The sequence below is a fragment of the Bacillus rossius genome, chromosome 6 (assembly GCF_032445375.1).
Source record: "Bacillus rossius redtenbacheri isolate Brsri chromosome 6, Brsri_v3, whole genome shotgun sequence".
Taxonomy (NCBI): domain Eukaryota; kingdom Metazoa; phylum Arthropoda; class Insecta; order Phasmatodea; family Bacillidae; genus Bacillus; species Bacillus rossius.
The window spans coordinates 37089980-37162068 of record NC_086334.1 but is presented as its reverse complement, the minus strand read 5'-3'; the positions used below and the strand labels follow the sequence as shown (position 1 = coordinate 37162068).

Here is a 72089-nt window from a genome sequence, read left to right as displayed (position 1 = left end):
ATCTGGATGATTTTATTCTAACCCGCTACAGTGCAGTAATCATTTATTACCGAGGTGCCCCCGCCATCTTGAAATTCGACCGCCATCTTGAAATCATGTAATAATGTAGCTATAAAAGCAGGAAAAAATCCAAAATTCATTAAATAAATCACTCATTAACTTACATATTGATTCGATTCGCTCCAGTCCTTGGTTCGATCCCTGAATGATGCAAAACATTTAATTTTATATAAAAAAATAATAATTTCAATAAACCATGTTCAAAATTCTTAAAGAGACTTTAAATCCTCTACTACCATCATCCTATCAGACATAAAGACCACCATATTGGAAATTCATAATTGTAATGCTAGAGATTCGTGAAAAAGTTCAAAATTCATTAAATAAATTTGTAATCTATATACTGATTGATTAAATCGACTAAGGTCCTTGGTTCGATCCCTGGCCGATACAAATCAACTTTAATTTTAAAAAAGTACCAGAAAAGTGTAAGGTTCGAGAAATAAAACACCTCAAAGTCTTTTACAAACATAATATTTATTACACAATTTCTATCCTACTACAGAATCACTTGCGAAAGCCAGCAATCTTATAAACATTTAGCCCTGCATAGACGTGCATCGACTACTTCTTAGCTCCAAATGGCTCCAAATGCTCCAAACGGCCTTCAAATGGCTCCAACAGCTCCAACAACCTACAAATGCTTGACAGCTCCAAATGGCTCCAAATGCTTCAAAAGGCTCCAAATGCTCCAACAGCTCCAAAAAAAGGCTCCAAATGCTCCAATAACCACCAAATGCTTAACACAGCTCCAAATGGCTCCAAATGCTCCAAACGGCCTCCAAATGCTTGACAGCCTCCAAATGCTTGACAGCTCCAAATGGCTCCAAATGCTCCAAACGGCTCCAAATGCTCCTAATGTCTCCAAATTGCTCCAAATGCTCCAAACGGCTCCAAATGCTCCAAATGTCTCCAAATGCTCCAAACGGCTCCAAATGCTCCAAATGTCTCCAAAAGGCTCCAAATGCTTCAAAAGGCTCCAATTGCTCCAAACGGCCTCCAAATGCTTGACAGCTCCAAATGCTCCAAATGGCTCCAAATGCTCCAAATGGCTCCAACAGCTCCAAAAGGCTCCAAATGCTTCAAAAGTCTCCAATTGTTCCAAGAGCTCCATCTTCAATTGATTCCAACTGATTCCAATTACTTTTCTTATCGAACTTGGCATGGTTACTAACATGTCTTTATTAGTATACATTTTGACTGGCAGTGGTAACGTATTTTGCACCTTTAAGTTATAAGTTTTATTTAGAAATCAGATTTCGATAAATGGTAGATACCATTTGGAAAGAAAATATATTAATTTATCTTCAAGTTTATACACATACATTTAATTTAAGCCATTATTGTATGTAGCCAGCTTCCCTCAGTTCTTTGAGTATGAAGGATATTTCTTTAATGTTCGAATAGTTTCCTGCACAAAGCGATCCATGTAGTAGTCGTAGCCTGTCAACCAATATGTTAGGATCTTCCCATGAGGTATAATCAAACTCTTCTGCTGCGTTCATCATCCTTGCATGTTTATAATAAATATTATTATCTCTGGTGTCTATCGTTTTAACACCAACCTCAAGGTCACTTTCGTCATCGTGCCAGTGATTATCACAAGCTTGATCAGGATAATTTATTTTATTACGACGTTTCCATCGTTTTGGTCTCAAACCACTATCACAGTCTTCGCTCTTGCATGCTTTTGGTGCTTCAGCACAGTACTCAATCATGTCAGCCTTAGATGTGTCAGCACAGTCTTCGTTCACGCCAGCTTCTGATGTGTCACCACAGTCTTCAATCATGTCAGCACCACAAACTTGATCAGGATAATTTATTTTATTACGTCGTTTCCATCGTTTTGGTCTCAGACCGCCATCACAGTCTTCGATCTTGCATGCTTTAGGTGCTTCAGTACAGTACTCAATCATGTCAGCCTTAGATGTGTCAGCACAGTCTTCGTTCACGCCAGCTTCTGATGTGTCACCACAGTCTTCAATCATGTCAGCACCACAAACTTGATTAGGATAATTTATTTTATTGCGTCGTTTCCATCGTTTTGGTCTCAGACCGCCATCACAGTCTTCGATCTTGCCTGCTTTAGGTGCTTCAGTACAGTACTCAATCATGTCAGCCTCAGATGTGTCACCACAATCTTCAATCATGCACGCTTCAGATGATTCATCAAAGTCTTCGACCTTGTAAGCTTCAGATGGTTCTCCATCTTTCTCATTTTCATGGAGACGACTAGATATTGGAGTAAATATATTTTCATTTCTAATGTGGTTACAACTTCCTTCGTTTGTTTTAAATTTTAAATTATTATCTTGATCTAGATCAGTAATTTTAGCATTAGCTTTTTCGCCTTCGTTCCTCTTCCGCGATGTTGTAGCCCAGTCTTCGTTATCTTTATTCATCTTAATTGTACAGGTCTTGTAATGTCTATCCAAGTAATATCTTCTACCAAAGGATTTCTGACACTGACTGCAATGAAATGGTTTTTGACAAGGACCCAAATTACACTCGCTTCTCTCATGTCGTTTAGCATTCTTTCTCAAGGTAAACACCTTGCTACAGTATCTACAGTGATGACGTTTCGATACAGCGTCAGATCCTAAATCGGAATTCATATTAGTTACCGAGACTAATGCCAGATGCAAACTAAGAGTTTTAAATTAGATATATTACTTAAATAGAATTTTTTAATTATTTCATCAGCGAGAATTAATTTATCTCATTCAAAGGTACTTTTTGCAAGTAGTTCTGCTTTTCAACAACAGATGTCGACACATGTTACTTGCAGGTAAATAATATTTAGTTCTTTTATGCGGGATGCGGGACGCTCACTAACGATCGAAATAGAACGATGGCTTCGCTAGACTCCAAGGAGAAGGAAGTTCGTCCATCCTGTTAGTGCTTCTTAGATTTCTCAGAAATTATTTGACTGAGTAATGATAATTTTTTTTTTTAATTTCCGCCTGATAAAAATATTACAAGTAATGATTGAGTAGCAGAAGTTCACTAATTATATGCAACCTTGAATAAAAAATGACATGCTTCATTAAGTAAAAAAATCCTTCATGCAGAGATAAATTCCTCATCAGTAAGCAGAAGCACTCGGAGAAAACCATCAGATGTCTAGTCAGGAATAATCAGAAGCACCCAGTGAAAACCATCAAAATATTGTCAAGAATAATCAGGAGCACACGGAGAAATCCATCAAAATATTGTCAAGAATAATCAGAAGCACACGGAGAAATCCACCATAATACTGTCAAGAATAAACGGGAGCACACGGAGAAAACCGCCATAATATTGACAAGAATAATCGGAAGCACACGGAGAAAACCCCCACAAGTTTTCTTTGATATCATAAAATTTCAGGAAAAAATAATAATAAAAAATAAAAATAAATTAATAAAAAATTTAAAAAAATAAAATAAAAAATACATAAACAGATTCTGCTAGCTTGTGAACTTCTCATTGTTGAGTTCTAGTACAAGCCAGAATTTTATGTATTTTTTATTTTATTTTTTTAAATTTTTTATTAATTTATTTTTATTTTTTATTATTATTTTTTCCTGAAATTTTATGATATCAAAGAAAACTTGTGGTGGTTTTCTCCGTGTGCTTCCGATTATTCTTGTCAATATTATGGCGGTTTTCTCCGTGTGCTCCCGTTTATTCTTGACAGTATTATGGAGGATTTCTCCGTGTGCTTCTGATTATTCTTGACAATATTTTGATGGATTTCTCCGTGTGCTCCTGATTATTCTTGACAATATTTTGATGGTTTTCACTGGGTGCTTCTGATTATTCCTGACTAGACATCTGATGGTTTTCTCCGAGTGCTTCTGCTTACTGATGAGGAATTTATCTCTGCATGAAGGATTTTTTTACTTAATGAAGCATGTCATTTTTTATTCAAGGTTGCATATAATTAGTGAACTTCTGCTACTCAATCATTACTTGTAATATTTTTATCAGGCGGAAATTAAAAAAAAAAATTATCATTACTCAGTCAAATAATTTCTGAGAAATCTAAGAAGCACTAACAGGATGGACGAACTTCCTTCTCCTTGGAGTCTAGCGAAGCCATCGTTCTATTTCGATCGTTAGTGAGCGTCCCGCATCCCGCATAAAAGAACTAAATATTATTTACCTGCAAGTAACATGTGTCGACATCTGTTGTTGAAAAGCAGAACTACTTGCAAAAAGTACCTTTGAATGAGATAAATTAATTCTCGCTGATGAAATAATTAAAAAATTCTATTTAAGTAATATATCTAATTTAAAACTCTTAGTTTGCATCTGGCATTAGTCTCGGTAACTAATATGAATTCCGATTTAGGATCTGACGCTGTATCGAAACGTCATCACTGTAGATACTGTAGCAAGGTGTTTACCTTGAGAAAGAATGCTAAACGACATGAGAGAAGCGAGTGTAATTTGGGTCCTTGTCAAAAACCATTTCATTGCAGTCAGTGTCAGAAATCCTTTGGTAGAAGATATTACTTGGATAGACATTACAAGACCTGAACAATTAAGATGAATAAAGATAACGAAGACTGGGCTACAACATCGCGGAAGAGGAACGAAGGCGAAAAAGCTAATGCTAAAATTACTGATCTAGATCAAGATAATAATTTAAAATTTAAAACAAACGAAGGAAGTTGTAACCACATTAGAAATGAAAATATATTTACTCCAATATCTAGTCGTCTCCATGAAAATGAGAAAGATGGAGAACCATCTGAAGCTTACAAGGTCGAAGACTTTGATGAATCATCTGAAGCGTGCATGATTGAAGATTGTGGTGACACATCTGAGGCTGACATGATTGAGTACTGTACTGAAGCACCTAAAGCAGGCAAGATCGAAGACTGTGATGGCGGTCTGAGACCAAAACGATGGAAACGACGTAATAAAATAAATTATCCTGATCAAGTTTGTGGTGCTGACATGATTGAAGACTGTGGTGACACATCAGAAGCTGGCGTGAACGAAGACTGTGCTGACACATCTAAGGCTGACATGATTGAGTACTGTACTGAAGCACCTAAAGCATGCAAGATCGAAGACTGTGATGGCGGTCTGAGACCAAAACGATGGAAACGACGTAATAAAATAAATTATCCTGATCAAGTTTGTGGTGCTGACATGATTGAAGACTGTGGTGACACATCAGAAGCTGGCGTGAACGAAGACTGTGCTGACACATCTAAGGCTGACATGATTGAGTACTGTGCTGAAGCACCAAAAGCATGCAAGAGCGAAGACTGTGATAGTGGTTTGAGACCAAAACGATGGAAACGTCGTAATAAAATAAATTATCCTGATCAAGCTTGTGATAATCACTGGCACGATGACGAAAGTGACCTTGAGGTTGGTGTTAAAACGATAGACACCAGAGATAATAATATTTATTATAAACATGCAAGGATGATGAACGCAGCAGAAGAGTTTGATTATACCTCATGGGAAGATCCTAACATATTGGTTGACAGGCTACGACTACTACATGGATCGCTTTGTGCAGGAAACTATTCGAACATTAAAGAAATATCCTTCATACTCAAAGAACTGAGGGAAGCTGGCTACATACAATAATGGCTTAAATTAAATGTATGTGTATAAACTTGAAGATAAATTAATATATTTTCTTTCCAAATGGTATCTACCATTTATCGAAATCTGATTTCTAAATAAAACTTATAACTTAAAGGTGCAAAATACGTTACCACTGCCAGTCAAAATGTATACTAATAAAGACATGTTAGTAACCATGCCAAGTTCGATAAGAAAAGTAATTGGAATCAGTTGGAATCAATTGAAGATGGAGCTCTTGGAACAATTGGAGACTTTTGAAGCATTTGGAGCCTTTTGGAGCTGTTGGAGCCATTTGGAGCATTTGGAGCCATTTGGAGCATTTGGAGCTGTCAAGCATTTGGAGGCCGTTTGGAGCAATTGGAGCCTTTTGAAGCATTTGGAGCCTTTTGGAGACATTTGGAGCATTTGGAGCCGTTTGGAGCATTTGGAGACATTTGGAGCATTTGGAGCCGTTTGGAGCATTTGGAGCAATTTGGAGACATTAGGAGCATTTGGAGCCGTTTGGAGCATTTGGAGCCATTTGGAGCTGTCAAGCATTTGGAGGCTGTCAAGCATTTGGAGGCCGTTTGGAGCATTTGGAGCCATTTGGAGCTGTGTTAAGCATTTGGTGGTTATTGGAGCATTTGGAGCCTTTTTTTGGAGCTGTTGGAGCATTTGGAGCCTTTTGAAGCATTTGGAGCCATTTGGAGCTGTCAAGCATTTGTAGGTTGTTGGAGCTGTTGGAGCCATTTGAAGGCCGTTTGGAGCATTTGGAGCCATTTGGAGCTAAGAAGTAGTCGATGCACGTCTATGCAGGGCTAAATGTTTATAAGATTGCTGGCTTTCGCAAGTGATTCTGTAGTAGGATAGAAATTGTGTAATAAATATTATGTTTGTAAAAGACTTTGAGGTGTTTTATTTCTCGAACCTTACACTTTTCTGGTACTTTTTTAAAATTAAAGTTGATTTGTATCGGCCAGGGATCGAACCAAGGACCTTAGTCGATTTAATCAATCAGTATATAGATTACAAATTTATTTAATGAATTTTGAACTTTTTCACGAATCTCTAGCATTACAATTATGAATTTCCAATATGGTGGTCTTTATGTCTGATAGGATGATGGTAGTAGAGGATTTAAAGTCTCTTTAAGAATTTTGAACATGGTTTATTGAAATTATTATTTTTTTATATAAAATTAAATGTTTTGCATCATTCAGGGATCGAACCAAGGACTGGAGCGAATCGAATCAATATGTAAGTTAATGAGTGATTTATTTAATGAATTTTGGATTTTTTCCTGCTTTTCTAGCTACATTATTACATGATTTCAAGATGGCGGTCGAATTTCAAGATGGCGGGGGCACCTCGGTAATAAATGATTACTGCACTGTAGCGGGTTAGAATAAAATCATCCAGATGGAAATGTACTCCATAATACAAGTACACACACAAGATGGAGTACTCTGGCAGGTGGTAGCTCCTGGTAGCATGTACTGAACATAAAATGTCGGATCCATGATGGTCGACAAGGACAAAGTCAAATTTCAAGGACAAAGTCAAATTTCAATGTCATGGTCAAATTTCAATGTCAAGGTCAAATTTCAAGGTCAAGGTCAAATTTCAAGGTCAAGGTCAAATTTCAAGGTCAAGGTCAAAGTTCAAGGTCAAAGTTCAAGGTCAAATTTCAAGGTCAAGGTCAAAGTTCAAGGTCAAGGTCAAAGTTTAATGTCAACAGTTGAGGACAAAGGTATGGTGAACATAAAATTATACTACATGGTATCGGCACACTCTAGCAGATGAAAACAAGATGACGGTCTCCAGCGGATGAATACAAGATGGCGGACATGATGTCATACCAGTTGATGATATATACCTTGGTACTGGAGGTGGTAGATCAGTCTAGGTAGCTTTCATGGAGGAAGGATCAACCGTTTACTCTCGCCGGGAATCGAACCAAGGACGTACATCGATATAATCAAACAGAATTCAAATACGTTAATTTTTTGATGAATTTTGGAATTTTTTTCATTAAAATCGGATAATAAATAAAGATTTTCAAGATGGCGTCCAAATTTCAAGATGGCGGACATTATGTCATACTAGGTGAAGATATGTATACTTTGACATAAGTGGTGGGGGTCAGTATGCCAGCACCCACCACGGGGGGAAGGATCGGTCGCCATTTTTAATTTTTTTTGCACCCGTCGGGTTCGAACCGAGGACTCCGAGCTCCGTGTCGTTAATGTTTGTTCTTTAAAAAAAATTTATTAAAATTTTATTAATTTAATGTTTTTATAAATTTTAAATTTTTTTCATTAAAATCGGATAATAAATAAAAAAGTTAAAGATGGCGGGCGTAACGGAAATTGCAACGGTGACGTCATCATCCAATATGGCGGACAACACAATGCCGGAATTTTCTAGAAAACAAAATGACGTCATCCAAAATGGCGGATCCAAGATGGCGGATCCAAGATGGCCGTCGTGATCTACTTGTCCCGTTACGTTATGTCCCGTTACGCTGTGTCCCGTTATGCTGTGTCCCATTACGCTCGTCCAAGATGGCCGCCGTGACGTCAAAATCCAAGATGGCGGAAAGGACACACAGCACCGCAACCTGAATCCTGTCCCAGAACCGGCTATCCTATACTACTAACCACGTTTTCTTTTATTACATCATACATTGAAATTATTACAAAAAAAAAGCATAACATAAACATAATATATGATAAAATAGGCAATAAGATCGACGGTACAACTAAGCTTTAACTAAATGTTCAAAAATAAGATGTAACCATTACAAAATTTCACAACAAAAAAACGGCTCTTTTACAGGTGATTACAAATTAACCGTATCCACGTGCTGGACAAGTAATTAACGTTTAAAAGATCCGGCGGTGCCGAAACACGGATATATATATAAGAAGTAGTATCACATTAAAACCGATCACACATCCACACACAGATACAAGCTGTAGGTGGGCCGCGAAGTGATGACGCGATGAAGTGACGGTTTGTTTTGCAACCAGACTTTCGGACAGACACCCACTCACTGCACGGGCAGGAATGCGGCGTGACAATCTCGCGCCAGATGGTGCGCCAGACGAGGTGATTCTTGCCCGTCACGAGGCGATGCTGAACACGCCCAGAGTCTTTCGCTACGTGTCCGCAGAACTTTCGATCTCTGTGGCGCATTTGGACGCGCGCCGGAGTTCGGTGCGAAAGGTTGTGGGTCAGAAACCGGTTTAAGGCATGGGTGTGAATTTGTATCGTCTAAATTTGTCACAAATTATGTGTCCAAGTCAGTAAAACCATCAAATTAAACAAAACTAATACCGGTATTTAAAATTATTTACGGGCCAGACATTTTATTTAAGAAAGTAAATAATTGAAATAAAAAATTGCGTGCAGTGGAAGACACTAGACCCACAATCACATACACGGTGTGCAGAGAGCTTCAGAAGAAACCTCGCGGTTTGGAAACTTTTACCGGCGTTTAATAATACGCTGAGGGCATATGGATAAATGGCTAAAACGATTGTTTTCAGGATATTTTTATGTATGAAATATCCGTAGTGATTCTTGAAAGCACACAAAGGATTGTATTACGCCTTTATCTTCATATCGCCGCCATATAATGTTGCGATTACCGATAAATCTCACAGTTTAATGAACGCGAGAAGACTGCGTTCCACTTCGGAGGCGATGCCGCGGTAGATGCACCAGCGAGCGTCGCACCTATAATCTCGCCTCTCTTAACACAAATACACCCCTGACCAGGCTCTTAATGATCTGGATTCGAATCCCAATGCGGCCATCCTAATTTCACGTGCTCGTGTTTTCCCGTGATCACTCCGGGCAAATTCCGGTTCATTAGTGTCCGAGTCCAATCCCAATATCCTTGTTCTGTGTCATAGTGTTTTACCGTCTCTAGCTGTCTGTCGCCGAGGAGTGAAAAAAAATTACGTTTTGATTCAAAACAATTTTAAGTTCGTGTGCAATTACCTGTTTTCTCTGTATACCATAGATAAACCTCAAGAAGACATAACAAAGATGAATACATCAACACACGGTGAAGACGTCAAAATCAGCATACGTAAAATGTTAACTGCGTAGACGGCAGAGAAAATTCCGTGGAAGGAATTTGGCACAGACGAATTCAGTGGGCTGACCACGACGAGATTTCAACAGAAACATAAAATACAGTCATAAAAACTATCTTGGACAACACCGCGACAAACAGATGAACCCAAAGATGATACTAAATGTATCATCTCGACAACACGACTACACGGCAACGCAGGGCCGAACCCAGAAAATGAAACGGAACAGATATGCTGGACAACAAAATGACAACAGTTTCAGTTCGACATTTAAATACAGCAATCGCATTAGAATTATAAAAGCTGGCTAATGTGAATGCGGAAGGGACACTGCCTTCAACTTTCGTCGCTGCGGCCGCAGTATGTAGCCAGTTCGTTGCGAACACAGCGTGCTAAAGCTACTCCAAACACTTGAGAGCAACATCTCGTTGAGTTAAATAAAATACTAAGCAAGGAAATGTATCAGAATGTTCGGATTAACTGGATCGCATTGTAGCCGGCGAATCAGCCCATGCAAGAAATGGCTTTAGTCAATAATTTGGCAAAACTGTGTTGGCCTTAAAAATAAATTGTCTGAAGGGTTTTGAAAGTAAGTGTACAGTTCTCGCAATGCCTTGTAGGTATAAAACAATATTTTTTTTTGTTTCCGGAAAGTTCTGTTGAAACATATTCCATTATTGTTGTAAAGTGTCTGAAATTCGGCACGTTCAGGAACGTCGTTATGTGTAGTTTTTAAAGGGACAACCAAAGAAATAAATTTACATACAGTAAAACTATATATAAAAGCAATTATATAAGCTTCTTTATGGCAAGAAACCAATGTACATGATCGTTAATGTTTAATAACATCCCTGATATCACGTTGCATTCGTGATTCGGATCTCTTCTTGAACCTTGAACTTCTATGGATAGACCAGCGGTGGATACAAGAATTATTTTTGGCAAGAGATTTAAGAAAGTAGATAAAATTATCATTTGCGTTTCTAAAAAACTTACGTCAATAAGGGGTGTGGACAGTTAGAATATAATGTTAAACATGCACCGCCACCCGTGTGGTTTGTAGTGCCAGGAGTTGTATCAGCTATTCAGCTACCTTGCATCACCCAGAATAACAAACTGTCACCACAGGTATTGCGCTCCGTTGCGACCGCCACTGGCGCCGACCGTATTTTAGTTGATCCAACATTAACGTTCAGTGACTGAAGCCCTGTGTGCTTGCTAGGTTAGCTCACTGGAGTAGCGATGGGCAGAACGATTCAACTGACCGAATCGATTCATTTGAATCATTTCCGTGTAGTGATTCGTTAAAAAGATTCGTACATTTCGTTCTTTTAGTTCTGACCACCGACAGCGGAATCCAGGCACATCTCAAGAGTCATAACTCGTTCACCCATTCAAGTATTCGTTACGTCATGGCGACTGGCTCGGAAATTTTATATGTATAGCTGTATATACTAACTGTTACAAAAAAAAGTGCGTGAACACATGTCAAGGCTCTCGCAGATAAATTGTGAGGTGATTCGTATTGAGTCACTAACCTCCACTCCCACCTATTGTATGTTACCTCTTTTCTTTGATTAGTTATCGTTTGTTCTTACGAACACGCGCCCGCTGCGATTACTGATTACCGTGTGACTCCCGACGCCGTGAGTCATTTTACGAACGAATCACTTCTCTCGTTCCCACGTCTCGTTCTCTCTGCGTTTCATATTCTCTCGAATCGTGTTCAGCTTTCGAGTAATCGAAAACAATCGAGAAAAATCGATTCTTCACATAGCGAACGAATCGTATGCTTTCGTTCGCGAAAGATTCGTTCGTTTCGGACGAATCGTTCACGAACGACGCGTGGAGTCGTCGTGAAGAGGGTCGGGTTCGCGCGGCGGCGGCGGCGGCGGCGGCAGAAAGTGGCTGCTCGAGTGACGGTTGGAAACCAGAGTCTCGGCAGGGGCCGCAGCGAGGACTGCTATATTAGTCGAGGCGCCGCCAGCGAGCGGGCAGTGACGTCACGGCCGAGACCTCGCCGTGCGCCAAACAAGGCCGGCCTTGATCCACGTGGCGCGGCGCGGCGCCGTGTCCTCCGGGTCAGCTGTTGGCCGCGGCCTCTGCCGCCCGCCGCCGCGCCGGTGCTGGTCTCAGGGCCCGTGGAGCTAGGCCGGGTTCATAACAGGCCGTGCGCACGGCTGTGCGAAGTCGGTTCACAATTGAAATCTCACTGTTTATTTCAGCCAATCAGTGGTGGATCCAGAATTTTGGTTTTGGGAGGGGCTTGACCCAGCTGAGGCTAGGCTTTATCAAGGCAAACACTAAAACAATAGTGGACCCAGATGCTTTTGGAGGGGGCTTGAGCCCCTTAGCCCCCCCCCCCCCACCCTCTGGATCCGCTATTGCAGCCAATGAAATTTCGCGATGCGTCCGACATATGTTGGCAGTGTTAGTATCAAGTAACTACATTATCTACCAAACGATTTTCCCGTGTCATCTGACCAGAAATAAGTGAGCACAATTTTTCATATATAGTTAAATAATAATAGTTATATAAAATCTTTAATTAACCATTCTAACCATGACACATTTTCTTTTTTAAATTTTTTGCTAGTGACTTATAAGTAATAGCATTCATTAATTTTTAAAGCAGGAATTACTTCTGAGAATTGTAATATCTCTATAATTTCTTGCCACAATATCATTGATAAATATGAACAGTTCTCTGGTCCCGCCAAAATGTCTTCTTACTCTACTCTATACTCTACTCTTCTTACTCTACTCTCGTTTTGCCGAATATTCGTAGATATCACGACTCAAAATGGCTACGTGCACATTAGCACGACCAACTGTTAAAAGGTGGTGGGAGCAGTGAAAGTGTTCTGTATACTATCCACCCATTAGAAATACGTCCTCTACATTGTGGCTGCCACGACTAGTCAACATTGGCGGTCTTGTGGAATAGTGGTAAGGCCGTCGGTCCCCTCTCCCCTCCAACCTTTATGTCTTACAGCCAGGGCTGAAACTAAAGGGGGGGAAGGGGGGGGGGGGCAAGAGGGACATACGCCCCGGGCGCAAAGCTGTGGGGGCGCCGAAATCGCTTGCATTGTAATTCCTTCCTACTACAACTGGTAAAGTGGTAAAAAGTTTTTTAATTTGCATGCAAGGAATGTCTAATCTGATTTACAATATAACGTCTCAACATAGCACCATTTTTCCGTGGGAGGGCCTCCGGTTTGGTATGTGCAAAAAAGAGTTGGGAAGGGGGGGGGGGGGCGCATGAATCCATTCATGCCCCGGGTGCCACAGACTCTAGTTGCGGCCCTGCTTACAGCTACAAATAAATGGGGAGATAACAAAAAATAATCTACTCCAAACTGATCCTATTTTATTCGTAATAATATATTATTTTACTTTTTTTTACTCTTATTGTACTTTCTGCAATTTTTTTTTTACTTTAGTACTTTTATTTATTATATAAAACCCTAGTTTTGATAATATCAAGACCTTAAAAATGCGATATAATAGCATTTAGGTATTTATAAAAAATTACGGACGCCCCCGTTCAACTGGGAAGTAATCCTTACGACCAACCAGAACATTCCGGTCGTACGGTCTTCCAAAAATTTTATTCTGTGTCCACCACTGCTGGCCACTCGGCGCTGACGGGACACTGCGAAGATCAAAACAAACTCACTGACATGTATACCCGCGTGCCACGTATGTTTACAAGTATACCTGCGTAAATTACAGTTTTCCTGAACAAGAAGAACTCTTTTGAATCTCATAGTTTTCGCTAGCTTGGTTGAGACGAAACAAAAAAAAAAATGCAAGAGCTGTTTAGATCAATTCACAGATAAAGCCCTCATATATTAGTTTTGACGAGAGGGAGAAAAAACAGTAACAATATTGGCGAGTGAGATCGAGCGTAAAACCATGTTTATAGTTTTGTACACCTGCAGGTCATATGCGCACCATTCCAGTATGACTCAAGAACTTTGCAATGTTCTCTTAAACCTGCAGCTACAGTGATCAATGACGGCATGCCGCTTGATGATTAGGGGAAAACAAAAGTGGTTGACTTCAGATTAGATTGATGGGACAGGTATTCATGACTATAACGTACAGAAAATCACTGTATTTGCGTCATCCTGCCATGTCATACTAGCAAACACTTTTACAAACTGTCAAAATATTGCCTAACAATAATTAAAATGGCCTGCTGTTGTAATGGCTGACCGGTAAAGGAAGCTTTCTTAAATACTACATTACTAAATGCTTAGTTGAATTTGGCTACTCGATACAGTTATCAATACAAACGAGCATTTACTGACTTTAATTCAGTTTTCACGCAGAACTTCATGTATGCAAGAGGAGATGCTTACCAGTGGCATTTGCGATTTAGAAAATACCTGCTGCTCCTGGCTGGGATATTCTGCAGTCTATCTTGAGTAACTTGAATAAAATTTGAAAATCCTGAAAAGTAGTACCAGTTGAAACCCATTTCCCAAATATAAATTGCAGAGCAACACATGATGTTTGTTCAAGAACGCTGACGGGGTATGAACTCATCTTTGAGCCCCCCCCCCCCTTTTTTTTCTTCTTGAAACCATCTAAACCAAAACCTTTCCCGACAACAACTCATATCGCTTCCTCATATTAATTCCACTAGTGCAATTATATTATATTTAACTTAGGTGGTAAATAAATAGATTTATATGCCGTCATTCCACATTTAATACATTGCAAGTTGGATAGTACGCGAAAAAGACCAGTATTTAAATATTTGACGATGCACATGCATGTATCTTACAATACCAGTAATACAGTTAATCTGTCCTCAAGCTTTTTTTTTGTTCTAAATCTACGATATTCAAGTAAATATCTGTAGTAAAAAAATTACTCGACCAGTTTAGCGCTCTCCTCCCTTCCCAAATGTTGCGACCCTCTAGTTACGACCCTGACACGAAGTTGTTTACAGACCCTGTTGACAGATAAACAGTGGCAGCAGGTTATGTAGAATACCACTTTCAAGAACTGTCAGGTCTTGAGACAAGTTACATGACACAGACTATACCTGTTTGGCGATGTCGACAGAAGTAAAATGGCGGATCTGCTCTCTCTCTCACTCTCTCTCACTCTCCCTCTCTCTCCCTCCCTCCCCCCTTCAACCCCTTCTCCAACCACCATCGACAACACTCATCCACATCTGTGCTGTCGGTATTGAGGTCAGCCATCTGCCGCTGTTGGCGGTTCGCTCCAAGAAAGTCATACCTCATATTATATTGTTATACCTTGCGCAATGCCATCCACTCTTCGTGGATTCCTCTCCCTTGACATGTGTCTTTTTTTAAGTTACGTGGCTAAGGTATAGCATGTACCGAAGTTAAGGGGCCCGCCTAATCATGGGTGTATTTGGGTGAGGCGGGATGATAAAGTGCGACTAAGTTACGTGGCAAAGGTATAGTATGTACCGAACTTAAGGGGCCCGCCTAATCAGGGGTGTATTTGGGTGAGGCGGGATGATAAAGTGCGACTAAGTTACGTGGCTAAGGTATAGTATGTACGGAACTTAAGGGGCCCGCCTAATCAGGGGTGTATTTGGGTGAGGCGGGATGATAAAGTGCGACTAAGTTACGTGGCTAAGGTATAGTATGTACCGAACTTAAGGGGCCCGCCTAATCAGGGGTGTATTTGGGTGAGGCGGGATGATAAAGTGCGACTAAGTTACGTGGCTAAGGTATAGTATGTACCGAACTTAAGGGGCCCGCCTAATCAGGGGTGTATTTGGGTGAGGCGGGATGATAAAGTGCGACTAAGTTACGTGGCAAAGGTATAGTATGTACCGAACTTAAGGGGCCCGCCTAATCAGGGGTGTATTTGGGTGAGGCGGGATGATAAAGTGCGACTAAGTTACGTGGCTAAGGTATAGTATGTACCGAACTTAAGGGGCCCGCCTAATCAGGGGTGTATTTGGGTGAGGCGGGATGATAAAGTGCGACTAAGTTACGTGGCTAAGGTATAGTATGTACGGAACTTAAGGGGCCCGCCTAATCAGGGGTATATTTGGGTGAGGCGGGATGATAAAGTGCAACGCTCACTGGTGCTGCTAGCGCGGTAGGTATCTAAAAATATTCTAAAAACACGTATTGAAGCCATTTTAACTATTGTAAAAAAAAAGTTTAAAAACGAAATACGGAAACTGAACCATTCATCAACCCTCAGCGTATTCTTAAATGTTTTTCGTAAACGGACACCACTCGGATATCTTATGTAGTTTTCAAATCACGCGATTTATTTCCTGAATCCCTGCACATTGCTCTTAAAGTCGTGTCCAAATTCTAGCACACAACTCACATGCACTTGCAACTTCATTAGTCTTTGTAGTGTACTAGAGCAACTCGGACTTGTGCTTGATATCATTTGACTTAAAATTTCTATCACTATTTCTAGGATGTTGTCTTTTACGAAAATGAATGTATGCAATTGATAACAATCTTAACTTAAAAATAGTAATGGGGTGCTTGATATCATTCGTCTTAAATTTTCTATGAGTTATAACAATATGATTTGTAATAGAATTTCTATCACTAATATTAATTAGTATATAGTTATTACGAAAATTTTAGGATATAGTCATTAAGAAAATGAAAGAACATAGCACCCACGCTTTTAGTTACATAGAGTTGTAGTGCATTATTTGGATGTTGGACAAAAACTTAAATCTAAATTTTATTTTTTTTTATTTTTTGTTCATTTAACGATAAAAACCTTTTTTTAAAGTTATTTTAAACTATAAGTTTATTTTCGTTCAGCTAATTGTTGTGCCATGTTGGTTATACGCCCAAAACAGTTTTAAATTATTATATTTTATGTGACTGTGTTTAAAGGCGGAGATTCTAATTCATTCTTCCTAACCATCATCAGATGCAGTCAAGCACCAGTTCCGCATTGTTTTGGACCGAACAACATAGCGATGGCGAGGTAATAAAGTGACTTCAAGTACGTCACAGCATGCCGTCTCCTGGTAATTCCTAACTATGGGTATACTCTTATTATTCGCGAGTTTTTAAAGATCTTGTTTTAATAAAATTTATTCGTGAAATTTTTAAAATCAGTTCACTCGCAACGATTATTCCGAACGAATGTTAACTTTTATTTTACATATTTTTTAGACGTCGATTAAAAAAAATGGATGGGTGTACTTTATGTACGCGCGTTATAAGTTATGCTTACTTGGCGTAATAAAAAACTATCTTTAATTTTTCATGCAAATAATTAATAGAAATAAATAATAAAAAGACTGGAATGATATTATAAGTATGGTTGGTAAAGTATAAATTCAATCGAATTAAAAAAAAATACTAAGTATTTATTATTAATATATAAACGTGTATAAAATTAATTAGATATTTAATTTAGTAAAATAATTCAGATAAATATTAATTAATAATGAAAATCAATAAATATGCTGAATGTTTACTCTAATTTGTTAATTTTAATTATTTATTAAAACCTATAATAATTTATAATGCAAATAAATTATAGGCCTACACACGGGAACATAGCCCCACTTATATAAATACACTTTGAAAGTTTATAAACACAATTTCTATCACTATTATTCACAATAAATAAATGTTTTCAAACATAAGTATAAGATTTAAAAGCACATATATAATTTTTATTTGTATGTAGTCTTTTTTTATTCATTGAAAATTGCGTTGCATTGTGAGCGCGCATCGTAAAAATTCACTCTCATAAATTTTTTTTTCATAAAGTGCCTAAAGAAATATAACTTAAATAAAAAATACATTAATGTTTGTCATACGTTTAGTAAGTACGAAATTGCAAGAAACATTTTATTTAAGCGATTATAAATAATATATTATTTTTGTTTGTCACGGGGATGAAAAAAAAACGCATGTTCACAATAATACGATATTCCGCTGTCGCATCACGTTCTTCGCGACACGCAAGACGCGCACGCCGCGTTATTGTGATTCCTCCAGCATGAGTCACCTTGCTTGGTCAGCGACATACAGTTACTGCTGCCTCTGGAACGGACATCACATGTTCGGTTCATCGCTTTCACGCTTGTGGGAAGTATCGTGCATTTGGTTTTTCTCCAGCAACATGCCCGTGTAAAAAAAAAAAAAAACAAAAAAAAACGAGTAGCTGCCTTATAAATGTATGGTGTAAATTAAGGCCCGTCTACAAAGTCCGAACCTGTGTGCGGTCCTTGTCATCCTAATGTGAGTGAGGTCACATTGTCGCACGGAAAACAGCCCGTCTATCATTGCGATGTCCGATGTCCGAAAATACTGATTCCTAAAGTAGTCACCAGAGAGCATTATATATATATATATATATATATATATATATATATATATATATATATATATATAGCGCCAAAAAAAACTATTTTCTATAGTTTTTTTATTTATTGTTTTCGTGCATTGTAAATTAGTGTGCAGCTAAGTTATGAACATTCATTTAACTTGTGGGAGTTTAATACTATTTATTCTGCAAGGAAAAAAGTATATATATGCTAATGAGTGAAGTCTAGGCATCCTGTAAAAATGAAATCTTGTGTACCGACTTGAGATACGCCGGTCGCAAACGGCCAGCACTAAAACAAAAGTTCGTATTTTATTTTTCTTCAAAATTTTAACCCGACTACAGGAAAAACACCAAAAGGTAATAACAAATTTAGGAGTTGATTACTATTATAGTCTTATTACGTAAGATTAATCTTTTATAATTAAAATGTTCTATCAGTTTGATATAATAACATTATAATTTAATTTACCATTCTTGTATATTAAACCAAAATGCTTGCTTGTGTATCAAATTAAAATGCTTGCTTTTTGTAGTTGACAGCACACGACTACGGCATTTTAATTGAATTATAATGTTATTAATGTGGAAGAGACAGAGGATTTCAATAAAACTAAATAAATATGAATATCTTACATATCAAATGACTTGTTTTACTCAATCAGACGATGATATCAAACAGCACTTACCTTGTTTCTTACCTTTTAGTGGTTTTTTTTTCCGTAGTCGGGTTACAGTTTTTAAAACTTTTTTTTATTATTTATCTGAAGGAATAAAACTTGGTACCTTGTTATAACTATGTATAATGAGCTTAATTGGTTGACGACTTTTGTACGTCACCATCCACTATATCTACATAAATAATGGTGGGAGGAAAAGGTTTTATCAAATTATTTTATTTACTTTAGTGAATTATGTGTCTTCACTCAACTACATAAATCCATACAAAAGAGATGCATTCAAGATAAGCTTAATAAAAATTACAGCCAAGAAAAACAAAAATTACTCAAAAATACAATAACACACAAACTAAACCAACATATCACTAGCGAATATATGTATAACAAAAAAATTAACACATAAGATTAACAGATTGAATTTATAGGATATTAAAAATGATGTTAAAAGCTATGTAATACTATAATTTTAATGGTATTAAAATATTTTGTGGCAGAACATTTCATTAAAACATAAATAATTATCTTTGAAAGAGTTGTGCAATGGGAGTGCATGACTTGATGTGATGTGAGCTGTTATAGAATATTATGTGGTGTTTATATCCTGTTGACAACTGTAATTTTTTGCTTAATTTGTGTTTTTGTATTTTGGGTTTTTTGTAGTTTTCTTCTACAGACATACATGTGCTTAGTAATGTCGTATGTCCAAAAGCTTACATCAAGACATAAATAATTCTAAAAATAAAAATACATTTTTCTAATAAGTGTATTATAATAATTTTATTCTTGTAGAAAACAGAAAGTCTTCGCTTATCTTTCGGGAAGTGATAATGGCAAGTAATTAATCGTAAGGTAGCAGTTCATGTCTAACAAATATGCGCAGAAAGACTTAGCTACGGTGGAACTAACGAGCTACTACAATTACGTTGGCAAGGAAACACTTAAAACTCCCACTCAGTTCAATCTAAATTGCATCATTCTTGCCAGTGGTTAAGTTCGTAATTATTTTTTTCGGTCACCGAGCTCACTAGCAGTCTTATAGACATCGAGTCGGTAGATCGAGTAGGCTAATAGGCAAAATCGGTCCAAAATGGTAAATAAAAATTGAGGTTTTTTGAGAACTCAATTATCACTCTAACCCCCTTACTACAAAAACAACAAGGCATCCGTTTGCAGTTATTATACCCAATAAAAGTAGTAGCGAAAAATTTGTTTGGAAGGTTTTTTTTATAACAATAACCATTAGCTCAAAGAGTGGAAAAAATTGGGGTTAAAAAACAAAACAAAAAGTCATTAACTCCCTTAGTAGGCACAGTATTGAATACTTTCAAAGTTATTGTAAATCTTCAAAATATTACCTATAACTTTTGTCTGAAACATTTTTCCATACGAGCAACCCTTTGCAAAATGGTAGCATTTAGGTGAAATGGACTTCAACCCATTTTGTTCCAAGGACAGAAATATGAATTTAGAAGTCAACCCGCAACTGTCCACAGAGTCAAAACATCACTGGTTTTTATAGTCAAAGTTAACAAAAAAAAAAACATTTTCATAAACATTATTATAATAGCCTACGACTGATATTAAAATATTGACAGGTTGAATGAAGTATAATTTAATGTTATATTCCTCACTTTTGAGGATGCACCTTTAACTGAAAATCTAGATGTTTGCCAGTTCTCGTTTAATAAAAACCGCCCTACCTAACTGCAGTGGCGGATACGTATGGGTGGCAACCCCCTCCCCTTGATAAGGGAGGCCCAGCACCAAACGCGGTTCCAGGCAAGGGGAGGGCGCACTAGAGAAGAAGTGAACACAAATTGTTACTTTTATTTTGTATGTGTGTTTTTATTTGGTTGATTGTAGTTATTGTCTTGGAAACAGTTTGAATACAGTTTTCTTAAGCCCGCCTGGCATGTGACTTGATTTGTTATTACATCCATAGCTCAATATGTCTTTTAGCGCCCCCCCCCCCCCTTTCCCCCCCCTTTTTTTCTAAAGAGTTATTCTGTATCCGCGACTACCTAACTGGGGTACAAAATCTGATGTCCTAAACCAGCGGTTCCCAATTTTTTTTTCGGCCAGGAAACCCTATTATCGACTTTTCTTTTGGCGGAACCCCAACTCCTTCAAATAAAGATATTTGGCAATTATTGTGCCTGCTTTGTATGAAATTCGTCCTGACTCACGGAACCCCTGTGACCCTGCCACGTAACCCCAGGTTCCCCGGAACATGTTTTGGGAACCGCTGCCCTAGACAACAGATACTTATTTACTTGCATATTCTGTTGTAATCAAACAGCAGTAAATGTACTAGGTATTTATTGCAAGTTATCTTTTTTGCATTATTAATTTTAACATCTGGTAAATCAGAAGCGTACGTAGACTTACAGTTTGTTTGTGGGGGAGGGGGGTAGAACTACTTTGCCCGAATTCTTTCCTTTTGTTGATGGGAATGATAATTTTTTTTTTTATGATTTTGGGTGGGGGGAGGTTTATTTATCCCCCATCCTCCCTGCGTACGCACCTGTGGAATACTCTGCTGGGTTTCTATTCCTATGGTCACCATCCGTAGATATCACTATAAACTCCAAGTAATATTATTTATTTAGTAATAAGTACAAGTCAACGGTCGATGCATGTTTGTGAGCCATCGTGTACATGGAAAAAGGAGGGATCGTTCGATCGTTATCTGCGCGAAGCAGGCCGCAGGCCGCAGGCCGCGTTCCCAGTACGCAGCGCGGTGACAGCGTTGGCCTAGCCTCTGACGTCACCGCAGCTTTCGAAACCGAGAGCGCACGAGCGAGCGGAGCCCCGGTGATTCACCGCCCGCAATACGCCGTATTGGCGCGAAGCTTTGCCGCCCGACCGTTATCGGCTCGCGCTGCGGGCATGCGCAGTGCGCACTGCGCAGTCGCGCGCCGCTGCGATGCCGTGAACACGAGCGTAAACAGTGCTGCCATCTTAGGCTGGAGTCACGATTAAAATAAAACATGCTCACGACTGTGCACACGAACTGTGCGAAGTCGGTTCACAGTTGAAATCTTACTGGTAATTTCATCCAGTGAAATTTCGCGATATATCCGACATCTGTTGGAAGTATTAGTTTGTAACTATAACTACCAAATTATTATCCCGTGACATCTGACCCGCAATTTGTGAGCACAGTTTTTCAACATATATAAAAATAATAGTTATATAAAATATTTAGCTAACCATTCTAACCACGACACTTTTTTTTTATTTACAATACTTGCTAGTTCTCTGGTACAAAAAAAAATGGGTTCATACTCTACTCTCATTGGTTGTTGCTCCATTCGTCCGAAACGGAAATAAAATATATTCATTTACCTTTTATGAACACGACCTCTCTCATATGCGCACGACCGTCCTATGCGCTATTGTGAATCAGGAGGTTCGTAAACATGGCAGTCAAATATTGAACACACGACATACTTACTGTTATATTTTCAATTGTGCTTTAGTTGTTTTACAACTACTTTTTTGTTGGGAAAGTAACCATTTATTTGCTAGTGGTGAATCTGGCTGCCCTAGACTTTGCGAAGTCTTGGGCCATTTACGTTTGGAGAGTGGTTTTACAGTGTAGAGTGTTGGGCCTGTGGAGGGAGGGGGGAGATCCTCAGTGGTTACAATACCCCGCAGACAAAAGTGGGCTCCAGATAAATTTGATAAATAAACTATTTGAATAAACGTTTTTGAGACAACCAAGGACTTAAATGTGTACAATGGGTTTGAACCAAGGGCGCAACAATAAGGGGGGGGGGGGGGTGCAAGGGTATTTTGCCTCCCCTCTGAAACCTTGAAGTGGGGGCAAACGGGGGCAAAGAAAGTGTTGTGTAATCAATTTTTAGATAATAAAACTGTTTAAATAGCACCATTTGCCACATTAAAATACAAATTTTCTCGGGGGAGGCCCCCGGACCCCCCGCTTCAATAGGGGGGATCGATGATTCTTTATAAAAAGGCATATGGCCTTTGGAAATTTAGTTGTTGCGCCCCTGGTTTGAACATAGTGTTTTCAAATACATTTCTTGACACGAATTACATGTAGTTTCCGCACCTGCCGTTAGAATTCGTTGCCTGAGCAGCTACGTTGATAATTGAATCATTTGATTAGCAGACAGAAATTTTAAACTATTTAATTAAACAGTTCGGATAAAAGAAAAAAAATACTTGAAAAAATACTAAACCCCGGCTTTAGACCTCATTTTGGACAAGGAATTTTATTACAATACTGTCCATCTGGTTAAAATTGATTAAACAAATAATACTATGAAGTTTTCCTTTGTATCTATGAACGTTGGTTCGCGCCATCCGCCACAGATGGCAACACCGTGGTTACACATTTCCGTTCCTTGCTGCTTCCGCTCCATTCACGAAATTACTCCAACCAAATGCCGTATACTGATAGCTAAGATGTTTACACATCAAAAAACTTAAATTATGTATTTTTCACACTAACACACTGACGTATGGTCCTTGATATGTAGCTGTAGGTGATGCTGCTTCTCACACACTTGAAATTGTAGGTGTTGTTTCAGCTAACCTTGCATCACCAAAAATAACTACCTTCACTGATATTTTGCAAGGAACCATCTCAGCATTTGCCTGGGGTGATTTCAGGAAATCGTGGAAAACAGAAATCAGCATGTCTAGGTCGTATTCGAACTCGTAACTAGTGTTTTTACTGCTACGATACCTCGCTTTGTAGGTGCCTTTTAAAATTGGCTTGAGAATATGTATTTATTTACAATTAAACCCGCTTATACAAGTTTCACTTTTGCTTTCGTTTTGATTTCTGCACAAAAAAAAAAAATTCCCAGACATTTTTAGGAACTACAAATTTTTTACTCAACATTGTAAGTACGTAGTATAAGCAATTGCAGAGAGCTTTCATTTTAGTTATTCCACTATAATATAACTATACAATTATAATTTCCCTTAACCCAAAGAACTTAGCTGATGACAATGCAAGTGCTTGGCTAGTGTGTCACCACCATGTGTAAAACTAGTGTCAGGGGCGTTACGACATGTAACAACTCAAATGATTATACTTCTCTAATCGTCTTTAACATATTTTCATTAGAAAACCAGGTTCCCATTTTCCTATAGTTTCTTTGCTAACTTCTTTGAAAATAAAGTAACTGTGTTCGTCTTAGAAGATAAGCGTATAACATACAATCTCTTTAGTTATTAATTGGGGTACCTCAGGGATCAGTACTAGGACCAATTATGTTTATTATGTTTATCAATGATATCGGGAAATTTCCAGTGAAGGGAAAAATGTCCAAATTTGCAGATGATACAAGTATCTTTTATTTTGCAGAGCCTGATGTAGATATGAAACAAATTATACAATATGATCTGAATATTTTGCAAAAATGGTTTCAGGAAAACAAGTTAACAGTGAATACTAACAAAACAAACTATATGATTTTTAATGAAGTAAGTAACAAAGATATAAAAAATAACATAAATATAACTTATAATGACTGCATACTTGAACAAGTATCATCAACAACATATCTTGGACTGGTCATTGATTCCAAACTCACATGGGAGAAACATTTTAGTAAAGTTAAGGGCAAAATAACACCAATTATTGGAATAATGCACAGGTTAAGAGGCACGATATCTCCAAGTTACTGAAAGCTATTTATAGCTCCCTCATAGAATCACATCTTAGATACATGTTAGTAATCTGGGGGTGGTGCAACAAAATACATCTGCATGAGTTGGAAGTATTGCAAAATAGAGCTATTAGGATTTTGTATGGGCATGACTACCTTACTCCAACAATCAAACTTTATAGCGAAACTGACATACTACAGCTAAAAGACCTCCGAAAATACTCATCTATATTATTATCCTATATAAACATTTTAATGGTCTTACATCATTAAATACACTGTTCACCCTGAATTCGGAGGTACATAACTATCAAACGAGAGGAGAGAGTAAATTACACATAGTGCAATGTAATACATCATCTTTTGGTAGTAATAGTGTCAGAAACAACCTAGTTAAGATTTATAATGAAGTATCTAAAAGCTTCAATAAAAAAAAGATATTATCTACTTGCATGTAAACATTAACGGCAATAATAACTAATGATTAAGAAAAAACCTTAAGAATTAATTAGTTTAATAATGATAAAAAAAATATAAAAAAGACAGATAAAGGGTTCTATTTATAATTAATATTTTTGAGTATGATATGTGTTATTTCTATTGTAATTTCTTATGACTATTACTGCTAAATATTACTAAAAGTTTTATGAGACCCTGAACATGTTTGTAATAATCATAGATATTACTGTCATTAGTATTTGACGTGCGTGGTAAAACGTAATAATGTATGTGTATAGGCTATTTTGATATTGATAACCATACGGATACATGTGTTTATGTTGTTGTATATACGTTGTACATTGTATGTATAGTCCCCCAGCATGAGCTTTCAGCTCTTTGGGACAAGTTGCAATAAAGTTAAAAAAAAAAAAAATAATATTTTTACCCTTTTATTCGACAGCTCGTGTGGGACTTGAAAGAACGGTTGAACTTACGGTTTAGTTCATAATAAATACAATGGTGTACGTTGCTGTAACAAAGTAAATATGTGTGCCATATTTTCCATACTTAAAATTAAAGTTATTCATGTTAGTTGTTTTTTTCACTCTCGAAATAAACGAGAAAGTAAAACGTTTCTCAAGTGCTTTTTGTAATCAGAGCTGTTCCAGAATAGGCAGTTTTCAAATAAAATATTTCTCACTGCTAGAGCTCTGTACATCCATTTGCCAGCCACGAAAACCTTCAGCTACTCGCCTACCAGCACTCGCAACAGATAAGTCTGTACCGAAATCGTCACCCACATTTTGTTACAGGCTAGAAGTAGCCAGTCATAAACGACTAGCCCACTGAACTGTCGCCAGTAGGCCAAGGCCCACAGTTCTTTCTGTCAGGGCCTCGTTCTCGATCTGTCACTCAGTCCATGCTAGATCTCAGCATTGGATCAAAGCCCGGGCGTTGTCGTCTTTTATAGCGTGGGATGCCCACCAATCATGTCTTTCCCAGCTGTCTTACCGCGGCATCGAGGGGTTCTCATGATCCTGTTCAAGTTTAGCTTCCTCCCCCCAAGGGTTCCAACACCGGGAGAAGGCCCAGGATACATGTTTCAGAAAATTTTGTAGTGTGTTATAATAGGAAAATAATCGGAAATCAGTTAGGTAAATGTATAGAGCTCCTGTTACAAGTAAGAGATTTTTTGAGATTTAGATCTATCAAGACTTTACGTAAGCTTTTGGACATACAGCTTACATCAAGTGATGCACTCCCAATTGCACAAATCTTTCAAAGATAATATTTAGACCTATGTTTCGTTAGTTGTATTTAAAACGTAAATGGTTATCTATGACTGCAGTAAAAGTGTGTAGAATGTTTGGCTGTTATAATTTTTAATTTTGAAGCTTCTTTACTTTATTTAAATTACTTTATTTAAATTTTTTATCGGATTTCTGAAGGGGAAAACTCGCACAAAATTTCAATTTTTTTTTCCTTCTGATATAAACATATATATTATTAATCGGTTCTAAAATTTGACATATACAATTTGCAGATTCTGTGATTATTCTTTTCACATACTACAATATTTTCTTTTAGTTTGGCCCTTCAGATCTTTCTCCCGCTCAATATGTCGGTGATAACATGCTCCACTAACACACAGCCAGGGTAAGTGGATAGTGGGTAGGTACGATCCCAATAGCCGGCCAAACTCATTTTACGAGTACCGGGTCGGTATTCAACTACATTTTGGTATTTTAGTGCTTAACTGTGTGACGTGATTGAGTTGGTAACTATATTCTGTGATATATATATATATATATATATATATATATATATATATATATATATATATATATATATATATATTTAAGCCACTCGTTGCTTACTGCAAGGACGTAATATATATCTACATTAACATTTTATTTTCAGGTCAAAAGTTTGATACTTGATTCCAACGATTCTCTTTGTTGAAAGCATAGAAATGTACCTAATTATATAGACTTTTTAAGTTAAGAGATTTGTCAATATAAATTTCCAAAAAATATTTTTAAAATTCCTCATCCACATGTAAATTATAAAGTATTAAGTTGCAGTTGATGTATTACATAGTTATGTAATGATAACCAAACACAAAACATTTTCTTCATAAAAATACAGGCATACAGAGCCATCAGTAACTTTAAGTACCTTCAGCTAGGTACACGTCGATAATTTTTTTTAACATTTTGTCGAGAAACTGTCTCACTGTCAAATTTTCGCTTTCAACACCTTCCAACATATGTCAAATAAAATTGGAGGGTTATGACGTCACCGAAAACGCCACTAGTGCAGCCATGTTTGACATGTTGGATAACATGGTTTTCTATCATATAATCTAGCACATAGGACTGGTTCTAAAATACGCTGGATGTTGGATACGATCGGCTAATCATAATCGTTCCTAGCAAAAACGGAAATTACATCTGTTTTCGTCTCAACAATTCTTAAAAATTGCGAAGAGCACATGGCCGATTAAAAAGGTTAAAACAATCAAATAATTAAAAATATTTTTTAAATTAATGTTGTATGCAAAAACATTGTGTGCGTAAAAATTAAATTACGTGTCTATAACTTAAATTTATTATGAATATTATTGTGATTAAAATTTATACATGTTCATTTTTTTTTTTTTTTTAATGGGGGACCCTGCCAAAATGTTCCTGTCAGGCACAGTTGGGAAAATACATACATGGAGGGAGACACTCTATACATCCATAGGAAATACATTTACAGTTATATACAACACAATGGTTTGCCCGGAGGAGGCCTCGTCCAACTATATAAGTCCTTGGAGGCTGGTGGTGATGTCGTTGTTTCCGTTGATGGTGGAGGTCCTGATGCATTGGCGGTGAGGGAGGGCCCTTTAATTTATAAATTTAGAAAAAAAAATTGATAAGTTTGAGATAACTCAGATCAAAAATAAACTTTGATATCATGACATGATTTAAAACATATTTAAGTTTAGCTGTCAAAATATATTGATGGAGAAGTTTGAAAGCCATTTTCCGTCCAATACTTCCTCTCCAGCTGTATTGTCAAATATATTAGAGACAAATATTTGACAGTGTGACAGGGCCTTTAGCAAATATAAAAATAAGACTTCAATGTTGTATACAAATTCGAAACTGCGAAGCTCACGTGCACGCTCTATCACAATATTCACTCTACGGTTGAAAGCGTCTAGCGTCTGCTGTAGCACTCCTAGCGGACACCGGCGGAACCAAGTGTGTGATTCATCGCGTGTCCTTCTCCACTAGCGAAGCCGGCGCTTTCTTGTTAGTCGCGAACTGCCTGCGGTCGGAGAAGTTGCTGCTCGTGCATTAACTTGATTCTATTTGTGCCTGCAACTACAAGAAAAGCCACTTCGCTTCATTTGTAGATTGTCCTGTCATCACACAAGTAAGTAAACGCTTGCTTAGACGTGCTGAATGCAATGTTTGTACGCGAGGCTGGAGCGTCCGGAATGTCAAGTGACAGCTGCAGCGAATGCCGTGCAGGTTTGGGTGTGGTTTTGCTGCCGGAGGCAATGGCCGGGCAGGGACGTGGCAGCTGCATTCTGTGCCGACTACATTCTGTCCACCACACGCATGACGTTCTTAAAGGAATGTTTACAATGTTTATAACATTAATACACGGCTTAATGTGTTGCGCATTTAATTTCATAAAGTTCCTGTATACTCACTTAAGATAACTTAAGATGACTTTGTTATGAAAATCTAGGACCAAAAAGTGGGAGAAAAGATTCTCATGTAAAAAGTTGATAGTAAAATTAATTTTTTTATAGTTAAGTGGAATGAATCATCCCCCTATTTAAGTTATTTTTGTATTGAAGTATTTTTCCACTTTTTTAGTATATTTCATGTAAAAGAAACTAATATCTAGGGATATTGTCGTAGTAGTTTGTTAATTATTAAAGATCATTTTAATTTAATTCATAGCAGTTGCATTGGCAATAAAAAAGTTATAAGTCTTTTCGTTTTCCTGTCATAACTACTGTTAGCTTGGAAAACTTACTCGTTAAAGTATATTGATTTAAACGTTCCGTTTTTAAAATAATATACATAAGTTATATCAAATTAGATTTTTTACTTTCTAATTTTAATTTGTTACAATGCCGAACTGAAGGTGCTAATGTTTTGGTGTGTTACTTAACTGTAGTGGTAATGGCACTTTCATATTCATACACTTTCAAACAGATTCGATACCGGATCACATTCGTGCAGAAATCAATTTGAACTCTGAATAATTATTGTGGTACGAGCTACTAGGAAAGTTTATTCGCTTCGCTCAAACGTTTTAAGTTGCCCCATCAACAATAACTTAATAACACAGACGTCAGCCGGCATTAGTGCGCCAATCTATTTGTGGCACGATATTGCCTTGAAAGGAAAGTAAAGCTGCTCATAATCTTACCCCTACTCTCTCACAAGACTATAAATTTCCTTTAGCGGGCATCGGTTAACTTCGTATACAGTCGTGCAGGTTCGTGACAGGTCCTTCGTTCCATGTGTTTCAGAGGCCCCACCCAGGGTACAGCTGTTCGCAAGAGACGTTTGCTTCTTTTGTTTAGAGTCGCTGCAATCTTTCTGAAAGCAATCGATCAGGCCACATTGTTACTACTTTCAGTTTATTTATTAATATGAATTATTATCGGCCAGTAGTGAACCCTTCGTGGGGATGTTGGAGGGTTGACAGACGTACAAAAATTATTCACTAGGTATATAATCTATTAAGATTAGATACTTACGTAAACGTGTATGGCATTGTAATTGCTAGTATTTTTTATATAACGTTCTTTTAACTTTAGAATGATTTTAATTAATCATACTGATGTAAATTTCTATTGACACAGTCATTACCACCCCCTCCTCCATTACCAGCGTTGCGCCATAGACATATTTGATATACACAGAGCTACGTACCAGCTGATGCGTCCGCCATGTCAATGTGGTTTTGGTTTTGACAGTTCGATTTTAAAATTAAGCATTTTCTACTGCGCATTACCCGCGCTGTTTATACCCATCATTAGTCCATGTTTGAGTACCAGGTATTAATGTTCTGTGCATGGAGATATGTTTGTGGTTTGGGTGTCTGTTGAAGTTGGTCAACTGGTTGCAATTGGATATCAAAACAAATCGTAGCTGTATAAATGCTAATATTGTATAAATTTGTTTAATGGCTTGAAAACAAGTCGCTACGAAGAATCTTAAAGATGGCATCATGTAGTTAATATTTTTAAACACAATACCAACACAAATGCAAGAAATTAGATGTGCAAATATGAAAAAAAAAAAAAAAAAAAAAAAAGGTGGGGGGGGGGGGGGTAAGGGTTGTTCTCATTTTGACTTCAAGTATTAACATGGCCAAAATGTATATACACCAACTCTTCTTACCTCCATTGTTCGTTTTGTGATGTACGAAATTTTACTATTTTCGTGATAATCGACAGCGCGAAATGCTGTAGATATATTTTTCGAAAATTTAAAACTATTCTTAGGCTTTGGTTTTGTTATTTTTTCAGAGATTTGGCCGACCTTCATAACCTGCCCCACTGTAGAACGTATTGTCGGCAGACACAATTCTTTGAACGCTATTTTGGAAAATATCGAGAAAACATTGATTAGGCCCCAAAAAATATAGCGTTTTATATTTTTTAAATGTATTCAAACATGTATTTTTAAGATCTTTGTATTAATATTCTTCCCACTTCTCTTACCGCGATATTACAGAATCCCTTAGAAAGCACCCGTCTTCGTACATATATAGCTGTATGTAAATTGCATAGACTTGGTGTTAAATAATTATTTCAGATAACTAAAATAAAAATTTTCAAATAGAAAACTTGAGATGGTCGTCAGTACTGATCGAAAATAGCAGATGCCATCAATCAATCAAGTTTATTAAAGAAAGCATAGTTTAATTTTAAAGTAGCTACACTCAGAAACATCTGAATCCGAGTTATAAGTCAAATTAGTCTATTTTTGCCAAAGCAAAGGCACGTTTATGGATGCTAATTTTACTTATTTATTGGCACGATTGGGGTTCATTTTGACGGGCTGCGCGTAGGTTTTTGCACAAGAAAGTGAAAACGTTGTTTACTTCAGCTGTGTGTGTGTTAGGGGAAAAAAAAAAGGGGGGGGGATTTATTATCATCGCCATTAGAGACGAGGAGTGAAGCCATGTGAATGGAGCCGAGATGAATTGCGTGTTGGGAAACAAAATTTCCTTGACAGTCCACAGACTTAAGGCAACGTCCACCATGTTTTCCACTTGAGCAAAATCCGGATTGGAACGCGCTGGGAATGTAACTCTGATCTCCTTGGTGAGAGGGGAGTGATCTTACGGACTATACCACCGTGGCCACGGGTAGGGGCACTGACAAAACCCGCCAGCCCAGGGCAACGTCCGCCACGCTTTCCACCGGGATTCTAACTGCGATCACAGTGAGAGGCAAATAATCTGCGGAAATTAAACCACCGTGACACCCTTATCAATTTACCAGTTAGAAATTAGATATGGTTTTACGCATGCGCGTGATAGTTGTAGATAGCATAAATCGGATGAACAGTTTTCAAATTACGAAATAGCACACCGGTAGCCAAAATGTTTTTTCTCTCCATTATCTAAAGCTTTTAGGGGTCTGACACTACTACGTAGTCTCAGCAAAACACAGTTATACACAATTTTTTATTGAAGACTCTCACCATCTGGGATGTGTGTGTGGTATTTCGTATTTTCTTTTAATATTTCATAAAAGTTAAGGATCTGTCTTAATATTGTTTCTTTGTATAGTTATGACCAAAATCGCTGGTATACAACGGAAAATATGAATAGCAAAGATAAAACACAGCTGTCACGCATTGTGAATTTTAAAATAAATATATATTTTGTTCTCTTAGAGACCCGAATTTAAAACACTTCAGTTTGAAGTTAAGTATTGCAGTGACGTTAGATGTGAAATTTTTAGATTGTCGCAAGACGAACCTAAGCGAAAGCATTTGTCATGGGTGTTTTTATTTATCAAGAACGAAAGTTATAGGTTCGAAGGCGATCAGATACCGATCTAGTTCTAATCTTAAATGACGACCTGTTCCTAGCCATTAAAAACGTATCGTGGGTCTGGCTCCACTCAACACATTTATACGAGAGTAGGCGCACGAGTGTTATCAGTAGGGCTTTGTAGAGTTTGTGAGTCCTAATCTTCTGCAAATATGAGCGCGAGGCGCTCCTTTTGAAACGCTGCGCCACAATGTTTGTCTTTCATCTCCTGGTTGGAAACGGCTTGCAGCCTGTTGGAAGGATAATTCCGAAAATGCACACTCGGGAGTTCGACTGGTGGGTCTTAAAATCTCCCGTTTCGATTCCCGGTCCAAGTTCTTGTTTCTTGCTGAGTTGAGAATTGCGAGTTTGTGGAGTGTCTGTGCGCAGTATTACAATCCAGTCATCGTATGCTACAAGTTGTAGCGGACAATACGATCTAGAAATATTTCAGCAAGGCATAATTTTATTTGCTCATTTAAGATATTTCACTTTTAATATAGTAAGGGTAATTTTTATTTTCTTTATTGTATCTTTAATTTTTTTTTCATGTAGTAATAAATATAGCTGAAACGCCACAGGTAGCATCGACACTAGAAAGCTCTAGCACACAAGCTTGATATATATCTATTTTTTTCTGAAAAAAAATGAGCGTGATTGTGCAAACAATGTACGTAAAACGGAGTGCGGGGTTAGAAGAAAAAAATTGAGCGAGTGTCTGACAGAGGATGGAGAGTTCCTGTAATAAATAAATTAATGAAAATTAAAAAAAAAAAATCCGCGTTATTTTGGAAACTAAAGGGTGACTTCAAGAATGGAAAGTGCGGTGTTAACGTTCCTATTTAACTTAATGCCATATATAAGATGATTCACGGGGAGTAAACCTGCCACTTCAAGGCTTATTCCTTTCTTATTTTGAAGTAAAACATGTTATGTATAACAGATAATTCCGCTGGAAGGGATTTAGTCAGACGAAACAGCACGTGCATTTGACATTGCTGATATTGGATTGTTCTCCTTTCGTTAGTGTATTCATCTTTGTTTATACCTGGGTTTTTCTACGAAAATGAATGTTAACCAGCAGTGGGGTATCGCGATGAAATTATTTAAAGTATTATCTTGCCAATTCCAATTACTATTAATAAAACTTATTTTTATTTAATGTATCACGAAATTCTGTTTTTAAATGAGCACTTATTAGGCACTAATCACTGGCTGATTTTTGGTTCGGTAACTGCAGTGGGTGGTCGCCAACTTGACTCGAGTCTCGGTGCTCGGTGTCGCCGGAGTGTCGTTACTCGGCGACAGCGCACTCGTGTCGCCCGGCCGGGAGTTATCGCCGGAAGTGCGATAGTGGCCGCGCCTCTGCTGCGGCTGATGACCGCTCCTCGGGGCTCGTCCGTCCCAGTTCATGCGCTCGTCCACACTTCGTGTCGTCGCGTCGACACTCGACAGGGCCGTCGACGGAAACCCCCATTATCTAATGTACGCCTTTCAAACCTCACAATTAATAGAAAACAAGAGTTCTTTCAGTACTCGCCAGAGATGTGCAACATCTATCCTCGGCGACGTGCTATTTCATGTTCTCATGTTGCCAATACTCTTATAATACGAAACACGGACACGAAATTTAACGTGGAATTCTTCAAAATAATGCCGAGCGTAATAAATGTATACGCAAATTGTGTTTTCAACTACATATCTTGACGCGAATAACACGTAGTTTCCGCACCTGCCGCTGCTACGTAACCTATTTAATAATTTGATTTAACAGACCTAATTTTAAAAATATTAAATTATACGGCTCCAATAAAAAGTGGAGAAAAAAACTTGAAAAAAAAAAACAACCTAAACCCTGGCTTTGGACCTGATTTTCGACAAGGAATTTTGGTAAAATACTACCCATCATATTAAAATTCATTAAACAGTTAAAAATATTACAGTTTACCTATGACTATGTGAACTTTGGTCCGCGCCATCCATCACAGATGGCATCACTGTGGTTACACAATTCCTTTCCGTGCGACTTCCGTTCCATTCATGTAATTACTCCTAACAAAAGTCTTATATCGAGAGCTGAGATGTGACACAAAACAAAACCCTCTGGTGCCCGGATTTAAGGGATTTTTCGGGTCTTCCCCCCCCCCCCTTTCTGGGATTCCTCATTGACGCTCCCTCTGGATGGCCCTGGTAGACCCATCGCCGCGAGGTCATTGGAGACTTCTGCTCGCATTACCAATCGGGGATGCTGGGGAAGGAATATGCCATGGCCTGGTCTATTGCAAGGAAGGAACCATCCCATCTTTTGCCTAGTGATTTCGGGAAGCTGTGTAACACAGAAGTCACCATGGCGGGACTGGTATTCCAACCAGGGTACTCTGGAACGCGAATCCAGTGTGAACATACACATGTGCTAGTACAGTAGTATACGTTCATATATGCCTAGTTTAATGGCACCGCAGAATTTGTTTGGGCCTGCAGTTTTTCATTTAATTTTGAAATTGTAAAAGAGAATCTCTTAAATTAATGCAGTATTACCTGAAACTTGAGCGACCGTTGGAACTGGCTTTGGACTAGAGGGAGAACGTCAGGTGTTGCTTTAGAATTGATAATTTTAAAATAATTAAAGTTAACTAGCTTAGATTTATAATGTCGGCGTTCTAATTTCGGTAGACATCTTCAAAAGAATACGATGCAGGTGTGTGTTATCAGTTCTTATTATGGGGTCATTCCATGTCAAGTGGTCTAAATTTGAGAAAAAATTTTTTGTGACCATCTTCAATCTTGATGAAATTTGGGGTAAGTCAATACCAATACTTAGGAGGATGTTACACACAATTTCAGTTTGATTGGCAGTATAGTCTGGGTTCTAGAGGCTCCTGCACAAAGATGGTCGTTGCAACACCAGCGTGCGCCTGAATAAAATGGCAAGTTTGAAATGCTATTGTGGCACAACTACAGCAGCTAGCATCCTGAAAATTGGTAACCTAGGAGAACTTTTTGTGCTCTACACAATGGTAAGAGTATCACTTATTCAAAAGGCTTACATTTATTGCTAGCACCTCCCAAAGTTGGCAAAAATATTCATTACCTTAAATTTAGAGCTGACTTTTGCGGTCCATAACTTTACAACAGTGTTGCCGGAATGCCTGTGCTTCTGCTACCTAATCAAGACCATAGCTGCTGTCAGTTTGCCAAAAGAGCAGCTTCTAAGCTTATTAAATTTTGCAGATATTTGCAGTAGTAGGAAAATACCGGTTCTGGGACAGGCGCAGGATCCAGGATCCGGCGGCCATCTTGGATGATGTCATCTAATCCGTATGCTAATCCATGCTAATCCGTATGCTAATCTATGCTAATCCTTGCCAATCTATGCTAATCCATGCCAATCCGTATGCTAATCCATGCCAATCCGTATGCCAATCTATGCTAATCCGTATGCCAATCTATGCCAATTCGTATGCCAATCTATGCTAATTCGTATGCCCATCTATGCTAATCCATATGCCAATCCATGCTAATCCATATGTTAATCCATGCTAATCCACACTAATCCATCCGCCATTTTGTATTTCTAGAAATTTCCACCAACTTCGAATCGTGACGTCACCGTTGCACTTTTTTGGATTCGAATTTTTTTTTTCGAACTTCAACTTTTCGAAATTCGATGTAATCATCAGCCGCCATCTTGTTTCGTCTGCTGGTGGCCGCCATCTTGTTTTCGTCTGCTGGTGGCCGCCATCTTGTTTTCGTCTGCTGGAGGCAGCCATCTTGTGACGTCATATAGTTCTGTTGGTCGCCACCAGATAGCAGCAGGGATTATTTTATTTTTTTCTTTAACTAAAATATTTTCAGTGCCGAGGCTGGGATTCGATCCATGGGACGTGAAAACGTCCAGGATGTCGTGGTTACGAGGCGGACGCCTTGACCACTAGACCACGAGACCAATTGGGATATGGTGGAATAAATAATCTATATATGCTACGTACTGACGGCAAGTTTATGATAAATGGGGGGGGAGGGTGTTTTTGCCTTCCTTAATGCATACCTAAGGCGCCACATTTGAAATTAAAATTATTATACAGCCGCCATCTTTAATTCCAGCACAGACTACCAGATGGCGCTAAATTCAAAAAATTAGTTGCCAGAGGCGCCGCCATCTTGGTTCTCAAGTTGGCTGGTAGATGTCGCTAGTATCGCGCGCCAAATTCAAAAATTAGTTGCCAGAGGCGCCGCCATCTTGGTTCTCAAGTTGGCTGGTAGATGTCGCTAGTATCGCGCGCCAAATTCAAAAATTAGTTGCCAGAGACGCCGCCATCTTGGTTCTCAAGTTGGCTGGTAGATGTCGCTAGTATCGCGCGCCAAATTCAAAAATTAGTTGCCAGAGGCACCGCCATCTTGGTTCTCAAGTTGATTGGTAGATGGCGCCACCGTCGCCATATTTTAGTTCATACAATCGATACCAGATGACGCCACCATCGCCATCTTTAGTTCCTAGTGTTGCTACCAGAGTGTGCCACCATCGCCATCTTTAATTCTTAAAGTTACCACCGGAGCGCGCCACCGTCGCCATCTTTAATTCTTAAAGTTACTGCCGGATGGCGCCAAGTGTTATGTAGTCAGTCTAGACAAGTCGGGATAAGTTTGGAACCTGTAGCTATATTATTATTAATTAATAATGTATGTTTATTAAATATGATAGAGTATTTATAAAATATTGGTGTTGTGTAGAGTCTCTCTCTCTTCTTCTCGTAGTGGCGGAAGACATCTCGAAGGTAGTGTTAGAATTTATGTATTAAAGCAATCACTCTAGCTGAGGAGGTTAATAACTTATAGTTACAATTCAATAATATCGGCAATTAAATGTTTTGAAATTAAAGCAAACAACGTAAATGTTAAACACATATTTATTTAAATCTTATTACAAACAGCAAGGGATAAGAAAAATCACTGATTTAAAAGAATTAAATAATGAGTAATAAAAGTACATAATATTCACACACTGCACATCATAGTGACAAAGTCAACATAACCTATTTACATAAACCAGAGACCCAATACCTAAATATTAAGCATAACTACAAGTTACATAGGATATAATATACTCTGAAATACATATTAAAGAGAAAATTGATATAAATAATATTATACTTTGCTCAATAGTTCCAGAAGTAATGAACGTACAGCTACACGAGCAATCTCAACAGTTCTTTCATCACTAGTGTTTTCTGTAGAACATACTTGAGTGGTGTCTTCACTGATCGGACCTAGATGACTGAGATCTCGGGTTCGACTCTTGCGAGATGTAGGAAGGCGAAGCTGACGCCTGCGTTTATGCTGGACTGCTACTGATGTAGTAGGTGCTGGCGATGTGGGACTCATCTGGGTACAGCTAGATGATGTCTGGACTGACGAAGTCTGACCACATGCAGATGCTGGCGGTGACTTAATAGCTGGTTGGTTGAATGCATGTACGAAAACCTCTTCAGGCGTTGCAGGGAGAACTGTATCGTCTCTCATCATATTCACACTACAATGTCCATAGCCCAGACAGTTGATAACTTCTAGAGGTGTATCTTGAGGTCCTGGGTTTAAAACCTGTTTCACGTGAAACACAGCGTCACAACTCTCCGAAAAATGTTTTAAAACACCGTCGATCCACTCACTATAATCAACAGTGCCTAGCCCAGGCGTTACACTGGAGTATATCCTGTTCGGTTGAAAGTTAGACATCTTGGTTAACTACTTCTGCTGTAGGTCCTTACACCACCACAGTTTCAGCTCGACTGCCATCGCACGAGGCGAGGGTCGTATCACTTGGATACAACATTCCAACACGGTGATCAACCATCCAAGCCCTAAGCATGCTCGCATTGTGTCTTGAGATCGAACCTGGACATGTATTATTGCACGTGTACAATTTATTTAATTCTTTCAATGATGGACAGTCATATTCTGCTTGTACATCTAATATTAGCACATGATGCTTACAATAGTTAGTTAGCCACCGTTTCTGCTCTATTCCTACAACCAATACAGGTCCGGTGAAATGACTTGCCAATATGTTGGGTATTGAAGCATAAGGAAAGAGTCCGTGTTCCCAATGTAAACCATGAAAATTTCTAGTGAGCCAAGCATTTGTTTTTTGATGCTTCCTGGTGAGATATCGCCATTCAAATGGAGGTTGAAAGTTACGTGTTATTACATTTCCTTCTTCATCTGCAATGCTAAGTTCCTTGATAATAAACCCATACTGACTAGAGAAGCCTTGGAGGTTTACACATTTCGTCATGGAGGTCGAGACGAGACTAAGCCGGTAATGTACTGTCAGGTCTTAGATAATGGACGACACAATCTACCTTGTTGCAGGATGTCTCGATTATGTCCGGAGCCTCCTCGTCACAATCACTGGCCCAGTGATGACCGAAGTTGCAGACCTCTAGTTGAAGTAACCATCCTCGGTGACGTAGTGCACACGGCAGAATCCTGGAGTTACTTCCGCGTACTTTGCAGTTGGATCGAACAGCATTTGCTTGAATTTGTAGCAGCAGCTCTATACCCACACGACTATGTGTTGACTGCTGTGTCTAGGGTGTTGACCTCAATTTATACCGCTAGGACCCCCCTCCAGTCCAGTCACGTGTACCGTTGCTTCCGTTGTTGTCCCCCCGCCTTGCTGGCGGCCTCCAACATTCGAACGAGGTGATCAACCATCCAAGCCCTAAGCATGCTCGCATTGTGTCTTGAGATCGGGCCTGGACATCCAAGTTACATAGAGTATAATATACTCTGAAATACATAATAAAGAGAAAATTGATATAAATAACATTATACTTTGCTTAATAGTTCCAGAAGTAATGAACGCACTGCTTGACCAGTGACAGGTGTAACTAAATATTAAATATATTTTATATTTTATTTTCCATTACCTTTCGTGGAATTTATTAATCATTCACTCTACGAAAAACAACTCAAGACAATGTACCCGACCATCGAATTAAATACAGTACCGCTATGCCTTACATGAAAGTCTAATTATTCGATAATCTGAATAACCTATAAATCATTCATGTACAAAGCCACACATACAGGCCAATTGTCTATGGACCATGAGACCGAGTCATGACAATATCAGACGTATAGGTTAGAATTTTCAGAACCGCAGGACCTTCTTCGTCTTTAGATAATTACAGTCATTTAGACCATCATGAAATCTTAATACATACTAAAGGACCAAGCAACCTTGAAAAATATTTTAGTAACACCAAGAGGTTTTGAACTAGTAAATATTCAGTCACTACATATTTTACTATGCGCAATCAACAAAAAGGAAGCACCATCAACGAAAAGGCAGCACATTTGTAAACACCATCAACAAAAAGGAAGCACAATCGGAAGCACATTCATAGAAAAGGAAGCACAATCGGAAGCACAATCACAAAAAGGAAGCACATTTGGAAGCACAATCACAAAAAGGAAGCACATTTGGAAGCACAATCCACAAAAAGGAAGCACATTTGGAAGCACATTCAACGAAAAAGGAAGCACAATCATAGAAATAACGCACAATCGGAAGCACAATCAACAAAAAGGAAGCACAATCGGAAGCACATTCATAGAAAAGGAAGCACAATCGGAAGCACATTCATAGAAAAGGAAGCACAATCGGAAGCACAATCACAAAAAGGAAGCACATTTGGAAGCACAATCCACAAAAAGGAAGCACATTTGGAAGCACATTCAACGAAAAAGGAAGCACATTTGGAAGCACATTCAACGAAAAAGGAAGCACAATCAACAAAAAGGAAGCACATTTTGGAAGCACCATCATCAAAAAGGAAGCACATTTTGGAAGCACAATCACAAAAAGGAAGCACATTTGGAAGCACAATCCACAAAAAGGAAGCACATTTGGAAGCACATTCAACGAAAAAGGAAGCACAATCATAGAAACAACGCACAATCGGAAGCACAATCCACAAAAAGGAAGCACATTTGGAAGCACATTCAACGAAAAAGGAAGCACAATCATAGAAACAACGCACAATCGGAAGCACAATCAACAAAAAGGAAGCACATTTTGGAAGCACCATCAACAAAAAGGAAGCACATTTTGGAAGCACCATCAAAAAGGCAGCACATTTTGGAAGCACAATCAAAAAAGGCAGCACATTTGGAAGCACATATACGACAAAAAGAAGGAAGCACATTTTGGAAGCACCATCAAAAGGCAGCACATTTGGTAACACAAGTTACGAGAACTAAGTCTTAGTTAGAAATCAGAATGCAAGAAATAAAAACATTAAATTTTTACTTTTAATATTTAATTTATTTCTTAAGATTATACAAATAGAAGTAAAATAAGCCATTATTGTATGTAGCCAGCTTTCCTCAGTTCTTCGAGTATGAAGGATATTTCTTTTATGCACGAATAGTTTCCTGCACAAAGCGAGCCATGTAGAAGTCTTAGCCGGTCAACCAATAAGTTTGGATCTTTCCACGATGTGTAATCAATCTCTTCTACCACCATCTCACTTGCTTGTTTATTATAAATACTTTTAATATCACAATCGTCCCAGTGATCATAATAAGCGTTATCAGATTTATTTATTTTAACACGTCGTTTCCATCGTTTCGGTCTCAGGACACCGTTACATTCTTCGATCTTGTCAGCGTTAGGTGCTTCATCACAGTCTATGCTTTTGTCAACAGCCTCAGAGTCACTGTAACAATCACTGTAGAAGGCATCCTCTTCACCCAGATTACCATATGAATTCGATATCGATGATGTCGAAGTGCCATTATCGTCTTCATGCTTCCTTTTTAGGAGTCCATCATCATTTTTACAAAGTAAGAAAGATTTAATTGAATTCGGCTGGAATGTATTCTCACTTTTCACGTTAAGGATTCTTCCATTGTCTTCATTCTTCCATAAATCATCATCGTCCTTCAATTTAAGTTCTTCGTCGAGATCGGAAGAGCCACGAACAAAATCTCTCTCAAGACAAGGAAAATTATTGTCGTAATGCACATCACTATTCCTTAGTCTAGTAGATCCATCGTTGTACTCTGGCTTGTAAGCAGGCTTAACGTTACAAGTTCTGTCATGTCTTTTTAAGCTCTCTCTCCGCGTAAACGACTTGCTACATCGAACGCAACTTATCATATTGCGTAGTGGATTTTTAACACAGTCATTCTTCTGGTGTTGTCTTCCATTCTTACTCAAGATAAATTCTTTGCTGCAAAACTTACACCTGTGTCCTTTCGATACAGCGACAGACACCGAATCAGGATTCATATTAGTTACTGTGACTAATGTTAGATACAAACAGACAGTTTTCCAATTGGAACCATTACTTAAATATAATTTTTTAAATATTTCTTAAGCGAGAGTTATCTCATGCAAAGGTACTTGTTGTAAGTAGTTCTGCTTTTCAACAACAGATGACACCACGTATTGCTTGCAGGTAAATATTATTTCTTTCTTTCATGCGGGATGCAGGATTCTCACTAACGATCGCAATACAGGGATGGCATCGCTAGACTCCAAGGAGAAGGTAGTTTGTTCATCCAGTTAGTGTTTCTCAAATTTCTCAGGGTATATATTATTATTTGACTTAATAATGATTTTTTTTAAATTCCACCTAATAAAAATAAAATAGAAGCACTCATAGAAAACCATCAGGGATGATGTCGTTTATAAACATCATAAATTAACATTTTTTTTAAAAAAAGTCCAAATTTAATCATGCTTAAGCAAAGAGAGCACAAGCCCGCTTGTGCTAGAACTCTCATGTTGCTTAAGCAAAGAGTTCACAAGCCCGCTTGTGCTAGAACTCTCATGTTGCTTAAGCAAAGAGTTCACAAGCCCGCTTGTGCTAGAACTCTCATGTTGCTTAAGCAAAGAGTTCACAAGCCCGCTTGTGCTAGAACTCTCATGTTGCTTAAGCAAAGAGTTCACAAGCCCGCTTGTGCTAGAACTCTCATGTTGCTTAAGCAAAGAGTTCACAAGCCCGCTTGTGCTAAACTCTCATGTTGCTTAAGCAAAGAGTTCACAAGCCCGCTTGTGCTAGAACTCTCATGTTGCTTAAGCAAAGAGTTCACAAGCCCGCTTGTGCTAGAACTCTCATGTTGCTTAAGCATGATTAAATTTGGACTTTTTTTTAAAAAAAATGTTAATTTATGATGTTTATAAACGACATCATCCCTGATGGTTTTCTATGAGTGCTTCTATTTTATTTTTATTAGGTGTAATTAAAAAAAAATCATTATTAAGTCAAATAATAATATATACCCTGAGAAATTTGAGAAACACTAACTGGATGAACAAACTACCTTCTCCTTGGAGTCTAGCGATGCCATCCCTGTATTGCGATCGTTAGTGAGAATCCTGCATCCCGCATGAAAGAAAGAAATAATATTTACCTGCAAGCAATACGTGGTGTCATCTGTTGTTGAAAAGCAGAACTACTTACAACAAGTACCTTTGCATGAGATAACTCTCGCTTAAGAAATATTTAAAAAAATATATTTAAGTAATGGTTCCAATTGGAAAACTGTCTGTTTGTATCTAACATTAGTCACAGTAACTAATATGAATCCTGATTCGGTGTCTGTCGCTGTATCGAAAGGACACAGGTGTAAGTTTTGCAGCAAAGAATTTATCTTGAGTAAGAATGGAAGACAACACCAGAAGAATGACTGTGTTAAAAATCCACTACGCAATAGGATAAGTTGCGTTCGATGTAGCAAGTCGTTTACGCGGAGAGAGAGCTTAAAAAGACATGACAGAACTTGTAACGTTAAGCCTGCTTACAAGCCAGAGTACAACGATGGATCTACTAGACTAAGGAATAGTGATGTGCATTACGACAATAATTTTCCTTGTCTTGAGAGAGATTTTGTTCGTGGCTCTTCCGATCTCGACGAAGAACTTAAATTGAAGGACGATGATGATTTATGGAATAATGAAGACAATGGAAGAATCCTTAACGTGAAAAGTGAGAATACATTCCAGCCGAATTCAAGTAGATCTTTCTTACTTTGTAAAAATGATGATGGACTCCTAAAAAGGAAGCATGAAGACGATAATGGCACTTCGACATCATCGATATCGAATTCATATGGTAATCTGGGTGAAGAGGATGCCTTCTACAGTGATTGTTACAGTGACTCTGAGGCTGTTGACAAAAGCATAGACTGTGATGAAGCACCTAACGCTGACAAGATCGAAGAATGTAACGGTGTCCTGAGACCGAAACGATGGAAACGACGTGTTAAAATAAATAAATCTATTAACGCTTATTATGATCACTGGGACGATTGTGATATTAAAAGTATTTATAATAAACAAGCAAGTGAGATGGTGGTAGAAGAGATTGATTACACATCGTGGAAAGATCCAAACTTATTGGTTGACCGGCTAAGACTTCTACATGGCTCGCTTTGTGCAGGAAACTATTCGTGCATAAAAGAAATATCCTTCATACTCGAAGAACTGAGGAAAGCTGGCTACATACAATAATGGCTTATTTTACTTCTATTTGTATAATCTTAAGAAATAAATTAAATATTAAAAGTAAAAATTTAATGTTTTTATTTCTTGCATTCTGATTTCTAACTAAGACTTAGTTCTCGTAACTTGTGTTACCAAATGTGCTGCCTTTTGATGGTGCTTCCAAAATGTGCTTCCTTCTTTTTGTCGTATATGTGCTTCCAAATGTGCTGCCTTTTTTGATTGTGCTTCCAAAATGTACTGCCTTTTTGATGGTGCTTCCAAAATGTGCTTCCTTTTTGTTGATGGTGCTTCCAAAATGTGCTTCCTTTTTGTTGATTGTGCTTCCGATTGTGCGTTGTTTCTATGATTGTGCTTCCTTTTTCGTTGAATGTGCTTCCAAATGTGCTTCCTTTTTGTGGATTGTGCTTCCGATTGTGCGTTGTTTCTATGATTGTGCTTCCTTTTTCGTTGAATGTGCTTCCAAATGTGCTTCCTTTTTGTGGATTGTGCTTCCAAATGTGCTTCCTTTTTGTGATTGTGCTTCCAAAATGTGCTTCCTTTTTGATGATGGTGCTTCCAAAATGTGCTTCCTTTTTGTTGATTGTGCTTCCTTTTTCGTTGAATGTGCTTCCAAATGTGCTTCCTTTTTCGTTGAATGTGCTTCCAAATGTGCTTCCTTTTTGTGGATTGTGCTTCCAAATGTGCTTCCTTTTTGTGATTGTGCTTCCGATTGTGCTTCCTTTTCTATGAATGTGCTTCCGATTGTGCTTCCTTTTCTATGAATGTGCTTCCGATTGTGCTTCCTTTTTGTTGATTGTGCTTCCGATTGTGCGTTATTTCTATGATTGTGCTTCCTTTTTCGTTGAATGTGCTTCCAAATGTGCTTCCTTTTTGTGGATTGTGCTTCCAAATGTGCTTCCTTTTTGTGATTGTGCTTCCAAATGTGCTTCCTTTTTGTGATTGTGCTTCCGATTGTGCTTCCTTTTCTATGAATGTGCTTCCGATTGTGCTTCCTTTTTGTTGATGGTGTTTACAAATGTGCTGCCTTTTCGTTGATGGTGCTTCCTTTTTGTTGATTGCGCATAGTAAAATATGTAGTGACTGAATATTTACTAGTTCAAAACCTCTTGGTGTTACTAAAATATTTTTCAAGGTTGCTTGGTCCTTTAGTATGTATTAAGATTTCATGATGGTCTAAATGACTGTAATTATCTAAAGACGAAGAAGGTCCTGCGGTTCTGAAAATTCTAACCTATACGTCTGATATTGTCATGACTCGGTCTCATGGTCCATAGACAATTGGCCTGTATGTGTGGCTTTGTACATGAATGATTTATAGGTTATTCAGATTATCGAATAATTAGACTTTCATGTAAGGCATAGCGGTACTGTATTTAATTCGATGGTCGGGTATATTGTCTTGAGTTGTTTTTCGTAGAGTGAATGATTAATAAATTCCACGAAAGGTAATGGAAAATAAAATATAAAATATATTTAATATTTAGTTACACCTGTCACTGGTCAAGCAGTGCGTTCATTACTTCTGGAACTATTAAGCAAAGTGTAATGTTATTTATATCAATTTTCTCTTTATTATGTATTTCAGAGTATATTATACTCTATGTAACTTGGATGTCCAGGCCCGATCTCAAGACACAATGCGAGCATGCTTAGGGCTTGGATGGTTGATCACCTCGTTCGAATGTTGGAGGCCGCCAGCAAGGCGGGGGGACAACAACGGAAGCAACGGTACACGTGACTGGACTGGAGGGGGGTCCTAGCGGTATAAATTGAGGTCAACACCCTAGACACAGCAGTCAACACATAGTCGTGTGGGTATAGAGCTGCTGCTACAAATTCAAGCAAATGCTGTTCGATCCAACTGCAAAGTACGCGGAAGTAACTCCAGGATTCTGCCGTGTGCACTACGTCACCGAGGATGGTTACTTCAACTAGAGGTCTGCAACTTCGGTCATCACTGGGCCAGTGATTGTGACGAGGAGGCTCCGGACATAATCGAGACATCCTGCAACAAGGTAGATTGTGTCGTCCATTATCTAAGACCTGACAGTACATTACCGGCTTAGTCTCGTCTCGACCTCCATGACGAAATGTGTAAACCTCCAAGGCTTCTCTAGTCAGTATGGGTTTATTATCAAGGAACTTAGCATTGCAGATGAAGAAGGAAATGTAATAACATGTAACTTTCAACCTCCATTTGAATGGCGATATCTCACCAGGAAGCATCAAAAAACAAATGCTTGGCTCACTAGAAATTTTCATGGTTTACATTGGGAACACGGACTCTTTCCTTATGCTTCAATACCCAACATATTGGCAAGTCATTTCACCGGACCTGTATTGGTTGTAGGAATAGAGCAGAAACGGTGGCTAACTAACTATTGTAAGCATCATGTGCTAATATTAGATGTACAAGCAGAATATGACTGTCCATCATTGAAAGAATTAAATAAATTGTACACGTGCAATAATACATGTCCAGGTTCGATCTCAAGACAAAATGCGAGCATGCTTAGGGCTTGGATGGTTGATCACCGTGTTGGAATGTTGTATCCAAGTGATACGACCCTCGCCTCGTGCGATGGCAGTCGAGCTGAAACTGTGGTGGTGTAAGGACCTACAGCAGAAGTAGTTAACCAAGATGTCTAACTTTCAACCGAACAGGATATACTCCAGTGTAACGCCTGGGCTAGGCACTGTTGATTATAGTGAGTGGATCGACGGTGTTTTAAAACATTTTTCGGAGAGTTGTGACGCTGTGTTTCACGTGAAACAGGTTTTAAACCCAGGACCTCAAGATACACCTCTAGAAGTTATCAACTGTCTGGGCTATGGACATTGTAGTGTGAATATGATGAGAGACGATACAGTTCTCCCTGCAACGCCTGAAGAGGTTTTCGTACATGCATTCAACCAACCAGCTATTAAGTCACCGCCAGCATCTGCATGTGGTCAGACTTCGTCAGTCCAGACATCATCTAGCTGTACCCAGATGAGTCCCACATCGCCAGCACCTACTACATCAGTAGCAGTCCAGCATAAACGCAGGCGTCAGCTTCGCCTTCCTACATCTCGCAAGAGTCGAACCCGAGATCTCAGTCATCTAGGTCCGATCAGTGAAGACACCACTCAAGTATGTTCTACAGAAAACACTAGTGATGAAAGAACTGTTGAGATTGCTCGTGTAGCTGTACGTTCATTACTTCTGGAACTATTGAGCAAAGTATAATATTATTTATATCAATTTTCTCTTTAATATGTATTTCAGAGTATATTATATCCTATGTAACTTGTAGTTATGCTTAATATTTAGGTATTGGGTCTCTGGTTTATGTAAATAGGTTATGTTGACTTTGTCACTATGATGTGCAGTGTGTGAATATTATGTACTTTTATTACTCATTATTTAATTCTTTTAAATCAGTGATTTTTCTTATCCCTTGCTGTTTGTAATAAGATTTAAATAAATATGTGTTTAACATTTACGTTGTTTGCTTTAATTTCAAAACATTTAATTGCCGATATTATTGAATTGTAACTATAAGTTATTAACCTCCTCAGCTAGAGTGATTGCTTTAATACATAAATTCTAACACTACCTTCGAGATGTCTTCCGCCACTACGAGAAGAAGAGAGAGAGACTCTACACAACACCAATATTTTATAAATACTCTATCATATTTAATAAACATACATTATTAATTAATAATAATATAGCTACAGGTTCCAAACTTATCCCGACTTGTCTAGACTGACTACATAACACTTGGCGCCATCCGGCAGTAACTTTAAGAATTAAAGATGGCGACGGTGGCGCGCTCCGGCGGTAACTTTAAGAATTAAAGATGGCGATGGTGGCACACTCTGGTAGCAACACTAGGAACTAAAGATGGCGATGGTGGCGTCATCTGGTATCGATTGTATGAACTAAAATATGGCGACGGTGGCGCCATCTACCAGTCAACTTGAGAACCAAGATGGCGGTGCCTCTGGCAACTAATTTTTGAATTTGGCGCGCGATACTAGCGACATCTACCAGCCAACTTGAGAACCAAGATGGCGGCGCCTCTGGCAACTAATTTTTTGAATTTAGCGCCATCTGGTAGTCTGTGCTGGAATTAAAGATGGCGGCTGTATAATAATTTTAATTTCAAATGTGGCGCCTTAGGTATGCATTAAGGAAGGCAAAAACACCCTCCCCCCATTTATCATAAACTTGCCGTCAGTACGTAGCATATATAGATTATTTATTCCACCATATCCCAATTGGTCTCGTGGTCTAGTGGTCAAGGCGTCCGCCTCGTAACCACGACATCCTGGACGTTTTCACGTCCCATGGATCGAATCCCAGCCTCGGCACTGAAAATATTTTAGTTAAAGAAAAAAATAAAATAATCCCTGCTGCTATCTGGTGGCGACCAACAGAACTATATGACGTCACAAGATGGCTGCCTCCAGCAGACGAAAACAAGATGGCGGCCACCAGCAGACGAAAACAAGATGGCGGCCACCAGCAGACGAAACAAGATGGCGGCTGATGATTACATCGAATTTCGAAAAGTTGAAGTTCGAAAAAAAAAAATTCGAATCCAAGATGGCGGCCGTGACGAAAAGTGCAACGGTGACGTCACAATTCGAAGTTGGTGGAAATTTCTAGAAATACAAAATGGCGGATGGATTAGCATGGATTAACATATGGATTAGCATAGATTGGCATATGGATTAGCATAGATGGGCATACGAATTAGCATAGATTGGCATACGAATTGGCATAGATTGGCATACGGATTAGCATAGATTGGCATACGGATTGGCATAGATTGGCATGGATTAGCATAGATTGGCAAGGATTAGCATAGATTAGCATACGGATTAGCATGGATTAGCATACGGATTAGATGACGTCATCCAAGATGGCCGCCGGATCCTGGATCCTGCGCCTGTCCCAGAACCGGTATTTTCCTACTACTATTTGCCTCTAAACTAGGGATTTTTGTTCTACCCACTGAATTTTACCCTTTTCTAAACTGACATAGCACAAAACTATCTTCTCTGATTGAGTTCTTTCTGGCATGGTTAGAAAGAGCAGCCTTTTTGCTTTAAGAATCATCTTGTTTCATCTTTGTGTCTCAATGTTTAAGGTAAGAAAATTTACTTTAAAAGTTGCCCTTTTTTAGCTACCTGACATAGAACGCTGCGACAAAATCAGCATCAAAGATAGTGAATTGCCAACCACTTAAATTATGTTTCTGAAAGAATGGTGAAGAAAGCAAGGAAGCTGAAAGAAGGTGGTCTGTTGGCAATGTCTGGAAAAAAAACAGGGAAAGAAGCTATTGGATGAAATAAAACAAAGAGTACTTGCATTTTACGAAGATGATGAATTTACTCTATTGTGCCCTGGAAAGAAGGACTATGTTTCAGTAAGGCTCTCAGAAGATACTAAAGTTCAAGTGCAAAAGTGACTGATCCTTTGTAACTTGAAGGAATTGTATGCAGAATACCGAACCCGATATGGATCTGAAATAGGATTTTTTAAATTTTGCGAGCTTAGGCCAAAATCGTGCATTATTGTTAGTGCATCCGGGACACACTCAGTTTGTGTATGTACCATTCATCAAAATGTGAAGCTAATGCTGCAAGCCACTCCCATTAAAGACTACAAGTACCTCATCAGTAAGACAGTTTGCAGCTTGGATTCAAAAGATTGCATGCTTCATCATTGTGAAGAATGTCCACAGACTGAAGAATTGGTAAAATATTTGCAAAAGTATTTTGAAGACAACGACCGTGAAGACACAATTCTATACATGCAGTGGGTGCACACTGATAGGGATACATTGGAATCCAAACAGGACACTATTGAAGATTTCATTGAAGCCTTAGTCAGCAAAATTTTGAAACTTTCTTCCCATCACTACATTGCTAAATTTCAAAGTCACCACCTTAAAGCCACAAAAGAAAATTTGAAACCTGGTGAATCAGTTAGATTGATGGATTTTGCCGAAAATTATTCCTTTATTGTACAAGATGCAGTTCAAGGTTTTCATTGGGAAAACAGCCAAGCTACATTGCATCCCTTTGTAGTGTACTACAAGAATGCCAACCAATTGCAAAGCATCAGTTTTTCTATTATCAGTGATCACCTGCAACATGACACAATCGCTGTGGCATGTCTTTTTATGCAAGCTAATAGAGTATCTAAAGAACAAAGTTGGTGAAATAGTGCATATATACTACTTTAGTGATGGCTCTGCTGCACAATACAAGAATTACAAGAATTTTATGAATTTGTGCCATCATGAAAACGATTTTAATTGTACTGCCGAGTGGAACTTTTTTGGCACAAGCCATGGGAAGTCACCTTGTGATGGCATTGGTGGAACTATTAAGCGATCAGCAGCACGTGCCAGCGTTCACCATCCTGTCAACCAAATTTTGACACCACAAGATCATTTTAGCTATTGTGTGCAGCAGATCAAAGGGATCAAGTGCTTTTTTATTTCCAAAGAAGAAATTGAAGCAGTTTCCTTACAACAAGAACATAGGTTTAAAGATGGCCGTACAGTAGCACGAACCAGGGAAAACCATCACTTTGTACCCATTAATGAAGCTACAATTCATGTTAGCAGAGTTTCAAATTATTCCTCTTCATCATTTTTAGCCCATTTGAACCCATCTGCTGTAGTCAACCCACCAACCCTATCAATTGCAAGTCTTCAGCCTGGCCAATATCTTGCCTGTATTTATGAAAAAAAAATAGTGGATTGGCAACATTTGTGAAATTTCATTTGAAGACCATGATGTTCTTATAGACTTCATGCATCCTTATGGAATTGCAAGATCATTTTACTGGCCTCCTAGAAGAGACACCTGCTGGATACCAGAACAGCATATTATTGCCAACATTCCAGCTCCTAATGCTACAGCAATGGGAAGGCAGTACACTTTATAACAGAAATGATGCCGTCAAGCATTGAAGATAAATTCCAATCAATTGTAAAACAATAATTACGTCTGCGTTTTCCCATTGGTCATTTCATTATTCTTTACTTGAACAGTGCATCACTCTGGCTTGGCAACCATTAACCCACCACTGGCTTGGGATCCATAGAAAGAAACCCCTGGTGGGCTTGCGAGCCCACGCTAAAGAGACTCACCCATGGCTGGCCTTGCCTGGCTATCGGGCGTGACCCCTAGGTGATGGGGATATCAATTCATGCTTTCATTGAGAGAAGCATATCTTTTAGAGAATGAACTGATAGTGGCTCAGCCACCATGGAGCAACACAAGGATTTAATGTTTATAGTATAAACAATTTCCCTTCACGTCTAGTCAATTATTACATGATCAATAATAAAAAATATTTTCCTTATGCTTTTATATTAAAATTTGCTTGTATATTAATACCTCACCATTTTAAGGAGTACAAATAATTTAAATGGCTGGAAATTCATTATCTTTGATGCTGATTTTCTCGCAGCGTTCTATGTCAGGTAGCTAAAAAAGGGCAACTTTTAAAGTAAATTTTCTTGTCTTAAACATTGAGACACAAAGATGAAACAAGATGATTCTTAAAGCAAAAAGGCTGCTCTTTCTAACCATGCCAAAAAGAACTCAATCAGAGAAGATAGTTTTGTGCTATGTCAGTTTAAAAAAGGGTAAAATTCAGTGGGTAGAACAAAAATCCCTAGTTTAGAGGCAAATATCTGCAAAATTTAATAAGCTTAGAAGCTGCTCTTTTGGCAAACTGACAGCAGCTATGGTCTTGATTAGCTAGCAGAAGCACAGGCATTCCGGCAACACTGTTGTAAAGTTATGGACAGCAAAAGTCAGCTCTAAATTTAAGGTAATGAATAATTTTTGCCAACTTTGGGAGGTGCTAGCAATAAATGTAAGCCTTTTGAATAAGTGATACTCTTACCATTGTGTAGAGCACAAAAAGTTCTCCTAGGTTACCAATTTTCAGGATGCTAGCTGCTGTAGTTGTGCCACAATAGCATTTCAAACTTGCCATTTTATTCAGGCACACGCTGGTGTTGCAACGACCATCTTTGTGCAGGAGCCTCTAGAACCCAGACTATACTGCCAATCAAACTGAAATTTTGTGTAAGATCCTCCTAAGTATTGGTATTGACTTACCCCAAATTTCATCAAGATTGAAGAAGGTCACAAAAAATGTTTAGACCACTGACATGGAATGACCCCATGGTGTATGTTATAACTTCCACGTGACATTTAAAATGACGTGTACACCGGGGATTTTCGGGCTTACAGAAACACGACGCATTCTTTCTATGATCAGCTGTTTCGTCAGGTCGTTTTGACGGGCAAACTTACTAGCAGAATATCATCCAGCGCCAAATTTTTAACCATGTGTTAGGAGAAGGTAGGAACCGAAAGCTGACATAATGTTTTCAAACAGTTTATATGCGTTTGAAATTTAAAATTTCCTTAAGGCAGAGATCACACAGATTTACAAAGACCACAACATAATGTCTATTTACGGTATTGTTTTTTTTTTGTAGTTATTACCATACATGAATTCTATACTAAACACCAATGACTTAATGGGGGAGACAATTAGTAGTAGGCAGTCACGAGTAACTTTAGGCATTACATTTAATTCTATACTGTGCTTTAAGAAAACCTAATTTTGAATAGTAAACGATAGAAAATTGTCAAGTCCGTAACAACAAAGCTGTTGAAACCGATTTGACGTGTTCTGTTTCTATCCCTCCCTATTAAAACCAGTCTGGTCCTCAGCCTGAAAGTGCTGGGTAACACATACGACTTTACTTATGCAGTCTCGTCTTTGAAACAATTATTCCTGAAGATCTGTAACTAGCAAAAAACCGAAAATCCAACTTGGTAGGTGGAACCGATCCTTAAAAATCGTTCTACCGTTGCGTTGTGTCTACAGGAACATATTTCCCAACAGCAGTAGGAATTGAAATTGCAAAGTATTGTTTACGGTATTTTCATCATGCTGCGTGCAGCCAAACGTGGCTTACGACGACAACCTTATTATTTAAAATGCTGTAACATGCTTAAAAAATGAAGTGTTAGTGTCGTAGGTACGATGATTGTGCCCAGCGAATGAATAAAATCTGAAGCGGTGGAATATTTCAACATTAACTCGAACAAGGGAGGGAGTTGGGGGGGGGGGGGGGGTGTAGAGTGGAACTTTGCGGAACTTTGCGTAACTTTGCGGAACTTTCACTTCGGAAGCCTAAGATGCACATAAAGTTCTGCCATTCCCGATTACACCCGAACAATTCACCTTCGGCCAACCTCGGGTTTATTTATATATTTTTTTATTTCTCTGTTTATTTTAATGTAGCTATACTAACCTAACTAACCGTCCATAGTGCTTTAAAGTGTTTTAATGTAGCTAACCTAACCGACCACTTTTAATATTTGAATTCATTTTTCCTGCGCAAAAATTAAACAAATCCCGAAGTTGGCCGAAGGTGAATTGTTCGGGTGTAATCGGGAATGGCAGAACTTTATGTGTATCTTAGGTCTCCCCTTTCACTTACTTGAAAATACAGTACTTACTTTTTAGTATACACTTGGAACTGTACCAATATTTTGCTATATACATTTAAGGATTTGCTTCGGAAACCTGGTTGGAGTATATGGAGACGGGGCTCTAAATGGGGCTAGTTATTTCAAAGCCAGCAAAGGAGACTGTTTTTACTTTCTAAAGGTTGAGAACTACCATCTAAGTGCAACCAAACTGAAAACAGAAAAAGAGAATGTATAATTTCTAGCGTGATACGTATTTCAGTTCCCCCCTCTTATGGATGCCAAACCAGTTCCTTGCAGATACCTTATTAGGTTATGTATTATAGCTCTCTCTCACCAAAGGATTTCACCTTCCATATAGTTGTTTGACCAGTTCCCTCCACCTCACCCCTCCTGTAGAATATTCCTGCGTCACGTTTTTAAAGTTAATATTTGCCTATTTTCCCCTCTATATACATTTACATGATTTTGGCCTCCTTCTCGGTCATTGACTTTTTTTTTATTTAGTTTCAGGGGCGCAACAACAGGGGGGAGGGGGCAAGGGTATTTTGCCCCCCTTCTGAAACCTTGAAGTGGGGGCAAACGGGGGCAAAGAAAGTGCTGTGTAATCAATTTTTAGATAATAAAACTGCTTAAATAGCACCATTTTCCACCTTAAAATACAAATTTTCCCGGGGGAGGACCCCCGGACACCCCCGCTTCAATAGGGGGGATCGATGATTCTTTATAAAATGGTATATTGTCCCCCCTTTGGAAATTTAGTTGTTGCGCCCCTGTTTAGTTTGCACTGCGTACATTTCGAGGTTGCATATTGGGATAGTACCGTTAGGTTTGAGATGCGCCGCCATTGTTTGACAACCATTTGTTCTTGGGTGTAGTCGTGAGCAACGGAGCGGTTTTACCCGCAACGTGGCTATGAGGGTACCCGAGGGTGAGCAGTTTCAGGCGAGGGTAGAACGGTAAAGGCGTCATGTATGAATCAGCCAGTCGCCTCAGATCAATACAACGCCCAGGGCTGTCCAACGCTGCAACAAACTTTGTCGCAAGCTCTGTTACATCAACTTTCACACGACGCGACACTTTTCTCTCACGATACCTTGCAACCATCATGCGCAATATATATAAAGCGCACACCAACCAAATCAGAACCGGTGCATAATTTCAGAAAGCTAATTTGGAATTTTTGCGCGCAAGAATTGGGAACTTAGGCCTTCGTGGCCAGTCTCAGTAACTACTTGGGTTGAGGCTTGTGCACTAAGGACCGTCACAGCCCGGCTGTGAATAGACCTTAATACATACTGTGCCAGAACACCAGACCTTCCAGTTTTTAATCGCCCTTTAAGATGGCTACAAGGTATGCCGAAACGTCGGGCACACCACTATCGTCACGTACATGCTCTCAACCCCGAAGCCAATAATTAGTTTTAAGATATTGTTATACCATATATCTTGAAAATAGCGCCATGGATATTAATTTATACTGAGCAAAACGTTGGAAAATGTGCCGTATACAAAATAAAACATTTTATTAATGCTTTCCTAGTTTGTAAACAGTTGTCACGACGGTAAAGAATCTGTAAGTGCAGTGATAACTGTGGCAGTGTTACAAGGTAGCACAACAATTAATTTTGTATTCTGTGGAACTAATAAATGTTTTGATCAGTGAAAAATTATAAAAGTAAAATGCAATAGCTTTGAGAACTTATATTAATTTTCCACGGGTTCTTTTTAGCGTTGAGGCATCTCAAAAGCTTCCCCACAGTGTTCGACGAGAACCAGACATCGCGGTCCCGCCGTGACAGGTGTGTGTGCGCCTGCTCCGCTCGACCTTGCCGCAAGAGCGTGACGTAGCGCTGCGGATGACCTCAAGAGCTATATTTGGCTCTTGCGCGCGAAACAACCCCATACAGTGCCGCATTCTCGATTACATCGTATCTCGCCGAACATGGTTCAATACAGACATTAGCGCAAAACCCTTCTTGCATGTGGCCTGCAGCGTCACCAGACTACGTAAAATTAGGTATTACAAAAATAAAAAAAGTTTTCAAAAGTGTATATTGTTTTATGTAGGTATTAAATACTGATCCAAGATATATATATTTAATTTTCTGATTACTTAGTCACATATTAAATTTTTTAATAGGCACTAGCATTGTAGAACCAACCAAAATGTCTACTGCATTGCTTTGTGCAGAGCTCAAGCATACTATTGGACCTTGCAGTCAAGGGAAACTTTTGTAAAAACATTATTGTACTAAACATTGGGAATAAGGCCAAGATTGTGATCCGAATAGTTCAAGAAGGTACATATTAATAGTAGGCTAGTATTTTAACATACACCTGAATATTATATTAAATTATTTATGAAAATATTGAACTACCCTAAATAAAACATAATTACATATTTCCTGTTCTGATATTTGTTTCTTGGAACAGTAGTACTAATTGAATTAACAACTTTACATTTAAACCATTCATTCCATGGGCATATATCTGGGTGTTGGAAAAAGTGTGGGGGGGGGGGGTGCTGCTGCCATCCCCTGGAATCAAAAAGCCCCTCTTTGAGGGTGCCCACTTGTGCATACAAAATCATAACTGTAAAATGGGAATGATTTAAGTTATTTCGGAAGCCCCCCTTAGTCCTTCAAAAATTAGCTTGGGAGAAAGGTACACATTCTTAAAATAACGTGATTTACATGTTTTACTATTATGTTCAGTTTGCAAGGCCTCTGCAAACCTTTAGTGGTATTAGCTGCGTGTGGTGTGCAGGGAGATTTAGGGCAGGTCCCGAACACTCCTAACATTTCAAAACCCTGGGATCTGGTGCTAAGGAATCTCCCTACATACCAAGCAGCACACTGGGGGGTACTGTCGGTGTCCCAGTTGGGGCAGAGCACGCTCCGGTTGCAGCGGACAGTAACCGCTTGTGCGGGCATCTTGCGGCCGGCGCCGCAGGGAGCATCCCAGTCTCCTGGAGGAGTGCGAGATCACGCTCGTTAGTGTCTATGTGTACGGGTTATTCCCGGGCCCTGCTGCGATTCTCGTATCGAGAGATTAATCAAATTTCATTCCATCAGAACATGCAGTTATGTTATTTGCCTTGGTCGCCAAATGCCTCAAAATGTTCTCTACTTAATAGAACAAAAAAAGGATTCTTAAACTGTGTGCTGGGTAATCCACATCCTTTTACAAGCCATATCATAGTTGCAACAAGAACAATTTGTTTGTTCAGTTTAAAGTGTTTTAAGATAGTCCCAGGTCACATCTGACAAAAATATCCTGTCATTGCAAAAGAATGCATTGTAATTTCTCCAAGGTGTAGTATGCTAGCTACCTAGAGCCATAAAATTTAGAATGAATATATTGAGTCTCACTTGATACAGCAGAATATAATTTAGATGTAGATGGTTCAGTAGTTAATGAAATCCCTAACTTCTGTAGACACTATTTGTTTGTTCTCAAAGTTGTTTATGCTCAACTCTTAGAGTTTTACAGCAGTGATGTAGATTATACTTTGTTGTTTGCCTCTTATACTAGATGCTCTGCTCGCAACATGGTAGTAGAGAATTGCTGTACCTAGCTGTATACTGGCTTCCCTCTGTTAGTCACAGCAGTATGTATGTGTGTACATATTTGGGAAACGTAACAAAAAAGAACCTCATAAGGTAGTTTATGTTAAAATCAACTGACTGAAAATATTTGTCCAAACAACTTCAAAGAGTATTTTAATATTTTATCAGAAATGGGAAGGAGGGATTCTCTTGAAAATAAAATTTGAGCCATTTAAAAAAAATTACTCCTAAAACCCATAATAAAAATAGCCCATTAGTTTTTGAAAATCATATGGTTTTATGATTATTTGTTGATTGCAAAAAAATCACACTGTTTATTGCTGCTAAACTGATTTTCAGAGTAGTGTGTGGTGCTCTCAGTGAAACTGACTAGCTTCAGGTTCCTTAGCTCCTTCATTAAATGCTTGTATAAGAAACGTGTGTTCAGCCAGCTTGAGGCACCTTCAGCACTGCTCCTTGGTTGTATGAAGTAGTCACTGCAGTTCGTGAGACGTAACTCAAGACGAGTGGCAATGCAGATAGTCAATCGCTTATAACCAAAACTGACTTAGGTACCTTGACTGTTACTCAAAATCTTAATGATTAAAAATAAACTGCTAGTGACTTATAAAAATAATTATTCAGTTGAAAATTCACCTAAACCAGGAGCGTATGCAGAATTTTATTCAGGAAGGAATGGAAAAAGGAAAAAAGGGGGGGGGGGGGTTTGAACCACTTTGACCTCTGCTTTCAAATTCTTTCCTTTTGTTTGTGTATGCCACCAGACATGAACATTATGCAAATTATTTTGTTATATTTTTTTAACTGTTGATGGTATGTGGTGGTGTGTGCTTAGGCAGATAGCAGGATGTCGAACCCAGTGAGCCCCAGCGTGAAGGACCTGCCCAAGGTGTCCGTGGACCTGAAGAGCGAGCTGGAAGGATTCAAGCCTGACAACATGAAGAAGACTGAGACCCAGGAGAAGATTGTCCTGCCCACTGCGGAAGGTAACGCATGCGCTGACTGCATGTGACGGTACTCATTGCGAGTGTCAAGAGACGAGCACGAGAATGGAATGGCATCGCAGTGTGGTATTCGAAAGAAACCACATGAGTGATAGGGCTATTATAGAGGCTGGCATGATAAACATTGTTGTAGTGAAAAATTAGTTATACTTTTGACTTTGTGAATGTTTGAAATCAAGACTACATTTATCTAAAAGTATAAAGTCTTAAAAATCTATGCAGGTTAAATGCTCATTTAGTGATTGCTGATGCGAAGCTGCAAATTTTTTTTTACTGCTTGCAATAAGTTCTGTTGAAATGAAGAGCATTGATAGTGACAAAAGTATTGAAAATTTTTTTTAATGGAAAGTTGATCTCTCAGGAAAAAGTGCCACAGCCAGATGTTAAAACCATATATTCTGTGGAATAACCATCATAAGCCATTAGCTTTGTGCTAGTGTTAGCATTGCTAAACTCATAAACACAATTATGACCGTAATTCTGATTATCCTGCTGGGAGAACTGAATGAATATGATGTCAACTCCTAGTTTGCATTATTTGCACTATCAGTTTTGAACTTTCCTTTTGACCTGCTACTTTAAGCACATTGCTAAAAGGGGTAGCCGGGGATGTCATTCTTTGGCTGCACTTTCAAACTGTCTCTCTTCTTCCCATGGGTACCACTATTCTTACTTCACTGCATTGTTTATAGAAATGCTTCAGCATAATTATTGTCATCTACAATGAACGTTTGTATTCAGAATTAAACACTTTTGGATAGTCATCCTCAAAGTTGCTGAGCGATGGATTTGCCTGTTTTGTGCCAGTGCAGTATAGTTGTGCAAGTTTAGTTTTAGTATATTTAGCAAAAATTTTGCCTTCTTACTTCCTGCCAAGGGAGTTAGTTTGTTAAAATTTTAAATGTCCTGTTGAACTACAGAAGGATGGTGATCCGTTCTTCTGCTATTCCTTTGAGCTGCTTCATTGCTTGCCATTTACATTGCAACTGATGTGGACTTTAGAATGTTCCATGTATACAGCATAAAAATTTGATGTTTTCTGACAAATTCAATAGCTAGCTAATACAATGTGCTGCTGCACTAGCGTGTCTATAAGTATTAATATTTTTAAAATACTGGCCCCTCCTAGAATGAAGAAGTCCCTCATAGGGGGAGGGGGTGCCTGCCTGCACTTGCAAAAGTGTGACTGAAACTGGTTTGATATCAAAACTGTCTTGCTGTAAACTTTCTGTATGTACCTATATTTTAATATTTCTGCTTATTGCATGCATGTAGGCCAAAATATGGGGAGTATACAACGTAAACGCACCATATCCAGAGATGTCGGTTAACCCCACGTGCAAAACTCTCGGGCAGCACGGGCCCCTCCTGGAAGTTTCCGCAGGCCCCCCTTGCGAATTCTTCAGATTTTAATTTAATTGTGAAATTCTGACATCCTGCCGCTTTCATATTGAACACATCAGGCAATGTAAATGTGTTTATGGTAGGTACTAGGTATTTTTTTCTTGACTAGGGTTGGGCTATTTAAATTATCAAATACCATTAAATCTTAAGTATTTGAGGAAAAAAATACAAAGAAAATTCAAAAAATCAAAACTACATCTGTGTAATTGACATAGACTAGGTAGTTATTTATCTTTACAGAAACCTGTGAATGTTTGTTCTCCATTTCAGGGAACATTATTCATACAAAAAATAAGTATTAACATCCTAAACACACAAATTTATATATTTCATTTTAAAAATAAAATATTTTGTGGTGAAAAAGGAAATTTATAACTTTCATTTGTGTTTTTCCCATATTAGTTTCATTCCTGACTCTGAAAGCTAAATTCAGATTCTAGGTACTCTGTTAAGAAATCATAATGAGATTTGTATTAGGAAAAAGGGGAATCGACCCGTTAACTATTCTTAACCAAAGTTCAGTTTCGTTCCTGTGGTAGTGTATGAACATTAATGTTGAAAGTAATGTTTGAGGGTCTTTTATTGGACATGTTCTGTAGTGTATCATTGTAGCACAACAAAGTAGCATATTTTTCTCTGTGTACGTGTGTTCTCTTTGTTGTATGCTGTGTAGTTACAATCTGTTTTTCTGTTTCTGGGAACTGGCATGCTCTGTGTAGTGTTGGCACCATGCATGATAGAGTAGCAGCATGCACTCTCCTCGGCATGCGTGGCTTTGTTGTGTTGGTAGACGTGCGGCAGGAACGTCGCCACTCAGATCTCATTCAGGATGTAGAGTCTTTCAAGCCGGACAGATTAAAAAGGACCAATACGAAGGAGAAGATTGTTCTACCAAATGCGGAAGGTAAGCCTTGTAGCAAAAACCATAAGACTGTGCTCACCTCGCGTTGCATCCGTGAGCTGGCATTGTCAAAATGGAGAGGTATGTATTTATAGGTACATAGATAAAGCTTTTTATTCTGCCATTATTATAAGAAATCTACAATTATTCTAATTTTAGTTTATTTTGTACAGATTACATGGATAGGCATCAATTTATATTTTAATGCTCTGTCTCGCACACCATGTTGATTTTTTTGTTTGTTTTTTCTTCATTACTTTTATTTAAAGACTACTACTAAAATTTTAACTATATATCTTCCTTGCATTTGTTGATCTGCCACAAATGTTTTCAACAGATATTATTCACTTAATGTAATATGGGTCTGCCACAAATAATTTCAACATATATTATTCATTAGTGTAATATGGGTGTAAAATGAATGTCACATAATTATTAAGACTTGCACACCTTTTTTACACCCACTGATTACACTTAGGTCTGTTGAAAATATTAGTGTTAGAACAATAAATGCAAAATTTAAAAATAGCCCTTAAATGAAAGTAATAATGAAAAAGTTAATATGGCATGAGACGGAGCCTTAACCAGAATACTAATCGAACATTAAAATTTTATGAAAATAATTAGCAATAACTTATTTTTAAATTCAAACCCGTTTATTAATATATTTAGCTAATTAAAAAAAAAAACTGCTCATCCTTTGAAAGATAATTTATCCTTGACACGCAACAGCAAGACTAAATGGATGCTTTACCATCAGGATAAGAGACAGTGTTAGCGATTGGAGAAAATAGCACTAGATGGAGTTCACTGCCTTACCTGAAGAACAAACCTGTTGCTGGGTAAGTATTTACTCCAAATATTTGATCTCTTAAAATTTTTGAAGGGTTCTTTTTCTAAAGGCTAAAGTATTTATAAATTATATTTTCTGTCTTCCTCTGCTCCTTTCTTCAATTCCAGTTTCGCTGGTTCACCTAACTTAAAATAATCTTTGGATACATGCTGGAAAGCATTTCCTTAAATTCCAATTTTTTTAAACCAGTCTCTTTCACCATATTAAAAATTGTATTTATTTTTTATTTGTTACATGCCCATCAACAGTTGTAAAATTTTGGTGGTGGGCATGACACACATAAACAGGTACACATTTATCACTGCCAATGTACGGACCCCCATCATCGTCAGTACCATTGCAGACAGAATGTCGCAAAATGGCCAACACACAAGGGAAAGAGTACCGAACATTAGAGGTGATAACAGCTATAAAAGGTTTAGTGTTTCCTACATATCAAGAGAGATTCTTGAAAACTTATATCAACATAAGTTCTCCTTGAGTTATCATAATATAGAAACAGTTTTAGTTCCGTTACAGTTAAAATACACTTGGGTAATGCTATGACCCAATCAAGTACCAGTTATAAGCTTAAATAATACAAGGGCTTCAAACCCATGACTGGCAGTACCTGAAACAAGTTTTAACAATGTAATTTATTGGACAAAGTTTAATAATGAAAACTGTTAATAGAATAAGTTCCACATGAACATGGTACAAGCAGACTATGTTGGTTTTACACGTATGTCTGTGTGCATGTTCACGTCAAATTTCAGAACACTCATGCTGGTATGGGGCACATAAACTGTTGTGGTTGAAGGTGCTTTACAGAAAATGTCTTAATTTGTTAGGTCGCGTCTGATCTGGACACGACTGTATTAGGTCAGAATCCCAAAGTTGGTTGCTCAGATTCTGACAAGCAAACTGAAAATATACATTTAGTTTGTAAGGATATATATTATTGCTGTACTGGCACATCGGCAAAGGACAACGGGGTCAGTTCTATGCACTACAAAAAAACTACGTTGCATGCTAGATAGGTTGGTGCTAAAATTATTTAGTCAGCAGGATCAAAAATATAATTTAGGCAAAAAGGAACTGAAAAAAATAACTAAGACTAGAAGAACTATTTCAGTAATTCAACTTTCAAAGTTTTTTATGCACTAAACTAACTACCTAAATATTAATAAGTCGCATGTTAAATAAGGTTTGAATGAGAGCATGCAGACATCTCAAAATAACGTAGCAACCAACAAGGCTGTACAAGGAGAGGAAGGAAGAAAAAAATGTATACAAGTTTACGGGAAGGGCATGAGGTTGGTGCTGTACCAAGTCCTAAAGTTCAATGATAAGATAGAGCCTAAGCTGCTCGCTTGGAGTAGAATTTTTTGTGTAAAGTGGCTGCTGTTGTAGCTGAAAGGAATTTTGGGAATATGTAGTGAAAATAATTGCAATGCTGCAAAATGTTAAATTTATTGTCCAAAGGGATATTTATGTCTCAAATGACAATAACAACTGCTCTGTTTGAATTCTTATTGACAGAGGTGGTTTAAAGGCTTGCAGACAGTGGAAGGAAAGATTTGAGATCCATAAACCCCCTGAAATATCATAATACTAACATTATATATTTAAAGACAATATTTTGTGGAGCACACACACTTTATTTTATAGGAAGTGTTTTGCTCTACATTTCTTTATAGGAAAGACACAAATGCAGTCTTGCAATAGGAGGAGGTGTAGCTCTAGTGTTGAACAACATCTCCCCCCCCCCCCCATCTTTTTTTACACGCAAATAAAATGTTAAGTACGGCACGGGGCTTGTTAGAGTAGTTTACACTTTGCGCAGACGTGGCGACTGAGAAAAGCCAGAAGGCACTTCTGCAAGGCGTGGAGGCATTCGACACGGGCAAACTGAAGCATACAGAGACCCACGAGAAGAACCCCCTGCCAGACAAGGACGGTGAGTGCTTCCTCTGCTACCTTGTGCACGCGTCGACTAGCAGTAGTGCCCGATGACTTGTCGTGTGTAGCCTTGGCGAGGTGTGACCAGTGTAGTTTATCTTGTGTGTAGGTTATCACTTACAATTGCATGCAGACTGTAGAGTTGTGTTCAGCTGATTGTGATGCTCGCAAAAAAACAAATTGCCAAATAAGTTTTATCACACACTGAGCACTCATCTTCAGTTGAATATTATTAGTTTGCATTTTTTCTTTGTGTGTATGCAAGCATCTTAAAAAATAACGTGACAGTATGATGGTAAGACATGTAATAGTATCTGCACTAATGAGTGTAATCGTAGCTGGGGAACTAACGTTTCTCTGGCTAAGCCCTTACTTACTCTGCAGTTTTTCTAATATTGCCTTTCTCAGATGTATATCACTATTTTCATGTTGCAGTACTAACTGGATTGCAATTTTTGCGGCTTAACTTGCATAATTAATCTCCATTCTACATGCAGATGACACCCCTATACCAGTAACTCATTCTCATCAGTCATGTTATAACCCTCAAATGTGCAATGCTTGTATAACAGGGGTGCTGCTATTAACCAAGCTTCAATCTTACAAATATTTACAGTCAAGACTGAAATGATAGCTGTACTCATGCCTTTAACTATTATAATCTGGAGTTAATATGGAATAAGGTATTTTTTTGGGCATTCCTGAAAGACAAATATATAGGGGCAGGCATTTTTTGTAAAAAAATCTTAACACCCATCAAACTGTAATATGGTATGCCTGCTCCAGCAGTTTCTTTCTTACAATTGGCGGCCATCTGCAAGAGAAGCCATTGCCTTATTTGACCGGGCCATTCAGGATGCATTTGCTTCCGCACTGAGTAGTTGTGATCGGTGTGATGTGATTGGTGGATGAACCTGAAAGATTCGACCAATCACGAAACAGAGATGATGCTACAATGTTTTAACTCTCGGCATCTCTAAATCTTTTCGCGTAAAATACATGCTCCTTCTAAGGTGTGACGACGGAGATGTGCGGAGTAACAGGTTGTATCTGCAGATGGGCCAGAGGTACGAGGAGGGGAGGAGAGGGGTCGCAGTTGCATGGCTTTGCATGTTGACGTTGTGCTTTGTGCCTGGCCAGTGGTGAGACAGGAGAAGGCGCACCAGAACTTGTTGGATGGAGTGGAGCACTTCGACAAGGCTAGCATGAAGCACACCAAGACGGAGGAGAAGAACCCTCTGCCCGATCCTCAAGGTACTGGATATCGGCCTTCGTCTCGCATCAGGCGGCGCGGTGGTCTCTCATCCCGGAGGACTCTGGTTCCAATCCAGGGTGTTTGTTCCCAATGGTTTTCCAAAAATACTCGATGCATATTCTGGGATGTTTTTTTATGACAGACCATGTCTGATTCCTTTCTTAACACCTCTGATTTGTGTGATTAACAGGGATAACATTATATGGTGGATTGCAACTAAACTTAAATAACAGGGAAAATCATGTCAATACTCTAACAGGGAAAAGCACTGAAATCAACTAAAACTACAAAATTAATTAGCATATTTATACAAAAGTTAACTTATGTCACAAAAATGTAAGTTTAATATATTAAATTCTGCGAGTTATTTATTCTACGTAAATTTTTTGTGCCAACAGTATGTAGGGAAGAAAATATTTTGGAGGAAAAATTTACTTTTTTTGATTATTTAACTGTTAATACTGACTCAGTATTAAGTTTGTATATTTTTCTAACATACAAATTCTTTAAGATTTATTTTTTATTATTCCTAGTAGTTCTGTCCTACACATGCTTATTACATGTTTTGGTGAAATAATTATCATGAGATTTATAAACAATTAAACCAAAATTTCTTGTTTCAAAAACTTAATTGGTCCAAAAATAAAATCATAATCTCCTCTAGTAATTGAATCTTATGAAGACGTAGGGCTCAACTTAATTTTGAAAAAAATTGCCTTGCGTTACTGTCCACAATGTCGCAGCCCCGGCCAGAGACGACCCCACCCTCACGTAAAGCCTCTTGTGTTGCAGTGATAGAGCAGGAGAAGGGGCAGAAGAAGCTGATTGCCGGCATCGAGAACTTCGACCCGACCAAGCTGAAGCACACGGAGACTCAGGAGAAGAACCCACTGCCGACAAAAGAAGGTGAGTTGCATTGGATTGCAGTACAGTATTTTCATTACATTAAATTAACAATTTCAAACTGGAATCTAAAGTATGCTGACATCAAATTAAATGTGTACTTAGGTTTCTTTCTCCTTGTTTAGTTGGTTGGAGCACAAAACTAGTAAAGTTAATACCTTGGCCAGTTTGAAGTCTTACACAAAAGTTACCAATAGTTTTCTCTAAACTGAAATATATTCAATGCTTTGCCATACTTGTTTTTTTTTTTTTTTTTTTTCTCTGTTTGGATAACTATGGCGTAATCTTGTTTATTTTTGGTAATGTTCCAGCTAAATGTAAAAAAGTTAGGTGTTGAACCATTGTTAATATATATATATATATATATATATATATATATATATATATATATATATATATATATATATATATTTAACATCACTAATAAACATTAATAGTTCAAAGATTGTACTTTGTTAAAAAAATTTTAATCAACATATCTACAAACATATTACTCATTGTATGAAAACATTTTTCTCCCTCGATGAGAGAATAAAACACTCCTACTTAAGACCCAGCCACACCATGAGATATAGATTTAGGTTATAGTGCATTTCAGCTAAACTGAACATTATTCATTCAACTTTAGTCATCTCACCAGAACTGCACCAACATTTACTTAAACGTTGCTGTGGGGGGTTGATTAGCGAAAGTTATAAGCATTTTAGTGGGCTGCCTAAAAATAATTCTGAAAACCTGATTTTTTTTTTAATAGCGTTTTCCACTCTTCTAAATTCTAGGTTAAAAACTAAATTCGGAAACAAAACTTCACATCCGCCTTCAGTGTATGTGTAATATCTTGAGTTTGTTACGTTGTATGTGTGGCCCGGCTAAGCACACAGAGAAATGTAACAAAAACAAAGACAAAAAATGTTCCTTAGGAATTTTTCAGTATGATGGTTGCGTTCTACATTATTTGGAAATAAGTTTATTAAATTACCTTTGTTTATTCCTTTTCAAACAAAAAGCCTGTCCGCTCTTCCTTCTGTACCTTCCAGACTATTCTCGAAATATTACACTAACAATATCCAATAGAATTTAAAATTACCCAACAAATTTAAATACAATGTTCAAAATTTGGTAATCAAAGTTGAAATTCATACAGTATTAGAATTTTAGTTTAAAAATGATGTCCTGTAAAATCATAGTTTACACTGCTTTAAACAAAACCATTACTGAAATTAATTATCAAATATCCAAATTAATTATTATGGACTGGAATTAACCCTCAAATTAATAATTAAGTATCTCAAGGAAATAAGTATTTTAAGGCTTTCCATGAAATTTAACCAAAGTAATTAATAACAATTCTTAACAGCTCTGAACCATTATCCTTATCTACATATTAAATATTATCCTTCATATCAAAGTTATTCTTAATCAATATTCTTATGACCCAAAAAAATATATCTGTATATAACAAATCATCCTCATTGTGCAATGCTACAAGCTTTTCTCAAATTGTGTGGTTTCTTCTGAAGTTTTGCACATTGGCGTTGCAACCGGGGGGGACACGTCCCCCCCCCCCCCCCCACCCAATAATAAGTCTTCAATTTCGTCCCCTCCAATAATATATTTAGTTTCGTAGTTATATTAAAAATATGATTTCTGTGATATAACCCATATGTTGCGCATGGTGCATTTAGTCCAATCGTGGTAATGTGAGCACTTTTTAATTCAATCTTCGTGTAAAATCAATCAGGTCCGATACCGAATACAGATATGTGAACTGTGTTTTTACAAATATGTTCTCTGAAAATATTTTTTAGAAAAAATAAATTATATATTGCAACCAACTATAATTAGAATATTTAGGAAAGAAAAATCCCTAAATCCATCTTTTTGCACCTTCAAACCACAAATTTTCCCAGGGGAGGACCCCTGGACCCCCCGCTTTTTTTTCCAGGGGATGGATATTCCTCGACAACTAAATCAATTGAAGTCCCCCTCAAAAAATATATCCTTGCGACGCTCATGGTTTTGCACACAGAATGTGTGCCCAGGTAGACGGGGTCCTTAAGGTGGTTAGCAAAGGAAAGATTCACATTCAGGGCTGTCTTTGCCAATTGTGAATACAGCTGATGCCATCAATAGGTTCAACGCGAACGTGTGGTGAAGTTTATTATTGTGTAAAGTTATTTAGAAATCTAGATTTTTAATTTTTAAGGAAAAACTTCTTTGAGAAACTCACTTTTAACAAACTTTTTTCCTGTCTAGGAAGTTTTAACTAGCTACTCCCTAAAAGTGTTTTATGTTCATTTTTTAAAATACAATACAGATTGGATGCACATGTGTTAGAAACTTAAAAGATTTTTCTGTGTGCCACCTGTTTGGTGTCATGCTCTAGGCGACAATGCTCTCGAATTAAAGCAATTGTAACATGTGTTTGTTTGCAGTGATTGCAGAGGAAAAGAAGGCCTAAGAGCTGGCTCGTGTGCAACCGTGCGTGTGCAGCGCACACATAAGACTGGTTCACAGAGGTGCTATACCTCAACCCACCCCCCTCCCCTACTAAATTGCAACATCAATTCCCTGGTTATTTGGTATCCATTTTGAGAATAGTGGCAAGAATACTCGCTCAATTTTTTGTAATGCAGACTTTTTTTTGGTGTTATAAAATGCTTGCCATGATTGTGAATGATCCTAAGTCTGCAGACATAAATTATGTATATTTTGCAATTTGTAATGAAGAAACACTACGTATATATATTTTTTCTAATGGTGTGTACCAATTTGGAAAGCATTAGATGTGCTAGAGCTTCCATTTCTATAAGATTTACCATTTTTAGTGTGCTGTTTGTCAGTTGGTATGTGTTCATCACGTAATTTTCTTATAATTGAGATGTGTGATTTCATAACACTTAAGTTTTATTGTACTAAAATGAAACTGGGAGACTGTGTTTGTGGCCCAATAGTTTTTTGTATTATGCTTATATATAAATACATGTAGGTAATACTGTACTGTAGCTTGAGGTACTAAGAAACATTAATATTGATCACGAAGCTTTTTTTAACTTTTTCTACACAAAGTAGTTCTAAATACCTATTTAATATTATTTAAATTAGCTATAGATAGGGAACAGAGTGATGTCTAGGTCAGTTAATGAAGGTAAGTTGTTTATTGCTTTAGGATAATGTGTAATAACATTACATTATGCAAGTGTTCTCAGGAAGTGTGGAGGCTTCAACCTAACTACTCAAGATGAAGTAAATTACATCCTTTAATTATGAAATGAAATTTTTGAGCTTGGTATTACTTTTTATATGAATATTATTGTAAAAATTATTTTTGTGCCTTACCATTTCCTGGCAAGTATTACTACTAAGGTAGCAATATTTGACCCCATCAATGCTATTTGATTCTTTAAACCAAGGTGAATTTGTACACACTTCTGTAGGATTTTTAGCTCAATTAAAATGCTGCATTTTTTATTTGTACATTCCCACAAACTTTACATTCCCATACATTGCTTAACATTCCTAACTGACAGGATTTAATGAACAAAATGTTTGTGTGGTTACATTTTGGGTTTATCAAAAATTTACAGATGCATTAATATCTGTATGCACAATATCTTTTTTGGTTTGGTGCATTTAATCTGTGTGAATGTTAGGTTACAAGTGTTATCAGTTGAAAGTTCTGTAGATGCTAATCTACTCGCTATGGTTTCCTTCACACTTGCAATGGATCTGAAGAAATGACTTGAAAATACTGTGCAATGTTAATGGTCACCAAATTGTGCTGAAGTTTTGGGAAATACTTGTAATAAATTTTGATAAAGTGAATTAATGTTGTGTTTACCCTGAGAAATGTTCCTCAAATTTAGTGTATTCTGTACTTCCATAGTGAAGTGATAAACCTACGAATTATCTTCTCCAGGTATGTATGTAAGCTGTACATATCTGCAACAATTTGACTCTTGGGGGATCATAAAATGGTTCCACAGAAGTTTCACTCTGTTCTAAAGAAATCAACATGGAAGCAAATGATGTGCATAAAGTAAACTTACTACCCAGAAATGCTGACAGGTGATTTCAGTGTTAGGAACTCAATCCTAATGAAGCATTATGCTGTTGACTCAGTGGCATTTTCTCTTTGAGCTCAGATTCAAAGACAAGTGTGTTTTGGCATAATGAGTTTTTGAAGTGAGAGAGAGAGAGAATGGGTTCTATTAAATCTTATCTCAAAGCACTAAAGTCAGAGGATAGTAAAAAGAATCTACAACTTAACAAAACTAACAGTGTTGCTAAACAGGTTCAGTGTTTCTTACAAAAAAAAAATTTATATAATAGTGTTAGAATCCGGTATAATTATTCTCAAGTGGACATAGACATAAGCAGGAATTAATAAATTTGCACTTGTCAGTGTTTAAATTTTTATCGATGGACTCGTCTGGCTATGCTAACAAATTTAATGCTAATGGGTACTCTCTATGCTTGAATTTATTTAAACAAGCCAATGATTCTTTAACACTGCCACATTTCTGTAAATTGCCTAGGTATGTCCAATTCCTTTACCACTTGAACAGGTTTTTTTGTAAATTCCTATCCAATTAAATCAACTAGAAAATATATATATATATATATATATATATATATATATATATATATATATATATATATATATATATATATATATATATATATATATATATATTCTTCTTGGACCACTGATCTCGTCCTCAGCTTTCCAGGATATACGAACAGTCTTGCTGTGAAAGAAAGTCTAAACTACAATCCAGTAGCAATACTGGTGACGGCAGCTACTGGTGACGCCATTCCAGGTGTGCTGAAAAATCTTTAGATTGGGCAGGTCTCACCAGCGCAGACAGGAACTGCAGCATGAAGATGATCGGAAGTCTTGCAACACACACAACGGCAGATATTCGCCCGACACGGTAGTAAAAGTAATTGAGACTCCCTATAGTCTGTATGACGAAGAATCAGACTTCCTTCACTGAAGACTTGCAAAAATAACTAATTAGGCGTTAGCCACGTATCTTCTTGTCCTCTGTGCGCAATTCCCGAACCCAGGAACTGTCACACGCACAGAGAACATCTATTCGCTCCTCAGTCCAAAACTTAAGTCCCTCGTTCCTCCCGAAAATGGCCGACCAGCGAGCATCTAAGCTAGGAAGAATAATTAAACAACTTCTTTTCTTACCTGGCGAGAATTCAATACTCAAAGACCATAGCTAACAGTACCTACATGATGCAAAGTCAGTAATAAATGGAACAATACATCTCAAATAAATGTTCAATAAAGAATAATATCCCAAATATCAATGTCAACCGATGAACTATGGAATATCTTTGGGTCGTCGCACCATGCACAACTCAGCTTTTACATACATTACATAAAAATGTATAGTTACTCTTACTAAGATAACAAAATACACATAAAGTTAAGATACAACAATAAACTGTAAACATGTCCAAATGTTTACAATATATAATGTGTGTGTGTGTGAAAAAAAACATGGAAAGAAAGGATTTATTTTGTTTTACAAGAAGTTGCCAAGACATGTAACTGCAAACTTGTATACATTCAATATAGCTAATACAGTGTTAGCCAGAGCTACTGTAGCGCTAGTGTTCTAGTGCACTTCGGTTGAGTTTTTGCATGCCTTCCTATCAATGGTATAACAATGATTGTAATTTAAAAAAAACTTATATAAAGTGTAAACTGTTTAAGACTTCTGTATCTGATCCCCCTCTATTTCTTTTGCGCTGCTGTTTTTTTCATTAACTTAAAACAATTTTCTTTTTGTAAAAGAAAATCTTCAGGAGTCATATGGGTTTTTTTGCAGTTCATGCCATAATCAGAATCTCCTAGACTAGTTTTTTTAAGAGAGTTTTTCTTTTAAATAAAAGCTTGTTTGGTTTGTTAATTTCGTTGCTTCCCCCCCCCCCCCCCCCCTTTTTCCGAGAATTTTGTTTTTCTGCAAAATAAAATTTTGGACTGAAACCATCCAATGTTTTAGAAGAATGAGGTTTTCTGGTGTGTGTAATAACTGCAGCAGAGCATCACGCTTGATGAGATCACTATTTTAGAGCATAGTTGATCCGCTTGCCGCCAACACACATTGTGATCGAGTTTGAACTGTTCTAGAACATTGCTGTCAATGTCATGTGTTAGGCTTTGTGAATTATGGGCCAAATATTGGACAGCTTTCATTATATGATCATAAAACCCACAACTTACAAGTTCCGGCACAACATTTCTCTCCTTGCTTAGGAACGGAACAAAAATACTGAGAGCCCGAACAATTTTTGTGTACTCTGAAAACTTTGCTTGTTCTTGAAGAGAGATTTTCCTGACAGTGACTTCTTATTTCTGCGATGTTTGACAGCCTCGGTTACGGCCCTTTGCAATTTTAATATTTTTATATGATGGCAGTTTTCTTACAGCTGGATAGACTATTCAATAACTTTCTTGCAAAATTTCAATCAGTAAATTTTACATATCATTTGCTGTAGATTAACTGATAAAAAGCTCAGTTTCGAAAGTAAGATTGAAAAGCTACATATAAATTAAAATTGGGCAAAAGGAGGGAGATGTGGTGGTTGTCATTGATAATAAAAAAACATTCACTCTATAAACTGGCCTGACAGATTTTTTCAATTTACATTATTGGCCCTCGCCATTTAAAGGCTGCCCATTCATGTCATTATTCCTAACTTCATAGGTATTGTAAATGCAAAAGTGTGCTTGTCATTTCACGGAGCAATGGATTGACGTGATTTTTTGCAGGTCGATAGTTCATGGGCCGGAGGGTGACACTGACCGCACATTATGAAATTCCATCCCTAAGGGAAGTGGAAAAAAAAAAAAAAAGGTTAAATTCAGTTTTATAATAGAAAATCATAGGAGGTAGCTCATAGACACAGTGTGTGTGTATCATTTCTCTATCTGCCACATGGTCATATAGTAAGGTCTGGCAATTTCCTGTCCTCTTTGGTGAGACTCATCCGCTTAGTGAAGCTCACGGCCGCTAGAGAACGGACTGCGCTAATAACAGTTTAGTTTTGAATTTTCTCAATAGATGGCGTTGCCTTGAATTTGTAACGAGCTATTGCTTGGTGCGTTGTCACATCTTGCTTAGGGGTTAACCTGCCTTCCCACAAAATGAAGCTGAAGATTGGCTTCCTGGTTTTGCTGATGCACAGAGATTGCGTAATCAATGGGACTTAAAAAATCAAAATTTCATGATTTTCAAGTGTGTCCTACAGACTTGAAACCCTGTAGTTATGTTCCTTATAATATGTGTT

General features: G+C 37.9%; 1 protein-coding gene across 3 annotated transcripts; it reads left to right on the top strand.

The window, feature by feature from the left end:
* The first annotated feature begins 28046 nt into the window (after window positions 1-28046).
* On the top strand, window positions 28047-68603 carry LOC134533039 (thymosin beta). 3 transcript variants are annotated; one of them, XM_063370206.1, is made up of 7 exons: window positions 28072-28260; window positions 57353-57503; window positions 59716-59829; window positions 62505-62618; window positions 63761-63874; window positions 64668-64781; window positions 67214-68603. In XM_063370206.1, exons 2-7 carry the CDS (start codon window positions 57365-57367, stop codon window positions 67237-67239), a joined length of 621 nt encoding a protein of 206 aa, XP_063226276.1. In that variant the 5' UTR covers window positions 28072-28260; window positions 57353-57364; the 3' UTR covers window positions 67240-68603. The 3 variants fall into 3 exon arrangements, with proteins under 3 accessions (XP_063226278.1, XP_063226276.1, XP_063226277.1); XM_063370208.1 differs by lacking the exon at window positions 63761-63874 and having other exon boundaries at window positions 28047-28260; XM_063370207.1 differs by lacking the exon at window positions 59716-59829 and having other exon boundaries at window positions 28077-28260.
* The last annotated feature ends 3486 nt before the right edge of the window (window positions 68604-72089 follow it).

What these genes read in the sequence shown, in the direction of transcription:
- LOC134533039 (XM_063370206.1), top strand. Translation starts at nt 57,365, where the DNA reads ATGTCGAACCCAGTGAGCCCCAGCGTGAAGGACCTGCCCAAGGTGTCC. An exon ending in CCCTCTGCCCGATCCTCAAG is followed by an intron (nt 63,875 to 64,667) that starts GTACTGGATATC and finishes CTTGTGTTGCAG; the next exon opens with TGATAGAGCAGGAGAAGGGG. An exon ending in CCCACTGCCGACAAAAGAAG is followed by an intron (nt 64,782 to 67,213) that starts GTGAGTTGCATT and finishes GTTTGTTTGCAG; the next exon opens with TGATTGCAGAGGAAAAGAAG.